This window comes from Oncorhynchus keta, chromosome 35, assembly GCF_023373465.1.
Source record: "Oncorhynchus keta strain PuntledgeMale-10-30-2019 chromosome 35, Oket_V2, whole genome shotgun sequence".
Taxonomy (NCBI): Eukaryota; Metazoa; Chordata; class Actinopteri; order Salmoniformes; family Salmonidae; genus Oncorhynchus; species Oncorhynchus keta.
Window position 1 is genome coordinate 81393449 of NC_068455.1, and position 71531 is coordinate 81464979.

The following is a 71531-nucleotide window of genomic DNA, read 5'->3' on the forward strand; positions in this document are numbered from 1 at the left end:
ATCTGTTATTCATCATGATCACCTGTATCCCATCTGTTATTCATCATGATCACCTGAGCCCATCTGTTATTCATCATGATCACCTGTAGCCCATCTGTTATTCATCATGATCACCTGTAGCCCATATGTTATTCAGCACGATCACCTGTATCCCATCTGTTATTCAGCACGATCACCTGTATCCTATCTGTTATTCAATATGATCACCTGTATCCTATCTGTTATTCAATATGATCACCTGTATCCCATCTGTTATTCAATATGATCACCTGTATCCCATCTGTTATTCATCATGATCACCTGCAGCCCATCTGTTATTCAGCATGATCACCTGTATCCCATCTGTTATTCATCATGATCACCTGTAGCCCATCTGTTATTCATCATGATCACCTGTATCCCATCTGTTATTCAGCATGATCACCTGTAGCCCATCTGTTATTCATCATGATCACCTGTATCCCATCTGTTATTCATCATGATCACCTGTAACCCATCTGTTATTCATCATGATCACCTGTAGCCCATCTGTTATTCATCATGATCACCTGTAGCCCATCTGTTATTCATGATGATCACCTGTATCCCATCTGTTATTCATCATGATCACCTGTATCCCATCTGTTATTCATCATGATCACCTGAGCTCATCTGTTATTCATCATGATCACCTGTAGCCCATCTGTTATTCATCATGATCACCTGTAGCCCATATGTTATTCAGCATGATCACTTGTATCCCATCTGTTATTCAGCATGATCACCTGTATCCCATCTGTTATTCAGCATGATCACCTGTATCCCATCTGTTATTCATCATGATCACCTGTAGCCCATCTGTTATTCATCCTGATCACCTGTATCCCATCTGTTATTCATCATGATCACCTGTAGCCCATCTGTTATTCATCATGATCACCTGTATCCCATCTGTTATTCAATATGATCACCTGTATCCCATCTGTTATTCATCATGATCACCTGTATCCCATCTGTTATTCAGCATGATCACCTGTATCCCATCTGTTATTCATCATGATCACCTGTATCCCATCTGTTATTCATCATGATCACCTGTAGCCCATCTGTTATTCAGCATGATCACCTGTATCCCATCTGTTATTCATCATGATCACCTGTAGCCCATCTGTTATTCATCCTGATCACCTGTATCCCATCTGTTATTCATCATGATCACCTGTAGCCCATCTGTTATTCATCATGATCACCTGTATCCCATCTGTTATTCAATATGATCACCTGTATCCCATCTGTTATTCATCATGATCACCTGTATCCCATCTGTTATTCAGCATGATCACCTGTATCCCATCTGTTATTCATCATGATCACCTGTATCCCATCTGTTATTCATCATGATCACCTGTAGCCCATCTGTTATTCAGCATGATCACCTGTATCCCATCTGTTATTCAGCACGATCACCTGTATCCCATCTGTTATTCAATATGATCACCTGTAGCCCATCTGTTATTCATGATGATCACCTGTATCCCATCTGTTATTCATCATGATCACCTGAGCCCATCTGTTATTCATCATGATCACCTGTAGCCCATATGTTATTCAGCATGATCACTTGTATCCCATCTGTTATTCAGCATGATCACCTGTATCCCATCTGTTATTCAGCATGATCACCTGTATCCCATCTGTTATTCATCATGATCACCTGTAGCCCATCTGTTATTCATCATGATCACCTGTATCCCATCTGTTATTCATCATGATCACCTGTAGCCCATCTGTTATTCATCACGATCACCTGTATCCCATCTGTTATTCATCATGATCACCTGTATCCCATCTGTTATTCATCATGATCACCTGTATCCTATCTGTTATTCAATATGATCACCTGTATCCTATCTGTTATTCAATATGATCACCTGTATCCTATCTGTTATTCAATATGATCACCTGTATCCTATCTGTTATTCAATATGATCACCTGTATCCCATCTGTTATTCAATATGATCACCTGTATCCCATCTGTTATTCATCATGATCACCTGCAGCCCATCTGTTATTCAGCATGATCACCTGTATCCCATCTGTTATTCATCATGATCACCTGTAGCCCATCTGTTATTCATCATGATCACCTGTATCCCATCTGTTATTCAGCATGATCACCTGTAGCCCATCTGTTATTCATCATGATCACCTGTATCCCATCTGTTATTCATCATGATCACCTGTAACCCATCTGTTATTCATCATGATCACCTGTAGCCCATCTGTTATTCATCATGATCACCTGTAGCCCATCTGTTATTCATGATGATCACCTGTATCCCATCTGTTATTCATCATGATCACCTGAGCCCATCTGTTATTCATCATGATCACCTGTAGCCCATATGTTATTCAGCATGATCACTTGTATCCCATCTGTTATTCAGCACGATCACCTGTATCCCATCTGTTATTCAGCACGATCACCTGTATCCCATCTGTTATTCAATATGATCACCTGTATCCCATCTGTTATTCAGCACGATCACCTGTATCCCATCTGTTATTCAATATGATCACCTGTATCCCATCTGTTATTCATCATGATCACCTGTAGCCCATCTGTTATTCATCATGATCACCTGCAGCCCATCTGTTATTCAGCATGATCACCTGTATCCCATCTGTTATTCATCATGATCACCTGTAGCCCATCTGTTATTCATCATGATCACCTGTATCCCATCTGTTATTCAGCATGATCACCTGTAGCCCATCTGTTATTCATCATGATCACCTGTATCCCATCTGTTATTCAGCACGATCACCTGTATCCCATCTGTTATTCAGCACGATCACCTGTATCCTATCTGTTATTCAATATGATCACCTGTATCCTATCTGTTATTCAATATGATCACCTGTATCCCATCTGTTATTCAATATGATCACCTGTATCCCATCTGTTATTCATCATGATCACCTGCAGCCCATCTGTTATTCATCATGATCACCTGTAGCCCATCTGTTATTCATGATGATCACCTGTATCCCATCTGTTATTCATCATGATCACCTGTATCCCATCTGTTATTCATCATGATCACCTGAGCCCATCTGTTATTCATCATGATCACCTGTAGCCCATCTGTTATTCATCATGATCACATGTAGCCCATATGTTATTCAGCATGATCACTTGTATCCCATCTGTTATTCAGCATGATCACCTGTATCCCATCTGTTATTCAGCATGATCACCTGTATCCCATCTGTTATTCATCATGATCACCTGTAGCCCATCTGTTATTCATCCTGATCACCTGTATCCCATCTGTTATTCATCATGATCACCTGTAGCCCATCTGTTATTCATCATGATCACCTGTATCCCATCTGTTATTCAATATGATCACCTGTATCCCATCTGTTATTCATCATGATCACCTGTATCCCATCTGTTATTCAGCATGATCACCTGTATCCCATCTGTTATTCATCATGATCACCTGTATCCCATCTGTTATTCATCATGATCACCTGTAGCCCATCTGTTATTCAGCATGATCACCTGTATCCCATCTGTTATTCAGCACGATCACCTGTATCCCATCTGTTATTCATCACGATCACCTGTATCCTATCTGTTATTCAATATGATCACCTGTATCCTATCTGTTATTCAATATGATCACCTGTATCCCATCTGTTATTCAATATGATCACCTGTATCCCATCTGTTATTCATCATGATCACCTGTAGCCCATCTGTTATTCATCATGATCACCTGTATCCCATCTGTTATTCAGCATGATCACCTGTATCCCATCTGTTATTCATCATGATCACCTGTATCCCATCTGTTATTCAGCATGATCACCTGTATCCCATCTGTTATTCATCATGATCACCTGTAGCCCATCTGTTATTCATCATGATCAGCTGTATCCCATCTGTTATTCATAATGATCACCTGTAGCCCATCTGTTATTCAGCATGATCACCTGTATCCCATCTGTTATTCAGCATGATCACCTGTATCCCATCTGTTATTCAGCACGATCACCTGTATCCCATCTGTTATTCAGCACGATCACCTGTATCCTATCTGTTATTCAATATGATCACCTGTATCCTATCTGTTATTCAATATGATCACCTGTATCCCATCTGTTATTCAATATGATCACCTGTATCCCATCTGTTATTCATCATGATCACCTGCAGCCCATCTGTTATTCAGCATGATCACCTGTATCCCATCTGTTATTCAGCATGATCACCTGCAGCCCATCTGTTATTCAGCATGATCACCTGTATCCCATCTGTTATTCATCATGATCACCTGTAGCCCATATGTTATTCAGCATGATCACTTGTATCCCATCTGTTATTCAGCATGATCACCTGTATCCCATCTGTTAATCAGCATGATCACCTGTATCCCATCTGTTATTCATCATGATCACCTGTATCCCATCTGTTATTCATCATGATCACCTGTATCCCATCTGTTATTCAGCATGATCACCTGTATCCCATCTGTTATTCATCATGATCACCTGTAGCCCATCTGTTATTCATCATGATCAGCTGTATCCCATCTGTTATTCATAATGATCACCTGTAGCCCATCTGTTATTCAGCATGATCACCTGTATCCCATCTGTTATTCAGCATGATCACCTGTATCCCATCTGTTATTCAGCACGATCACCTGTATCCCATCTGTTATTCAGCACGATCACCTGTATCCTATCTGTTATTCAATATGATCACCTGTATCCTATCTGTTATTCAATATGATCACCTGTATCCCATCTGTTATTCAATATGATCACCTGTATCCCATCTGTTATTCATCATGATCACCTGCAGCCCATCTGTTATTCAGCATGATCACCTGTATCCCATCTGTTATTCAGCATGATCACCTGCAGCCCATCTGTTATTCAGCATGATCACCTGTATCCCATCTGTTATTCATCATGATCACCTGTAGCCCATATGTTATTCAGCATGATCACCTGTATCCCATCTGTTATTCAGCATGATCACCTGTATCCCATCTGTTATTCAGCATGATCACCTGTATCCCATCTGTTATTCATCATGATCACCTGTATCCCATCTGTTATTCATCATGATCACCTGTATCCCATCTGTTATTCAGCATGATCACCTGTATCCCATCTGTTATTCATCATGATCACCTGTATCCCATCTGTTATTCATCATGATCACCTGTATCCCATCTGTTATTCATCATGATCACCTGTAGCCCATCTGTTATTCATCATGATCACCTGTATCCCATCTGTTATTCATCATGATCACCTGTATCCTATCTGTTATTCAATATGATCACCTGTATCCTATCTGTTATTCAATATGATCACCTGTATCCCATCTGTTATTCAATATGATCACCTGTATCCCATCTGTTATTCATCATGATCACCTGCAGCCCATCTGTTATTCAGCATGATCACCTGTAGCCCATCTGTTATTCATGATGATCACCTGTATCCCATCTGTTATTCATCATGATCACCTGAGCCCATCTGTTATTCATCATGATCACCTGTAGCCCATATGTTATTCAGCACGATCACCTGTATCCCATCTGTTATTCAGCACGATCACCTGTATCCTATCTGTTATTCAATATGATCACCTGTATCCTATCTGTTATTCAATATGATCACCTGTATCCCATCTGTTATTCAATATGATCACCTGTATCCCATCTGTTATTCATCATGATCACCTGCAGCCCATCTGTTATTCAGCATGATCACCTGTATCCCATCTGTTATTCATCATGATCACCTGTAGCCCATCTGTTATTCATCATGATCACCTGTATCCCATCTGTTATTCAGCATGATCACCTGTAGCCCATCTGTTATTCATCATGATCACCTGTATCCCATCTGTTATTCATCATGATCACCTGTAACCCATCTGTTATTCATCATGATCACCTGTAGCCCATCTGTTATTCATCATGATCACCTGTAGCCCATCTGTTATTCATGATGATCACCTGTATCCCATCTGTTATTCATCATGATCACCTGTATCCCATCTGTTATTCATCATGATCACCTGAGCCCATCTGTTATTCATCATGATCACCTGTAGCCCATCTGTTATTCATCATGATCACCTGTAGCCCATATGTTATTCAGCATGATCACTTGTATCCCATCTGTTATTCAGCATGATCACCTGTATCCCATCTGTTATTCATCATGATCACCTGTAGCCCATCTGTTATTCATCATGATCACCTGTAGCCCATCTGTTATTCATGATGATCACCTGTATCCCGTCTGTTATTCATCATGATCACCTGTATCCCATCTGTTATTCATCATGATCACCTGAGCCCATCTGTTATTCATCATGATCACCTGTAGCCCATCTGTTATTCATCATGATCACCTGTAGCCCATATGTTATTCAGCACGATCACCTGTATCCCATCTGTTATTCAGCACGATCACCTGTATCCTATCTGTTATTCAATATGATCACCTGTATCCTATCTGTTATTCAATATGATCACCTGTATCCCATCTGTTATTCAATATGATCACCTGTATCCCATCTGTTATTCATCATGATCACCTGCAGCCCATCTGTTATTCAGCATGATCACCTGTATCCCATCTGTTATTCATCATGATCACCTGTAGCCCATCTGTTATTCATCATGATCACCTGTATCCCATCTGTTATTCAGCATGATCACCTGTAGCCCATCTGTTATTCATCATGATCACCTGTATCCCATCTGTTATTCATCATGATCACCTGTAACCCATCTGTTATTCATCATGATCACCTGTAGCCCATCTGTTATTCATCATGATCACCTGTAGCCCATCTGTTATTCATGATGATCACCTGTATCCCATCTGTTATTCATCATGATCACCTGTATCCCATCTGTTATTCATCATGATCACCTGAGCTCATCTGTTATTCATCATGATCACCTGTAGCCCATCTGTTATTCATCATGATCACCTGTAGCCCATATGTTATTCAGCATGATCACTTGTATCCCATCTGTTATTCAGCATGATCACCTGTATCCCATCTGTTATTCAGCATGATCACCTGTATCCCATCTGTTATTCATCATGATCACCTGTAGCCCATCTGTTATTCATCCTGATCACCTGTATCCCATCTGTTATTCATCATGATCACCTGTAGCCCATCTGTTATTCATCATGATCACCTGTATCCCATCTGTTATTCAATATGATCACCTGTATCCCATCTGTTATTCATCATGATCACCTGTATCCCATCTGTTATTCAGCATGATCACCTGTATCCCATCTGTTATTCATCATGATCACCTGTATCCCATCTGTTATTCATCATGATCACCTGTAGCCCATCTGTTATTCAGCATGATCACCTGTATCCCATCTGTTATTCAGCACGATCACCTGTATCCCATCTGTTATTCAATATGATCACCTGTATCCCATCTGTTATTCATCATTATCACCTGTATCCCATCTGTTATTCATCACGATCACCTGTATCCCATCTGTTATTCAGCATGATCACCTGTATCCCATCTGTTATTCAATATGATCACCTGTATCCCATCTGTTATTCAATATGATCACCTGTATCCTATCTGTTATTCAATATGATCACCTGTATCCCATCTGTTATTCAATATGATCACCTGTATCCAGTCTGTTATTCATCATGATCACCTGTAGCCCATCTGTTATTCATCATGATCACCTGTATCCCATCTGTTATTCAGCATGATCACCTGTATCCCATCTGTTATTCATCATGATCACCTGTATCCCATCTGTTATTCAGCATGATCACCTGTATCCCATCTGTTATTCATCATGATCACCTGTAGCCCATCTGTTATTCATCATGATCAGCTGTATCCCATCTGTTATTCATAATGATCACCTGTATCCCATCTGTTATTCAGCACGATCACCTGTATCCCATCTGTTATTCAGCACGATCACCTGTATCCTATCTGTTATTCAATATGATCACCTGTATCCCATCTGTTATTCAATATGATCACCTGTATCCCATCTGTTATTCATCATGATCACCTGTATCCCATCTGTTATTCAGCATGATCACCTGTATCCCATCTGTTATTCAGCATGATCACCTGTATCCCATCTGTTATTCATCATGATCACCTGTATCCCATCTGTTATTCATCATGATCACCTGTATCCCATCTGTTATTCATCATGATCACCTGTATCCCATCTGTTATTCATCATGATCACCTGTATCCCATCTGTTATTCAGCATGATCACCTGTATCCCATCTGTTATTCAATATGATCACCTGTATCCCATCTGTTATTCATCATGATCACCTGTATCCCATCTGTTATTCATCATGATCACCTGTAGCCCATCTGTTATTCATCATGATCACCTGTATCCCATCTGTTATTCATCATGATCACCTGTATCCCATCTGTTATTCAATCATGATCACCTGTATCCCATCTGTTATTCATCATGATCACCTGTATCCCATCTGTTATTCATCATGATCACCTGTATCCCATCTGTTATTAATCATGATCACCTGTATCCTATCTGTTATTCATCATGATCACCTGTATCCCATCTGTTATTCATCATGATCACCTGTATCCCATCTGTTATTCATCATGATCACCTGTATCCCATCTGTTATTCATCATGATCACCTGAGCCCATCTGTTATTCATCATGATCACCTGTAGCCCATCTGTTATTCATCATGATCACCTGTAGCCCATATGTTATTCAGCATGATCACTTGTATCCCATCTGTTATTCAGCATGATCACCTGTATCCCATCTGTTATTCAGCATGATCACCTGTATCCCATCTGTTATTCATCATGATCACCTGTAGCCCATCTGTTATTCATCATGATCACCTGTAGCCCATATGTTATTCAGCATGATCACTTGTATCCCATCTGTTATTCAATATGATCAGCTGTATCCCATCTGTTATTCATCATGATCACCTGTATCCCATCTGTTATTCATCATGATCACCTGTAACCCATCTGAAGACTTGCTGTTGTGATGTCACAACTTTGTTTTTGTTTTTATAAGGGCCAAGATCTTCTACTCTGAGACTCTTTGTGAATAAGGACCAAGATCTTCTACTCTGAGACTCTTTGTGAATAAGGGCCAAGATCTTCTACTCTGAGACTCTTTGTGAATAAGGGCCAAGATCTTCTACTCTGAGACTCTTTGTGAATAAGGGCCAAGATCTTCTACTCTGAGACTCTTTGTGAATAAGGACCAAGATCTTCTACTCTGAGACTCTCTTTGTGAATAAGGGCCAAGATCTTCTACTCTGAGACTCTTTGTGAATAAGGACCAAGATCTTCTACTCTGAGACTCTTTGTGAATAAGGGCCAAGATCTTCTACTCTGAGACTCTTTGTGAATAAGGACCAAGATCTTCTGCTCTGAGACTCTTTGTGAATAAGGCCCCAGATGTGCAGTGAGTGTATTGCAGTTCATAAGTACTGAATGCGTCAGACTGAGCAGTTTAATCGTCAATAAAAACAGTCATATTACACCAGACATGTTCAATAATTTCAATGCCAATCCTGAAGAGGGGAATCTAACTGCAGGGGGATCAAGGACCTCATTGTTTTGGTTCTGAGGTCTCCATTCCCTTGGAGCACAGGACCCGATGTTCCAGCCTTGACGACGACCTGACGACAACAAAACTATCACATCAAACATTCTGAAACAATTGGGATTGTTTACTCATCGTAACCTAGATAGAGTTACAGAGGACAAACACAACATCTTTATTAAGGTGACACAATAACACAACTAACACAACTACACACACAGCCCCATACTACTAATACAACTACACATACAGCCCTACTACTAATACAACTACACATACAGCCCTATACTACTAATACAACTACACATACAGCCCTACTACTAATACAACTACACATACAGCCCTATACTACTAATACAACTACACACACAGCCCTATACTACTAATACAACTACACATACAGCCCCATACTACTAATACAACTACACATACAGCCCTACTACTAATACAACTACACATACAGCCCCATACTACTAATACAACTACACACACAGCCCTATACTACTAATACAACTACACACACAGCCCTATACTACTAATACAACTACACATACAGCCCCATACTACTAATACAACTACACATACAGCCCTACTACTAATACAACTACACATACAGCCCCATACTACTAATACAACTACACACACAGCCCCATACTACAAATACAACTACACAAACAGCCCTACTACTAATACAACTACACATACAGGCCTACTACTAATACAACTACACATACAGCCCTATACTACTAATACAACTACACATACAGCCCTACTACTAATACAACTACACATACAGCCCTACTACTAATACAACTACACACACAGCCCTATACTACTAATACAACTACACACACAGCCCCATACTACTAATACAACTACACACACAGCCCCATACTACTAATACAACTACACACACAGCCCTATACTACTAATACAACTACACATACAGCCCTATACTACTAACACAACTACACAAACAGCCCCATACTACTAATACAACTACACACACAGCCCCATACTACTAATACAACTACACACACAGCCCCATACTACTAATACAACTACACACACAGCCCTATACTACTAATACAACTACACACACAGCCATATACTACTAATACAACTACACACACAGCCCCATACTACTAATACAACTACACATACAGCCCTACTACTAATACAACTACACATACAGCCCTATACTACTAATACAACTACACACACAGCCCTATACTACTAATACAACTACACATACAGCCCCATACTACTAATACAACTACACACACAGCCTTATACTACTAATACAACTACACATACTACTAATACAACTACACAAACAGCCCCATACTACTAATACAACTACACACACAGCCCTATACTACTAATACAGCTCCGGACTGGGAACCCTCGCAGGAGGCTCTGGACTGCAGACCCTTGCTGGAGACTCCGGAACTTGGGTCATCACTGGAGGCTTCGGGCCATGGATCATCACTGGAGGCTTCGGGCCATGGATCATCACTGGAGGCTTCGGGCCATGGATCATCACTGGAGGCTCAGGGCCATGGATCATCACTGGAGGCTTCGGGCCATGGATCATCACTGGAGGCTCAGGGCCATGGATCATCACTGGAGGCTCAGGGCCATGGATCATCACTGGAGGCTCAGGGCCATGGATCATCACTGGAGGCTTCGGGCCATGGATCATCACTGGAGGCTCAGGGCCATGGATCATCACTGGAGGCTCAGGGCCATGGATCATCACTGGAGGCTCAGGGCCATGGATCATCACTGGAGGCTCAGGGCCATGGATCATCACTGGAGGCTTCGGGCCATGGATCATCACTGGAGGCTTCGGGCCATGGACCGTTGTTGAATGGTCCGGACTGTGGACCGTCGCCAGAGGTTCCGGACTGTGGACCGTCGCCAGAGGTTCCGGACTGTGGACCGTTGTTGAAGGTTCCGGACTGTGGACCGTCGCCAGAGGTTCCGGACTGTGGACCGTCGCCAGAGGTTCCGGACTGTGGACCGTTGTTGAAGGTTCCGGACTGTGGACCGTCGCCAGAGGTTCCGGACTGTGGACCGTCACCAGAGGTTCCGGACTGTGGACCGTCGCCAGAGGTTCCGGACTGTGGACCGTTGTTGAAGGTTCCGGACTGTGGACCGTCGCCAGAGGTTCCGGACTGTGGACCGTCGCCAGAGGTTCCGGACTGTGGACCGTCGCCAGAGGTTTCGGACTGTGGACCGTCGCCAGAGGTTCCGGACTGTGGACCGTTGTTGAAGGTTTCGGACTGTGGACCGTCGCCAGAGGTTCCGGACTGTGGACCGTTGTTGAAGGTTCCGGACTGTGGACCGTCGCCAGAGGTTCCGGACTGTGGACCGTCGCCAGAGGTTCCGGACTGTGGACCGTCGCCAGAGGTTCCGGACTGTGGACCATCGCCAGAGGTTTCGGACTGTGGACCGTCGCCAGAGGTTCCGGACTGTGGACCGTCGCCAGAGGTTCCGGACTGTGGACCGTTGTTGAAGGTTTCGGACTGTGGACCGTCGCTAGAGGTTCCGGACTGTGGACCGTCGCCAGAGGTTCCGGACTGTGGACCGTTGTTGAAGGTTTCGGACTGTGGACCGTTGTTGAAGGTTCCGGACTGTGGACCGTTGTTGAAGGTTCCGGACTGTGGACCGTCGCCAGAGGTTTCGGACTGTGGACCGTCGCCAGAGGTTCCGGACTGTGGACCGTCGCCAGAGGTTTCGGACTGTGGACCGTCGCCAGAGGTTCCGGACTGTGGACCGTTGTTGAAGGTTTCGGACTGTGGACCGTCGCCAGAGGTTCCGGACTGTGGACCGTCGCCAGAGGTTCCGGACTGTGGACCGTTGTTGAAGGTTCCGGACTGTGGACCGTTGTTGAAGGTTCCGGACTGTGGACCGTCGCCAGAGGTTCCGGACTGTGGACCGTTGTTGAAGGTTCCGGACTGTGGACCGTCGCCAGAGGTTCCGGACTGTGGACCGTCGCCAGAGGTTTCGGACTGTGGACCGTCGCCAGAGGTTCCGGACTGTGGACCGTCGCCAGAGGTTCCGGACTGTGGACCATCGCCAGAGGTTCCGGACTGTGGACCATCGCTGCCTCTCTTCCGGCCAGGATGTTCCTCGCTGCTTGGTCCTTTGGTGGTGAGATCTTCTGTTACGTTCGTTGAAAGATGGATTGGACCCAGGCACAGCGTGCGTAGAGTTCCACATGATATTTAATAGTGAAACAACAAAGAATATACCCAACGTGCAGTATTGCAGTGCTCAAGGCAACTATACAAAAACAAGATCCCACAAACTAAAGGGGGGAAAAAGGCTGCCTAAATATGATAGACAGCTGCCTCTGAATGGGGACCCGGCCAACAAAGAAATAGGAAAACTAGAATGCCACCCAAATCACACCCTAACCAAATAGAGAAATAAAACGGCTCTCAGGGCGTTCATTTTTATCAGCTAATTAACAACATAGTTATACAGTTTCATCAACAACGTAGTTATACAGTTTCATCAGCTAATCAACAACATAGTTATACAGTTTCATCAGCTAATCAACAACGTAGTTACACAGTTTCATCAGCTAATCAACAACGTAGTTATACAGTTTCATCAACAACGTAGTTATACAGTTTCATCAACAACGTAGTTATACAGTTTCATCAGCTAATCAACAACGTAGTTATACAGTTTCATCAGCTAATTAACAACGTAGTTATACAGTTTCATCAGCTAATCAACAACGTAGTTATACAGTTTCATCAACAACGTAGTTATACAGTTTCATCAACTAATTAACAACGTAGTTATACAGTTTCATCAGCTAATTAACAACGTGGTTATACAGTTTCATCAGCTAATCAACAACGTAGTTATACAGTTTCATCAGCTAATTAACAACGTAGTTATACAGTTTCATCAGCTAATCAACAACGTAGTTATACAGTTTCATCAACAACGTAGTTATACAGTTTCATCAACAACGTAGTTATACAGTTTCATCAGCTAATTAACAACGTGGTTATACAGTTTCATCAGCTAATCAACAACGTAGTTATACAGTTTCATCAGCTAATCAACAACGTAGTTATACAGTTTCATCAGCTAATCAACAACGTAGTTATACAGTTTCATCAGCTAATCAACAACGTAGTTATACAGTTTCATCAACTAATCAACAACGTAGTTATACAGTTTCATCAGCTAATTAACAACGTAGTTATACAGTTTCATCAGCTAATTAACAACGTAGTTATACAGTTTTATCAACTAATTAACAACGTGGTTATACAGTTTCATCAACAACGTAGTTATACAGTTTCATCAACTAATCAACAACGTAGTTATACAGTTTCATCAACTAATCAACAACGTAGTTATACAGTTTCATCAGCTAATCAATAACGTAGTTATACAGTTTCATCAACTAATTAACAACGTAGTTATACAGTTTCATCAGCTAATCAACAACGTAGTTATACAGTTTCATCAACTAATTAACAACGTAGTTATACAGTTTCATCAGCTAATCAATAACGTAGTTATACAGTTTCATCAACTAATTAACAACGTAGTTATACAGTTTCATTAACAACGTAGTTATACAGTTTCATCAACTAATCAACAACGTAGTTATACAGTTTCATCAACTAATCAACAACGTAGTTATACAGTTTCATCAACAACGTAGTTATACAGTTTCATCAACAACGTAGTTATACAGTTTCATTAACAACGTAGTTATACAGTTTCATCAACTAATCAACAACGTAGTTATACAGTTTCATCAACTAATCAACAACGTAGTTATACAGTTTCATCAGCTAATCAACAACGTAGTTATACAGTTTCATCAACTAATCAACAACGTAGTTATACAGTTTCATTAACAACGTAGTTATACAGTTTCATCAACAACGTAGTTATACAGTTTCATCAACAACGTAGTTATACAGTTTCATTAACTAATCAACAACGTAGTTATACAGTTTCATCAGCTAATTAACAACGTAGTTATACAGTTTCATCAACTAATCAACAACGTAGTTATACAGTTTCATTAACAACGTAGTTATACAGTTTCATCAACAACGTAGTTATACAGTTTCATCAACAACGTAGTTATACAGTTTCATTAACAACGTAGTTATACAGTTTCATCAACTAATCAACAACGTAGTTATACAGTTTCATCAACTAATTAACAACGTAGTTATACAGTTTAATCAGCTAATCAATAACGTAGTTATACAGTTTCATCAGCTAATCAACAACGTAGTTATACAGTTTCATCAACTAATTAACAACGTAGTTATACAGTTTCATCAGCTAATCAATAACGTAGTTATACAGTTTCATCAGCTAATCAACAACGTAGTTATACAGTTTCATCAACTAATTAACAACGTAGTTATACAGTTTCATCAGCTAATCAATAACGTAGTTATACAGTTTCATCAACTAATTAACAACGTAGTTATACAGTTTCATCAGCTAATCAATAACGTAGTTATACAGTTTCATCAGCTAATTAACAACGTAGTTATACAGTTTCATCAACTAATCAACAACGTAGTTATACAGTTTCATCAGCTAATTAACAACGTAGTTATACAGTTTAATCAGCTAATCAATAACGTAGTTATACAGTTTAATCAGCTAATCAATAACGTAGTTATACAGTTTCATCAACTAATTAACAACGTAGTTATACAGTTTAATCAGCTAATCAATAACGTAGTTATACAGTTTCATCAACTAATCAACAACGTAGTTATACAGTTTCATCAGCTAATTAACAACGTAGTTATACAGTTTCATCAACTAATCAACAACGTAGTTATACAGTTTCATCAGCTAATTAACAACGTAGTTATACAGTTTCATCAACTAATTAACAACGTAGTTATACAGTTTAATCAGCTAATCAATAACGTAGTTATACAGTTTCATCAACTAATTAACAACGTAGTTATACAGTTTCATTAACAACGTAGTTATACAGTTTCATCAGCTAATCAACAATGTAGTTATACAGTTTCATCAACTAATTAACAACGTAGTTATACAGTTTAATCAGCTAATCAATAACGTAGTTATACAGTTTCATCAACTAATTAACAACGTAGTTATACAGTTTCATCAGCTAATTAACAACGTAGTTATACAGTTTCATCAACAACGTAGTTATACAGTTTCATCAGCTAATCAACAACGTAGATATACAGTTTCATCAGCTAATTAACAACGTAGTTATACAGTTTTATCAACTAATTAACAACGTAGATATACAGTTTCATCAACAACGTAGATATACAGTTTCATCAGCTAATTAACAACGTAGTTATACAGTTTCATCAGCTAATCAACAACGTAGATATACAGTTTCATCAGCTAATTAACAACGTAGTTATACAGTTTCATCAGCTAATTAACAATGTAGATATACAGTTTCATCAGCTAATCAACAACGTAGTTATACAGTTTCATCAGCTAATCAATAACGTAGTTATACAGTTTCATCAGCTAATTAACAACGTAGATATACAGTTTCATCAGCTAATCAACAACGTAGATATACAGTTTCATCAGCTAATCAATAACGTAGTTATACAGTTTCATCAGCTAATTAACAACGTAGATATACAGTTTCATCAGCTAATTAACAACGTAGTTATACAGTTTCATCAACAACGTAGTTATACAGTTTCATCAACAACGTAGTTATACAGTTTCATCAACAACGTAGTTATACAGTTTCATCAACTAATTAACAACGTAGTTATACAGTTTCATCAGCTAATCAACAACGTAGTTATACAGTTTCATCAGCTAATTAACAACGTAGATATACAGTTTCATCAACTAATTAACAACGTAGTTATACAGTTTCATCAACAACGTAGTTATACAGTTTCATCAACTAATTAACAACGTAGTTATACAGTTTCATCAACTAATCAACAACGTAGTTATACAGTTTCATCAGCTAATCAACAACGTAGTTATACAGTTTCATCAACAACGTAGTTATACAGTTTCATCAACAACGTAGTTATATATAGACATGAGGACTCCTTGCTGTCCCCAGTCCACCTGGCCATGCTCCTGCTCCAGTTTCAACTGTTCTGCCTTACTATTATTCAACCATGCTAGTCATTTATGAACATTTGAACATCTTGGCCACGTTCTGTTATAATCTCCACCCGGCACAGCCAAAAGAGGACTGGCCACCCCACATATGCTCTCTCTAATTCTCTCTTTCTTTCTCTCTCTCGGAGGACCTGAGCCCTAGGACAGTGCCCCAGGACTACCTGACATGATGGCTCCTTGCTGTCCCCATTCCACCTGACTGCTGCTGCTCCAGTTTCAACTGTTCTGCCTTATTATTATTCGACCATGCTGGTCATTTATGAACATTTGACCATCTTGGTCATGTTCTGTTATAATCTCTACCCGGCACAGCCAGAAGAGGACTGGCCACCCCACATAGCCCGGTTCCTCTCTAGGTTTCTTCCTAGGTTTTGGCCTTTCTAGGGAGTTTTTCCTAGCCACCGTGCTTTTACACCTGCATTGTTTGCTGTTTGGGGTTTTAGGCTGGGTTTCTGTACAGCACTTTGAGATATCAGCTGATGTACGAAGGGCTATATAAATAAATTTGATTTGATTTGATTTGATACAGTTTTATCAACAACGTAGTTATACAGTTTCATCAACAACGTAGTTATACAGTTTCATCAACTAATTAACAACGTAGTTATACAGTTTCATCAACTAATCAACAACGTAGTTATACAGTTTCATCAACTAATTAACAACGTAGTTATACAGTTTCATCAACAACGTAGTTATACAGTTTCATCAGCTAATCAACAACGTAGTTATACAGTTTCATCAACAACGTAGTTATACAGTTTCATCAGCTAATCAACAACGTAGTTATACAGTTTCATCAACAACGTAGTTATACAGTTTCATCAGCTAATCAACAACGTAGTTATACAGTTTCATCAACAACGTAGTTATACAGTTTCATCAGCTAATCAACAACGTAGTTATACAGTTTCATCAACAACGTAGTTATACAGTTTTATCAGCTAATTAACAACGTAGTTATACAGTTTCATCAGCTAATTAACAACGTAGTTATACAGTTTCATCAACTAATTAACAACGTAGTTATACAGTTTTATCAGCTAATCAACAACGTAGTTATACAGTTTTATCAACTAATCAACAACGTAGATATACAGTTTCATCAGCTAATCAACAACGTAGTTATACAGTTTTATCAACTAATCAACAACGTAGTTATACAGTTTCATCAGCTAATTAACAACACAGTTATACAGTTTCATCAACTAATTAACAACGTAGATATACAGTTTCATCAACTAATCAACAACGTAGTTATACAGTTTCATCAGCTAATCAACAACGTAGTTATACAGTTTCATCAGCTAATTAACAACACAGTTATACAGTTTCATCAACTAATTAACAACGTAGATATACAGTTTCATCAACTAATCAACAACGTAGTTATACAGTTTCATCAACAACGTAGTTATACAGTTTCATCAACTAATCAACAACGTAGTTATACAGTTTCATCAACAACGTAGTTATACAGTTTCATCAACTAATCAATAACGTAGTTATACAGTTTCATCAACTAATCAACAACGTAGTTATACAGTTTCATCAACTAATCAACAACGTAGTTATACAGTTTCATTAACTAATCAACAACGTAGTTATACAGTTTCATCAGCTAATTAACAACGTAGTTATACAGTTTCATCAACTAATCAACAACGTAGTTATACAGTTTCATCAGCTAATTAACAACGTAGTTATACAGTTTCATCAACTAATCAACAACGTAGTTATACAGTTTCATCAGCTAATTAACAACGTAGTTATACAGTTTCATCTGCTAATCAATAACGTAGTTATACAGTTTCATCAACTAATTAACAACGTAGTTATACAGTTTCATCTGCTAATTAACAACGTAGTTATACAGTTTCATCAGCTAATCAACAACGTAGTTATACAGTTTCATCAACTAATTAACAACGTAGTTATACAGTTTCATCAACAACGTAGTTATACAGTTTCATCAGCTAATCAACAACGTAGTTATACAGTTTCATCAACAACGTAGTTATACAGTTTCATCAGCTAATCAACAACGTAGTTATACAGTTTCATCAACAACGTAGTTATACAGTTTCATCAGCTAATCAACAACGTAGTTATACAGTTTCATCAACAACGTAGTTATACAGTTTCATCAGCTAATCAACAACGTAGTTATACAGTTTCATCAACAACGTAGTTATACAGTTTTATCAGCTAATTAACAACGTAGTTATACAGTTTCATCAGCTAATTAACAACGTAGTTATACAGTTTCATCAACTAATTAACAACGTAGTTATACAGTTTTATCAGCTAATCAACAACGTAGTTATACAGTTTTATCAACTAATCAACAACGTAGATATACAGTTTCATCAGCTAATCAACAACGTAGTTATACAGTTTTATCAACTAATCAACAACGTAGTTATACAGTTTCATCAGCTAATTAACAACACAGTTATACAGTTTCATCAACTAATTAACAACGTAGATATACAGTTTCATCAACTAATCAACAACGTAGTTATACAGTTTCATCAGCTAATCAACAACGTAGTTATACAGTTTCATCAGCTAATTAACAACACAGTTATACAGTTTCATCAACTAATTAACAACGTAGATATACAGTTTCATCAACTAATCAACAACGTAGTTATACAGTTTCATCAACAACGTAGTTATACAGTTTCATCAACTAATCAACAACGTAGTTATACAGTTTCATCAACAACGTAGTTATACAGTTTCATCAACTAATCAATAACGTAGTTATACAGTTTCATCAACTAATCAACAACGTAGTTATACAGTTTCATCAACTAATCAACAACGTAGTTATACAGTTTCATTAACTAATCAACAACGTAGTTATACAGTTTCATCAGCTAATTAACAACGTAGTTATACAGTTTCATCAACTAATCAACAACGTAGTTATACAGTTTCATCAGCTAATTAACAACGTAGTTATACAGTTTCATCAACTAATCAACAACGTAGTTATACAGTTTCATCAGCTAATTAACAACGTAGTTATACAGTTTCATCTGCTAATCAATAACGTAGTTATACAGTTTCATCAACTAATTAACAACGTAGTTATACAGTTTCATCTGCTAATTAACAACGTAGTTATACAGTTTCATCAGCTAATCAACAACGTAGTTATACAGTTTCATCAGCTAATCAACAACGTAGTTATACAGTTTCATCAGCTAATTAACAACGTAGTTATACAGTTTCATCAACAACGTAGTTATACAGTTTCATCAACTAATTAACAACGTAGTTATACAGTTTCATCTGCTAATTAACAACGTAGTTATACAGTTTCATCAGCTAATCAACAACGTAGTTATACAGTTTCATCAACTAATCAACAACGTAGTTATACAGTTTCATCAGCTAATTAACAACACAGTTATACAGTTTCATCAGCTAATTAACAACACAGTTATACAGTTTCATCAGCTAATTAACAACACAGTTATACAGTTTCATCAACTAATCAACAACGTAGTTATACAGTTTCATCAACAACGTAGTTATACAGTTTCATCAACTAATCAACAACGTAGTTATACAGTTTCATCAACAACGTAGTTATACAGTTTCATCAACTAATCAATAACGTAGTTATACAGTTTCATCAACTAATTAACAACGTAGTTATACAGTTTCATCAACTAATTAACAACATAGTTATACAGTTTCATCAACTAATTAACAACATAGTTATACAGTTTCATCAACTAATCAACAACGTAGTTATACAGTTTCATCAACTAATTAACAACGTAGTTATACAGTTTCATCAACAACGTAGTTATACAGTTTCACCAACTAATTAACAACGTAGTTATACAGTTTCATCAACTAATTAACAACGTAGTTATACAGTTTCATCAACAACGTAGTTATACAGTTTCATCAACAACGTAGTTATACAGTTTCATCAATAACGTAGTTATACAGTTTCATCAGCTAATTAACAACGTAGTTATACAGTTTCATCAACTAATCAACAACGTAGTTATACAGTTTCATCAACAACGTAGTTATACAGTTTCATCAACAACGTAGTTATACAGTTTCATCAGCTAATTAACAACGTAGTTATACAGTTTCATCAACAACGTAGTTATACAGTTTCATCAACTAATTCACAACGTAGTTATACAGTTTTATCAGCTAATTAACAACGTAGTTATACAGTTTCATCAACAACGTAGTTATACAGTTTCATCAACTAATTAACAACGTAGTTATACAGTTTTATCAGCTAATAAACAACATAGTTATACAGTTTCATCAACAACGTAGTTATACAGTTTCATCAACTAATTAACAACGTAGTTATACAGTTTTATCAGCTAATTAACAACGTAGTTATACAGTTTCATCAACAACGTAGTTATACAGTTTCATCAACTAATTAACAACGTAGTTATACAGTTTTATCAGCTAATTAACAACGTAGTTATACAGTTTTATCAGCTAATTAACAACGTAGTTATACAGTTTTATCAGCTAATCAACAACGTAGTTATACAGTTTTATCAGCTAATTAACAACGTAGTTATACAGTTTTATCAGCTAATTAACAACGTAGTTATACAGTTTTATCAGCTAATCAACAACGTAGTTATACAGTTTTATCAGCTAATCAACAACGTAGTTATACAGTTTTATCAGCTAATTAACAACGTAGTTATACAGTTTTATCAGCTAATTAACAACGTAGTTATACAGTTTTATCAGCTAATTAACAACGTAGTTATACAGTTTTATCAGCTAATTAACAACGTAGTTATACAGTTTTATCAGCTAATCAACAACGTAGTTATACAGTTTTATCAGCTAATCAACAACGTAGTTATACAGTTTTATCAGCTAATCAACAATGTAGTTATACAGTTTCATCAACTAATTAACAACGTAGTTATACAGTTTCATCAACTAATTAACAACATAGTTATACAGTTTCATCAGCTAATTAACAACGTAGTTATACAGTTTCATCAGCTAATTAACAACGTAGTTATACAGTTTCATCAGCTAATTAACAACATAGTTATACAGTTTCATCAACTAATCAACAATGTAGTTATACAGTTTCATCAACTAATTAACAACGTAGTTATACAGTTTCATCAACTAATTAACAACGTAGTTATACAGTTTCATCAACTAATTAACAACGTAGTTATACAGTTTCATCAACAACGTAGTTATACAGTTTCATCAACTAATCAACAATGTAGTTATACAGTTTCATCAACTAATCAACAACGTAGTTATACAGTTTCATCAGCTAATCAACAACGTAGTTATACAGTTTTATCAACTAATCAACAACGTAGTTATACAGTTTCATCAACAACGTAGTTATACAGTTTCATCAACAACGTAGTTATACAGTTTCATCAACTAATCAACAACATAGTTATACAGTTTCATCAACTAATCAACAACATAGTTATACAGTTTCATCAACAACGTAGTTATACAGTTTCATCAACAATGTAGTTATACAGTTTCATCAGCTAATTTACAACGTAGTTATACAGTTTCATCAGCTAATTAACAACGTAGTTATACAGTTTCATCAACTAATCAATAACGTAGTTATACAGTTTAATCAGCTAATCAATAACGTAGTTATACAGTTTAATCAGCTAATCAATATCGTACACTACCGTTCAAAAGTTTGTGGTCACTTAGAAATGTCCTTGTTTTTGAAAGAAAAGCTATTTTTTCACCCACTAAAATAACATCAAATTGGTCAGAAATACAGTGTAGACATTGTTAATGTTGTAAATGACTATTGTAGCTGGAAACAGTTGATTTTTTTTTATGGAATAGGAGTAGAGGCCCATGATCAGCAACCATCACTCCTGTGTTTCAATGGCACGTTGTGTTAGCTAATCCAAGTTTATCATTTTAAAATGTATAATATAGTTTATAGTTTATAATATAAGGCTAATCGATCAATTGAAAACCCTTTTTCAATTATGTTAGCACAGCTGAAAACTGTTGTTCTGAATAAAGAAGCAATGAAACTGTCCTTCTTTAGACTAGTTGAGGATCTGGAGCATCAGCATTTGTGAGTTCAATTACAGGCTCAAAATGTTCAGAAACAAAGAACTTGTACCTTGTGTAGTTTCATTAACTAATCAACAGATATACAGAATTATTAGGTTATCAACAACGTAGCTGTGCAGTTCTATCAACTGTATTTCTACAATTCATGTCCAGGAGGAGAAAGGAAAACCAGTATGCTAATCTACTACAGACTCTCTGAGTTGGCTGTAATATAATAATAGCTATAGACGAGGCTCCAGCTGAAATATCAACTTCTCTTCATTCATTCTAATACATACTATTTTACTGATGCTGCTTACCTCTCCACGCTACTCCTCTCCTCCTTTCTGTCAACTATAGCAGACCACTCGGTCATTGAATACCAGCAACAGTAGTGTGTGTGTGTTTGTGTGTTTGAGTGTCTTTAGGACTGATGAATGACCACCAGGTGGCAGTATTTGCTCATAGAACCACTAATGTTCAGTACATTAAACCATTAACCCTGACCCCCTGACCCCATTCTAAATCTAGCTTACATCCTATATGCCCTGGAGGATATCTGACACGATTTTACAGGTGTACGAAATGTGTGTAAGCAATTTTAAAACATGAATCAATATGTTTTCAGCCCCTCATTGACCTTTAAACATGAAGAAGGTAGTGATGATGATGATGATGATGATGATGATGATGATGATGATGATGATGATGATGATGATGATGATGATGATGATTAACATCAATTGTTTTGAAAATGTAGAAAATGTTGACGACAATCAAACGTGAGAAGTTTATTTTACCAAAGATGTTATTTACTACAGAGTTTAGTAGTTGGATCCAGCTGGTGTTTTGTTTTGTATAAATGACCACTGAACAAAAGGTAACATTGCAGATGGTGCCTTTATTTAAAACAATCTCATCTTTAGAGATCATCTCTCCCAAAATGTGGACATCACAACTTTCTGGAACACAGGAAGGGAAATGTAAACCAGCAAGGGGCATCGTTCTGGCAGCGAGAAGCTGGGAACGAGAGAAACACAGAGAGGTAGGTATTATTTTTGTTATAATATGTAGCTAAAAAAGGAACAAATTCCCTTTCATTAGATGTATTTTACTACTATCCAAATGTTTGATGCATAATGAGCAGGAGACTAGTCTGGTGACTGGATTGTACCTCCATAGTTCATCTCCATGCAATGCTCCCGGCCGTTCGTGTTGTCCTTAATAACACCATGGTTATAGTTAGAGGGTTGACCCGGGCCCCAGTTCTGGTAGTTAAACCTGGACCCGTCGCTCCACAGCCAGAGACCCTCCTACAGAGCACACAGGACGATGCATCACTAGCAGACAGTAAACACTATATATACACACTGTAGTTACTGTCTTTCAAGAGGCAAACCACTGTTTGGGTAAAAAGCTGAGGGATGGGCCAGGAAAAATGTAACCACTCAGATTCCTAGACAGAGTTATGGATACCAGGACTTACCATCTATGAGATAAGCATGAGACTGACCATCTATGTGATAAGCATGAGACTGACCATCTATGTGATAAGCATGAGACTGACCATCTATGTGATAAGCATGAGACTGACCACCTATGAGATAAGCATGAGACTGACCATCTATGAGATAAGCATGAGACTGACCACCTATGTGATAAGCATGAGACTGGCCATCTATGTGATAAGCATGATGTAAGCTAGACAGTGTTTGTAATATTAGATAACAAGCTTTGAAAACAAACGGATCTGTGGGTTAAGGCACCAACAGGCCTTTATAGGTTCTATTCATAAAGAATCAATACATCCTACATGTTTTCAGGAGTGCTGAACAGACGGTGTTTCTGACCTTGATGGCATCGTTGGCTCCTATCCAGGTGCGCTGAGCTTTCCTGGTACTCTTCCTGATGACAGACTGAAGGAAACGATACTGGGGAAGGCTGTGCACTGATGCCAGGTTACCTCCCAAGCGCAAACATTTCCTCTGCAGAGAGACAGAGGGGAGAAAGAAAGAGAGACAGAGAGAGGGGAGAGAAGAAGTGAGAGAGAGAGAGAGAGAGAGAGAGAGAGAGAGAGAGAGAGAGAGAGAGAGAGAGAGAGAGAGAGAGAGAGAGAGAGAGAGAAAGAGAGAGAGGGGAGAGAGAGAGAGAGAGAGAGAGAGAGAGAGAGAGAGAGAGAGAGAGAGAGAGAGAGACAGAGACAGAGAGACAGAGAGAGGGGAGAGAAGAAGTGAGAGAGAGAGAGACAGAGAGACAGAGAGAGGGGAGAGAAGAAGTGAGAGAGAGAGAGACAGAGAGAGGGGAGAGAAGAAGTGAGAGAGAGAGAGACAGAGAGAGGGGAGAGAGACACAGAGAGACACAGAGAGAGGGGAGAGAGAAACAGACGTAGAATATAAAGATATATAGCACGTCATGATATAGTTTCTCAACCCTGTTGAACACAGATTAAACCTACAGAGTCAACTGAAACCCTGTATGACCACCAGACAGGGATGGAAATAGCATCCCTTCTAGCCAACTATAGTGCTTTTCAGACAAGGCTTCTAGAAAATGGTTCCAACTAGCATAAGATGCAGGTCAATTATTGTCTTTTCCATTATCTCATGGCACATTTTGGATCCTGGCTAGTAGAAATTTGCTGTCTACTAACCCGGCTGGCCAGTGTCCAAAATCCTTCAATTCCATCACTGCTACCAGATTCTAACCTGCTGATCTCTCATTAAAGCGCCGATACTTAACATCATGCACACAGATCATCTCAATTATGTACAGCAGACATCCAGGTACCTCTGCCTCTGGCCATGTGGTCATGAAGGGGACGTAGTGATAGCAGTGTGTCTTATATCTGGGCCAGCCGTTTGGGCAGACTCTGCGATGCCACTCTGTAAGTGGGGAGAGAGAGATCATATTAAATTACATGATGAAATGGTTTAGTTCCCACCAGACAATCTGATCCGTCAAAAGTGCGTTCCAGCTGTGATGTTACTGAGCACCACGGCTAACCGTGTGATGTTGAAAAATAAACGATTCACTTTGAAAATTTAACTTTCCGGGAAACATGACCAAATTTGCATAGAAATGTGTGTCATAGATCTGTCATTCTCATTGAAAGCCAGTCTAAGAAGCGTTAGGTCTGTTCTAAATTTTGTTTTTCTTTTAGGTTTTGTCACATAAACAGTATATGACGTTCTCGATAATGTTTCACTTTTCGGAATGATTTCCTCCGAGTCAGAATAATCTTTCGGAGGAGGAATGTGTTTCTTCCGAGTCACAGTGATTATGCCGATCCCCTATTCCATGCTAGAAATGTAAAGGTCATTTCAGATTGAGGTTGGTTGATTGACTCTGAAAATTTAACTTTTCGGGAAACATGACCAAATTTGCATAGAAATGTGTGTCATAGATCTGTCATTCTCATTGAAAGCCAGTCTAAGAAGCGGTAGGTCTGTTCTAAATTTTGTTTTTCTTTTAGGTTTTGTCACCCGGTTGGTTGATTGGTTATTTCAAACTGAACGAACAGAGTTTCAGAACATTTGATTGGTTGATTGGTTATTTCAAACTGAACGAACAGAGTTTCAGAACATTTGATTGGTTGATTGGTTATTGAAAATATATTTCATAGCAGTTTAGATTAGTACAATGATTCTCTACACGTTTGTTTTCTAACATAAACATTTTCACCGCAGTTTGCAAATTGTTTATATATATATTTATATTTATTTAAGGTTGTTAATAATATGTTTCTCACCTTTCCGGGGAGGAATGTTTTCTTCTGAATCAGACAGATCTTTCGGAGGAGGAATGTGCTCATCCGAGTCAGAATGATCTTTCGGAGGAGGAATGTGCTCATCCGAGTCAGAATGATCTGTCGGAGGAGGAATGTGCTCATCCGAGTCAGAATGATCTGTCGGAGGAGGAATGTGTTCATCCGAAGGAGAACTGTTTTCCTCTGAGTCGTACGGATCCTTCGGAGGAGGAATGTGTTCCTCCGAGTCACAGTGATTATGCCGATCCCCTACAACAAAAAGAGAGACACAGAGAGAGGGAATATTGAGACACTTGTTAAAAGTCTTGGGGATTTATTCAATCAGCATTACAGATTCCATGCCAGAAATGTAAAGGTCATTTCAGATTGAGCAGTATGCATGCAGCGTTTAACGTGAATCTCTGCTAAAGAGGAAACATTGCCTTTAAATTTCAGCCGCGCTGTAAAGCTGAACAATGTGGATTGAACCCTTGATCAGATTCAGAACTATGAATCCACAACAGATCTATATAGAATTATATTTCAGCGAATTTGACGGGAGCCCCAACCAGGAGCTCGGGGTTCAGTGACTGTCGAGCCAAAAATCTAGGTCACAAGGTGTTGGGTTAAGGTCGCGACAATAACATCAAATTGCATCTGATGAGTGTGAACAGGTCAACAAAACCTTCGGTCAGAATACCTCTCCTACCCCTTGCATCTCCCAGAGCAAAGACAGCGCTGAGAAGCAGAAGAGTGGTCAAAATCGCCATGGTGATTGTCTCCTGAGAGAGAGAGAGAGAGAGAGAGAGAGAGAGAGAGAGAGAGAGAGAGAGAGAGAGAGAGAGAGAGAGAGAGAAAGAGAGAGAGACAGAGAGAGAGAGAGACAAAGAGAGAGAGACAGAGAGACAGAGAGAGAGAGAGAGACAAAGAGAGAGAGACAAAGAGAGAGAGAGAGAGACAAAGAGAGAGAGAGACAAAGAGAGAGAGAGAGAGAGAGAGAGAGAGAGAGAGAGAGAGAGAGAGAGAGAGAGAGAGAGAGAGAGAGAGAGAGAGGGGACAAAGAGAGAAGCCGTCAAGACAAATTCAGTGAGTACTTCAGAGTGTAGGGGAGTGCAGTGTTTCAAAGACCTCTCAAAGTACATCCAGCCATTCTACCTGGAACCAAAAGCGTTCTACCTGGAACCAAAAGGGTTCTACCTGGAACCAAAAGGGTTCTACCTGGAACCAAAAATGGATCTTCAAAGGGTTGTCCTATGGGGAAGAAGAACCCTTTTGGAACCTTCAGCCGTTCCACAGATGTATTCCAGATCAGAGCAGATTCAACTAATGAACGGCTTGGTGATTTAATTGACAAGGCAGCGTTTTCCAAACTCACGTTCAGTGAGAAACCTCGGTCCTGGGGACCCCAATCTGTGAGTACATATTCATGTGTACTAGGCTAATCTACTGTAATTGGTATTCCTTGAATTCCTTAGCACAGCAGTTCCTAAACTCGGTCCAAAACGTTCACCCATTTGTGTCTCTAGTACAGAGTTTCCCTTTGTAGTGCACTACTTTTGACCAGAGCTACATATAACCAGGGCCCTTGTCTAAAGTAGTGCTCTACAAAGGGAAAATGGTTCTATTTGGGATGCACTCAAGTACAGTATTAGATTAACAGATGTTGAAATCTCACCTTCTGAAGTCTTCAGTTGTAGCTTCACTTCTTCAGAGATCTACAAAGGTTTTCACTATTTTCTCTCTCTCTGTCTCGGTCTGTGAGTTGAGTTCTAGTCTCTCTCTCTCTCTCTGTCCTGTCTGTGAGTTGAGTTCTAGTCTCTCTCTCTCTCTCTGTCCTGTCTGTGAGTTTAGTTCTTCCTCTCCCTCCTCTCCTTTTTAAGGACCCATCCAGTCAGACCCCTCCCTCTATTTTTCTATCTCTCTATTATCCTTTAAGTTGAAATGGAATTTAAATTAACTTCCTGAATTGACTTTGTACCGGGAATATTTAAAATGAATAAAGTGCATAATAATTTTAGAGATGAAAACAATATTCATCATATTTAATTGAAATACACACGATTTCAACTGTCCTGTCTGGGACATTTGGGTTGATGGTCACTAGAATTGAATCAGAATGTTATGGGTTAAACTCCAATCCGTTGATAGTGATTGACGCCAGACTGGAGGAACAAGGACAGAGGACCCTGATATCTACTGTAGTCTCCGAACACTGTGATTCTGTAGCGGCAAATGAAGTCACAGAGGTTCAGAGAAACAAGCCTGTTTGGGCCCTACTGCCTCAGGTTTAGAGAAACAAGCTTGTTTGGGCCTACTGACTCAGGTTTGAGCCCTACTGGCTCAGGTTTGAGCCCTACTGCCTCAGGTTCAGAGAAACAAGCTTGTTTGGGCCTACTGACTCAGGTTTGAGCCCTACTGGCTCAGGTTTGAGCCCTACTGCCTCAGGTTTAGAGAAACAAGCTTGTTTGGGCCTACTGACTCAGGTTTGAGCCCTACTGACTCAGGTTTGAGCCCTACTGCCTCAGGTTTGAGCCCTACTGACTCAGATTCAGAGAAACAAGCTTGTTTGGGCCCTACTGACTCAGGTTTAGAGAAACAAGCTTGTTTGGGCCTACTGACTCAGGTTTGAGCCCTACTGGCTCAGGTTTGAGCCCTACTGCCTCAGGTTCAGAGAAACAAGCTTGTTTGGGCCTACTGACTCAGGTTTAGAGAAACAAGATTGTTTGGGCCTACTGCCTCAGGTTCAGAGAAACAAGCTTGTTTGGGCCTACTGACTCAGGTTTAGAGAAACAAGCTTGTTTGGGCCCTACTGCCTCAGGTTTGAGCCCTACTGACTCATGTTCAGAGAAACAAGCTTGTTTGGGCCTACTGACTCAGGTTCAGAGAAACAAGCTTGTTTGGGCCTACTGACTCAGGTTTAGAGAAACAAGCTTGTTTGGGCCTACTGACTCAGGTTTGAGCCCTACTGACTCAGGTTCAGAGAAAAAAAGCTTGTTTGGGCCCTACTGACTCAGGTTTGAGCCCTACTGACTCAGGTTTGAGCCCTACTGACTCAGGTTTGAGCCCTACTGACTCAGGTTCAGAGAAACAAGCTTGTTTGGGCCTACTGACTCAGGTTCAGAGAAACAAGCTTGTTTGGGCCTACTAACTCAGGTTTAGAGAAACAAGCTTGTTTGGGCCTACTGACTCAGGTTCAGAGAAACAAGCTTGTTTGGGCCTACTGACTCAGGTTTGAGCCCTACTGACTCAGGTTCAGAGAAACAAGCTTGTTTGGGCCTACTGACTCAGGTTTAGAGAAACAAGCTTGTTTGGGCCTACTGACTCAGGTTCAGAGAAACAAGCTTGTTTGGGCCTACTGACTCAGGTTTGAGCCCTACTGACTCAGGTTCAGAGAAACAAGCTTGTTTGGGCCTACTGACTCAGGTTTGAGCCCTACTGACTCAGGTTCAGAGAAAAAAGCTTGTTTGGGCCCTACTGCCTGAGCTTCAGAGAAACATCCCTCCTCTATAATTCTATAGCCTACAAGATACCAGATATTGTAAGGTTAATAGCACAATAATACCAAAGTTGTCTTTGAAGTCTAAACATGGAGCCCAATATAACCAGTAGGAATTATCACTCACTTTGACAACTTGTGGTCACACAGTAGATAGCATCTGTCACTTCCCAATAGAAACTTCTTCTCTTGAACAACATAATTTTCTATATAATTCTTACTCGTGCTTTATGAATTGTCCATGTCGTAGTATTTTACTTGTCCCAAGTTAGCTCACAGATTTGACCGTTTTCTAAAGGAAAGTTTCACCCATTTGGAATGTTGTCGTTTTTGTGCATCTCTGAGCGTTGTTCTATCTTTCCCAGGTGGTCATTTCATGTTTCTCTTTTGTAATTGCAGCCTGGTCTCAGTGGCCAGACGTAACATACAGTAAATAGTACACTAGGCCCAAAACCAAAGGAGAGTGGTTAGTTGTAGTGGATAGTCGGGGCGTATAACGCGAATGTCTAACAACCCAACTGTAACAACCCTAACCCTAACAACCCAACTGTTGCTTGTTCAAATCTCATCATGGACAATTTGAGCTAATTAGCTACTTTTAAGCTCCTTCCTACTTTTGTTTCTACTTTACAACTAATTAGCATGTTAGCTAACCCTTCCCCCAACCCTAACCTTAATGTTAGCTAACCCTTCCCCCAACCCTAACCTTAATGTTAGCTAACCCTTCCCCCAACCCTAACCTTAATGTTAGCTAACCCTTCCCCCAACCCTAACCTTAATGTTAGCTAACCCTTCCCCCAACCCTAACCTTAATGTTAGCTAACCCTTCCCCCAACCCTAACCTTAATGTTAGCTAACCCTTCCCCCAACCTTAATGTTAGCTAACCCTTCCCCCAACCCCAACCTTAATGTTAGCTAACCCTTCCCCTAACCTTAATGTTAGCTAACCCTTCCCCTAACCTTAATGTTAGCTAACCCTTCCCCCAACCCTAACCTTAATGTTAGCTAACCCTTCCCCCAACCCTAACCTTAATGTTAGCTAACCCTTCCCCCAACCCTAAACTTAATGTTAGCTAACCCTTCCCCCAACCCTAACCTTAATGTTAGCTAACCCTTCCCCCAACCCTAACCTTAATGTTAACTAACCCTTCCCCCAACCCTAACCTTAATGTTAGCTAACCCTTCCCCCAACCTTAATGTTAGCTAACACTTCCCACCACCCCAACCTTAATGTTAGCTAACCCTTCCCCTAACCTTAATGTTAGCTAACCCTTCCCCCAACCCTAACCTTAATGTTAGCTAACCCTTCCCCCAACCCTAACCTTAATGTTAGCTAACCCTTCCCCCAACCCTAACCTTAATGTTAGCTAACCCTTCCCCCAACCCTAAACTTAATGTTAGCTAACCCTTCCCCCAACCCTAACCTTAATGTTAGCTAACCCTTCCCCCAACCCTAACCTTAATGTTAGCTAACCCTTCCCCCAACCCTAACCTTAATGTTAGCTAACCCTTCCCCCAACCCCAACCTTAATGTTAGCTAACCCTTCCCCTAACCTTAATGTTAGCTAACCCTTCCCCTAACCTTAATGTTAGCTAACCCTTCCCCCAACCCTAACCTTAATGTTAGCTAACCCTTCCCCCAACCCTAACCTTAATGTTAGCTAACCCTTCCCCCAACCTTAATGTTAGCTAACCCTTCCCCTAACCTTAATGTTAGCTAACCCTTCCCCTAACCTTAATGTTAGCTAACCCTTCCCCCAACCCTAAACTTAATGTTAGCTAACCCTTCCCCCAACCCTAACCTTAATGTTAGCTAACCCTTCCCCCAACCCTAACCTTAATGTTAGCTAACCCTTCCCCCAACCCTAACATTAATGTTAGTTAACCCTTCCCCCAACCTTAATGTTAGCTAACCCTTCCCCTAACCTTAATGTTAGCTAACCCTTCCCCCAACCTTAATGTTAGCTAACCCTTCCCCAAACCCTAAACGTAATGTTAGCTAACCCTTCCCCCAACCCTAACCTTAATGTTAGCTAACCCTTCCCCCAACCCTAACCTTAATGTTAGCTAACCCTTCCCCCAACCCTAACCTTAATGTTAGCTAACCCTTCCCCAAACCTAAACTTAATGTTAGCTAACCCTTCCCCCAACCCTAACCTTAATGTTAGCTAACCCTTCCCCCAACCCTAACCTTAATGTTAGCTAACCCTTCCCCCAACCTTAATGTTAGCTAACCCTTCCCCCAACCCTAACCTTAATGTTAGCTAACCCTTCCCCCAACCCTAACCTTAATGTTAGCTAACCCTTCCCCCAACCCTAACCTTAATGTTAGCTAACCCTTCCCCCAACCCTAATGTTAGCTAACCCTTCCCCCAACCCTAACCTTAATGTTAGCTAACCCTTCCCCCAACCCTAACCTTAATGTTAGCTAACCCTTCCCCAACCTTAATGTTAGCTAACCCTTCCCCCAACCCCAACCTTAATGTTAGCTAACCCTTCCCCCAACCTTAATGTTAGCTAACCCTTCCTCCAACCTTAATGTTGGCTAACCCTTCCCCCAACCCTAACCTTAATGTTAGCTAACCCTTCCCCCAACCTTAATGTTAGCTAACCCTTCCCCCAACCCTAACCTTAATGTTAGCTAACCCTTCCCCCAACCTTAATGTTAGCTAACCCTTCCCCCAACCCTAACCTTAATGTTAGCTAACCCTTCCCCCAACCCTAACCTTAATGTTAGCTAACCCTTCCCCCAACCCTAATGTTAGCTAACCCTTCCCCCAACCCTAACCTTAATGTTAGCTAACCCTTCCCCCAACCCTAATGTTAGCTAACCCTTCCCCCAACCATAACCTTAATGTTAGCTAACCCTTCCCCAAACCCTAACCTTAATGTTAGCTAACCCTTCCCCCAACCCTAACCTTAATGTTAGCTAACCCTTCCCCCAACCTTAATGTTAGCTAACCCTTCCTCCAACCTTAATGTTAGCTAACCCTTCCCCCAACCCTAACCTTAATGTTAGCTAACCCTTCCCCCAACCCTAACCTTAATGTTAGCTAACCCTTCCCCCAACCTTAATGTTAGCTAACCCTTCCCCCAACCCTAACCTTAATGTTAGCTAACCCTTCCCCCAACCCTAACCTTAATGTTAGCTAACCCTTCCCCCAACCTTAATGTTAGCTAACCCTTCCCCTAACCTTAATGTTAGCTAACCCTTCCCCAAACCCTAACCTTAATGTTAGCTAACCCTTCCCCCAACCTTAATGTTAGCTAACCCTTCCCCCAACCCTAACCTTAATGTTAGCTAACCCTTCCCCCAACCTTAATGTTAGCTAACCCTTCCCCCAACCCTAACCTTAATGTTAGCTCACCCTTCCCCCAACCTTAATGTTAGCTAACCCTTCCCCCAACCTTAATGTTAGCTAACCCTTCCCCTAACCTTAATTTTAGCTAACCCTTCCCCCAACCTTAATGTTAGCTAACCCTTCCCCCAACCCTAATGTTAGCTAACCCTTCCCCCAACCTTAATGTTAGCTAACCCTTCCCCCAACCTTAATGTTAGCTAACCCTTCCCCCAACCCTAACCTTAATGTTAGCTAGTGTGGTTTTCCACTTTGATTTTGAGTGTGACTCCAAATCCAGACCTCTGTGGGTTGATACATTTGATTTCCATTGATAATTTTTTGTGTGATTTTGTTGTCAGCACATTCAACTATGTAAAGAAAAAAAAGTATTTAATAGGAATATTTCATTCATTCAGATCTAGGATGTGTTATTTTAGTGTTCCCTTTATTTATTTTTGAGCAGTGTATATATTCTGAGGGCTACAACCTATCTGTCTGTGTGTCGTAACGGATACTGCAGTTGAACAAGCATGACGCAGTCCCTACACGTTGGTCCCTTTTTGTTTTGTGATGATGTTTTGGGTCATCTTTATAGTTGTTGTCACAATCTTAGTTCCTGAAAAGATACCACTACTTGACTGACTCCCGCACAGCTTAGCCAATGTTTGTAGTGACGATTAATAACTATAATCGCTATAATTAGACCGCTTGTGTTCCACCTCTGGGCAGCCTGAAGTTTCAGGCGGCCGAGCAACTATGAATACCGGCGAAAAGAGTCTTGACACTGGGGCGGGATCGTTTTGTATCGCCCGGCGCCATAGTTTTGCCATATATGCTAATATCTTGGCGAGAGTAAATAGTTGCATGTAACTCGGCAGCTGAGAAGAACATTACATCGTTATTACGTTTGCAATACTGACCACACAGTTTGCACGAACATTTCGACAAAAAGTATTTTGTGTAAAACATGTAAATAGCTGCATGTAGCCTATAACCCCTCCTGAAGAAAAAAAAAACCGACAGGAAGTCGCGTTTATGCAACTCCTTGATCACACCTACCGCGTCATTGCGCAATATGGTACACAGTATGTGCTCAACAAAAGTTCAACATTCACCTGCCAATATTTATATCATGCCGTCTATGAATAACGTTTGGTGCATAATGACTCGATCACAACCGCGGCGTCAGGTCATTGCGTTTCTGCACACCACAAATACGTTCATTTACAATGGAAGCTGCGTTGCTTTATGTGTGTTGCTTAAATGGGATTTATCGGATTTATGTGTAGACGGTTTGACAGAAATGGTCGCAGAAGGTGAATGTTGAACTTTTGTTGCAGACATATCCAGATGATGCTGCCTAGCATTTTGTGCGATAATGCTGTAGGTTTTTTTTTTTGCGACGTGTACAATTTGATAAACCCAACCACTGCACCACACAGAACACACTGCAACTGCCTCTGCGAGACAAACGGCAGCGTTCCATAGACTACCACAGTATGAGTCATAATACCCATAAGACCTAGCGGTCGAACAGGGAAATGGTACCAATCATTTTTCCACCATACATTTTTCGCCAATAGGGGATTTAAGAAACACTTAAAATAAGGGCTGTTTCATTTTTTTTTACGTAAAAAAAAAAAACGTTTCACCTTTATTTATTCATGTAGGCTTACCCTGACGTAACATTTTGATAACCATGTAAATCCCTCTTTGACAAGGTGACTTTATGCTAATTAGCTGCTAATGAGGCTATCATAAAGAACTACAAATACAATGATGATCTGGACGAGACTGCTGTATCAAGGCAAAGGTATGAATATCTGGATTAACTATCTAATGTTTGCTAAATGTAGTGATTAATAAATTGGCAAGTTATTTTAAAAAAATTAAAAAATCCAAGCGGCCTCCCGCTCCCACAACTAACCAGGCCAGACTATGACCAGGTGTGTCAGGGTTGTTTGGCCACAAGCTTATTGTTTTTACCCTGTTTTGTCCCTTGGCTTATATTTGCAACTCCTCAATGGTCTCCGGGAGAGGCGAAGGTAAATAAGGGCCCAGATCACATACTCTGAGACTCTTTGTGAATAAGGGCCCAGATCACCTACTCTGAGACTCTTTGTGAATAAGGGCCCAGATCACATACTCTGAGACTCTTTGTGAATAAGGGCCCAGATCACATACTCTGAGACTCTTTGTGAATAAGGGCCAAGATCTTTTACTCTGAGACTATTTGTGAATAAGGGCCAAGATCTTTTACTCTGAGACTCTTTGTGAATAAGGGCCAAGATCTTTTACTCTGAGACTCTTTGTGAATAAGGGCCAAGATCTTTTACTCTGAGACTCTTTGTGAATAAGGGCCAAGATCTTTTACTCTGAGACTCTTTGTGAATAAGGGCCCAAATCTTCTACTCTGAGACTCTTTGTGAATAAGGGCCCAGATGTTCAGTGAGTGTATTGCAGTTCATAAGTACTGAATGTGTCAGACTGAACAGTTTAATCGTCAATGCAAGCAATTAAAAACAGTCATATTACACCAGACATGTTCAATAATTTCAATGTAGAGGGGAATCTATCTAACTGCAATGGGATCAAGGACCTCATTGTTTTGGTTCTGAGGTCTCCATTCCCTTGGAGCACAGGACCCGATGTTCCAGCCTTGACGACGACCTGACGACAACAAAACTATCACATCAAACATTCTGAAACAATTGAGATTGTTTACTCATCGTAACCTAGATAAAGTTAAAGAGGACAAGCACAACATCTTTATTAAGTTGACACAATTACACAACTAACACAACTACACACACAGCCCCATACTACTAATACAACTACACATACAGCCCTACTACTAATACAACTACACATACAGCCCCATACTACTAATACAACTACACATACAGCCCTATACTACTAATACAACTACACATACAGCCCCATACTACTAATACAACTACACATACAGCCCTATACTACTAATACAACTACACACACAGCCCTATACTACTAATACAACTACACATACTACTAATACAACTATACAAACAGCCCTATACTACTAATACAACTACACACACAGCCCTATACAACTAATACAACTACACACACAGCCCTATACTACTAATATAACTACTGTGTTTGTGTGTGGGTGTGTGGGTGGGTGTGTATGTTGGCTGTTGATAAGACTCTGTGCAACTCACAGGGAGACTGGGGAAAATGTACTTCTTTTAACATTCTGTAGAACTTTATTTATTTGGGTCACAAAGGTGGGTCATTACCTAGTAATAAACCAGGTGACGAGAGAGTAATATTTAGTTAAGGGAAATAAATAGTACATATAAATGTTATATAGCAGATAGCTTGTGAAACTCATTCCTCAGCCTGACGTGTTGCCCCTAGTTGAAAAAAGCTAACGGCGCGACGGGGTAGAGACTCTTCAGGAGGACGGGTCACGTTGTGTTTAGGTAGGCAGAGCTAAATTAAATGTACTCAATTATTGTTCTGAGAATTGTGCCCATTCTTCCAATTCCCTAACACACGCCATGGCTGGACATCAGCGGGCTGCAATGTAGCCCAAAATGCCTCTGTATATAGCGCACTACCTATACCTGGGGCCTATATAGGTTTCCGTGAAAAGTGGTGCACTATATAGGGAAGAGGGAGCCATTTGTAACAAAACCAATGGACAATGGTAATTAAATGTCCTTATTTCATTTGTTCTAGGTTCATTTTGTTTTGAATGTCATAAGGAAGTCTGATATGAATGTTCTCGTCACGTACCGTTCTCTCTAGATAAAGATGGAAAGCTGCCGACTGCAAAGTAAACAGATTCTTCTGGCATCACTACTGTGCGTTGATAAAATACCGCAATCAAACGAGTAGTCTAAACTACGGCAGACTAGGCTTGAGTTGGCTGCAATAGATCGCTTTTCGGTCAACTATACCAAAAAACTATTCTGTCATTAAATGTGACTCCCGAGTAGCGCAGCGGTCTAAGGCACTTCACCTCAGTACTAGAGGCGTCACTACAGACACTCTGGTACGAATCCAGGTGTATCAGAACCGGCCGTGATTGAGAGTCCTATAAGGCGGCGCACAATTGGCCCAGTATGGTCTGAGTTTGGCCGGTATAGGCCGTCATTGTAAATAAGAATTGGACTTGCCTAGTTAAATAAAGGTTCAATTTAAATCAGTAGAAGTAGAAGAAAACAGTGTGTGTAGGACTAATGAATGACCACAAGGTGGCAGTACATGCTCACCAAACCATACCTGTTCTAGTGTAACAGTACTGCTTCCTTGCCCAAACTGGGCTCAAACCAGGGATCCTTTGAACTCATCAGTAACCATCACCCACAAAGAATCATTACCTGTCTATCGCTCCCCATGTGGCGTAAAGGAAACAACTAGGTCTCAGAGCGAGTGACGTCCCCGCTAACTAGCTAGTCATTTCACACCGCTAACTAGCTAGTCATTTCACACCGCTAACCGGCTAGTCATTTCACACCGCTAACTAGCTAGTCATTTCACACCGCTAACCGGCTAGTCATTTCACACCGCTAACTAGCTAGCCATTTCACACCGCAAACTAGCTAGTCATTTCACACCGCTAACCGGCTAGTCATTTCACACCGCTAACTAGCTAGTCATTTCACACCGCTAACTAGCTAGCCATTTCACACCGCTAACTAGCTAGTCATTTCACAACGCAAACTAGCTAGTCATTTCACACCGCTAACTGGCTAGCCATTTCACACCGCTAACTAGCTAGCCATTTCACACCGCTAACTAGCTAGTCATTTCACACCGCTAACTGGCTAGAAATTTCACACTGCTAACTAGCTAGCCATTTCACACCGCTAACTGGCTAGCCATTTCACACCGCTAACTAGCTAGCCATTTCACACCGCTAACTAGCTAGTCATTTCACACCGCTAACTGGCTAGAAATTTCACACTGCTAACTGGCTAGCCATTTCACACCGCTAACTAGCTAGCCATTTCACACCGCTAACTAGCTAGTCATTTCACACCGCTAACTGGCTTGCCATTTCACACCGCTAACTAGCTAGCCATTTCACACCGCTAACTAGCTAGTCATTTCACACCGCTAACTGGCTAGAAATTTCACACCGCTAACTAGCTAGCCATTTCACACCGCTAACTAGCTAGTCATTTCACACCGCTAACTAGCTAGTCATTTCACACCGCTAACTAGCTAGTGTTAAGCTCAGAGAGATGCAAGGGGAAGCTGGTCTCTAAGGAGCTGTTCCTATAGCAGGGCCTCTAAGGAGCTGTTCCTATAGCAGGGTCTCTAAGGAGCTGTTCCTATTGTAGGGTCTCTAAGGAGCTGTTCCTATTGTAGGGTCTCTAAGGAGCTGTTCCTATAGCAGGGTCTCTAAGGAGCTGTTTCTATAGCAGGGTCTCTAAGGAACTGTTACTATTGTAGGGTCTCTAAGGAGCTGTTTCTATAGCAGGGTCTCTAAGGAGCTGTTCATATAGCAGGGCCTCTAAGGAGCTGTTTCTATAGCAGGGCCTCTAAGGAGCTGTTCCTATATCAGGGCCTCTAAGGAGCTGTTCCTATAGCAGGGTCTCTAAGGAGCTGTTCCTATAGCAGGGCCTCTAAGGAGCTGTTCCTATAGCAGGGCCTCTAAGGAGCTGTTCCTATAGCAGGGTCTCTAAGGAGATGTTTCTATTGTAGGGCCTCTAAGGAGATGTTCCTATAGCAGGGTCTCTAAGGAGCTGTTCCTATAGCAGGGTCTCTAAGGAGCTGTTCCTATTGTAGGGTCTCTAAGGAGCTGTTCCTATAGCAGGGCCTCTAAGGAGCTGTTCCTATAGCAGGGCCTCTAAGGAGCTGTTCCTATAGCAGAGTCTCTAAGGAGCTGTTCCTATAGCAGGGTCTCTAAGGAGATGTTTCTATAGCAGGGCCTCTAAGGAGATGTTTCTATAGCAGGGCCTCTAAGGAGCTGTTCCTATAGCAGGGTCTCTAAGGAGCTGTTCCTATAGCAGGGTCTCTAAGGAGCTGTTTCTATAGCAGGGTCTCTAAGGAGATGTTTCTATAGCAGGGCCTCTAAGGAGCTGTTACTATTGTAGGGCCTCTAAGGAGCTGTTACTATTGTAGGGTCTCTAAGGAGATGTTTCTATAGCAGGGCCTCTAAGGAGCTGTTACTATTGTAGGGTAGGGCCTCTAAGGAGCTGTTCCTATAGCATTGTCTCTAAGGGGAAGCTGGTCCCATAGCATTGTCTCTAAGGGGAAGCTGGTCCCATAGCATTGTCTCTAAGGGGAAGCTGGCCCCATAGCATTGTCTCTAAGGGGAAGCTGGTCCCATAGCATTGTCTCTAATTCCTGGTGGGCTGTGTCGTTTGTCTATTTCCTTTCGACAACCAGGTGAAAGGAGTCCCTAATTAATCAATGACCTTAATTGATCAATCAAGTATAAGGGAGGAGCGAAAACCCTCAGAAACTCGGCCCTCCAGCAACTAAGTGTGCCACCCCCAAAGCCCTCCAGCAACTAAGTGTGCCACCCCCAAAGCCCTCCAGCAACTAAGTGTGCCACCCCCAAAGCCCTCCATCAACTAAGTGTGCCACCCCCAAAGCCCTCCATCAACTAAGTGTGCCACCCCCAAAGCCCTCCATCAACTAAGTGTGCCACCCCAAAGCCCTCCATCAACTAAGTGTGCCACCCCAAAGCCCTCCATCAACTAAGTGTGCCACCCCAAAGCCCTCCATCAACTAAGTGTGCCACCCCAAAGCCCTCCATCAACTAAGTGTGCCACCCCAAAGCCCTCCATCAACTAAGTGTGCCACCCCAAAGCCCTCCATCAACTAAGTGTGCCACCCCAAAGCCCTCCATCAACTAAGTGTGCCACCCCCAAAGCCCTCCATCAACTAAGTGTGCCACCCCCCAAAGCCCTCCATCAACTAAGTGTGCCACCCCCAAAGCCCTCCATCAACTAAGTGTGCCACCCCCAAAGCCCTCCATCAACTAAGTGTGCCACCCCCAAAGCCCTCCATCAACTAAGTGTGCCACCCCCAAAGCCCTCCATCAACTAAGTGTGCCACCCCCCAAAGCCCTCCATCAACTAAGTGTGCCACCCCCAAAGCCCTCCAGCAACTAAGTGTGCCACCCCCCCAAAGCCCTCCATCAACTAAGTGTGCCACCCCCAAAGCCCTCCATCAACTAAGTGTGCCACCCCCAAAGCCCTCCATCAACTAAGTGTGCCACCCCCAAAGCCCTCCATCAACTAAGTGTGCCACCCCAAAGCCCTCCATCAACTAAGTGTGCCACCCCAAAGCCCTCCATCAACTAAGTGTGCCACCCCAAAGCCCTCCATCAACTAAGTGTGCCACCCCCCAAAGCCCTCCATCAACTAAGTGAGCCACCCCCAAAGCCCTCCAGCAACTAAGTGTGCCACCCCCAAAGCCCTCCATCAACTAAGTGTGCCACCCCCAAAGCCCTCCATCAACTAAGTGTGCCACCCCCAAAGCCCTCCATCAACTAAGTGTGCCACCCCCAAAGCCCTCTATCAACTAAGTGTGCCACCGCCAAAGCCCTCCATCAACTAAGTGTGCCACCGCCAAAGCCCTCCATCAACTAAGTGTGCCACCCCCAAAGCCCTCCATCAACTAAGTGTGCCACCCCCAAAGCCCTCCATCAACTAAGTGTGCCACCCCCAAAGCCCTCCATCAACTAAGTGTGCCACCCCCCCAAAGCCCTCCATCAACTAAGTGTGCCACCCCCCCAAAGGATGTATCCCACTGTAAAGTGTTCAACTTCTTACTTAGACACCCGGGACCAAAAAACGAGCATCTCAACGGCCGTTTAAAAAAAAAAAAGTACTTTATTATAACAGGAAGTCCCATTGATGTCAGAAGTGCTAGCCTGGTCCCAGATCAGTTTTGGGGGTAAATACCTTTCAGATTAATATCTGTACAACTTATTGACAGTATTCTGCTAATAACCTATCTAGGTTGGGAGATGAGTTGTTTACAGGAAGAATAACAACATGTATTTATTGAAACGTGGTGACACATGTAACGGATGTGAAACGGCTAGCTTAGTTAGCGGCGGTGCGCGCTAAATAGCGTTTCAATCAGTGACGTCACTCGCTCTGAGCCCTTGAAGTATTAGTTTCCGGTTTGCTCTGCAAGGGCCGCGGCTTTTGTGGAGCGATGGGTAACGATGCTTCGTGGGGTGACTGTTGTTGATGTGCGCAGAGGGTCCCTGGGTATGGGCGAGGGGACGGTCTAGAGTTATGCTGTTACATGGTCCTATGATAGGTGATCGAGCAACTCTGTGGCCTAGTTTTTCTAACGTGATCTATCTCGAGTTCGCCCGATCAGATAACATAGAAATGGAATGAATAGAACGGAAGTCCCCATTCAGTTCAATGATTTGTCCGTTCTATTCATTTAATCGTATTTGAGAGACGAAATCCAGATACTTTTAGATCAACTGGGCCCTGGTGAACCTTTGGGTTCACATTGATGATGATTTAAAAAATAAAAAGAAGAAGAAATGTAGTCTCAGATTATTCAGGAAAAAAAACGTCCCTTGACGCTTCTCCTACATTGTGGCTACGCACAGATTCCCACTAGATAGCACAGCCACAGAGTACAAATTTGGCGATAGTAATAATTATAGAAAACAAAACTTAGTTTTTTAAAATCTTAATTTAAGTTTAGGATTAGCCATAAAGTTGTCAGTGTGGTTAAGGTTCGATTTAAAATCACATTCTAAGAAGATCAATTCTAGAAACAGTCGGTTTGTTAATGACTTTGTGGCTGTGTTAACTAGTTACGACCTTACGCACAGCAAGGTAGAAATACTTCCGGGATTTGAATGTAGTTTTGATATTTTGTTTTACATTTCCGGTTTTCCGAAAAGTTCCAATTGTACTTTTGTCACAAAGTCTCTAATAGTTTCCTGGCGCAGTTTGACATTGATCTAGAGATTAAATCCAAAGAAAACGGACGAAGAAATACATCTGAAAGAAATAGAAGGTAAAACTTTGCAAACTTTTCTGGTCGTTGTTTACGTTTTGTTCGCCAGGAGACATTCATAACTAACAACGAGTAAGTAGCCGACAAGTTGTACTTTAAACAGGCCTAACTTATACTTCTAATCGCGGAAACAGCGGATGTTGTATAGAGAAATGGATTGCGAATGATTTCTAATTGATATCTAACTATCTGTCCGTCGTGTGACTAGTAGTCAGATGAGAGGAAGACAACGAAACCTCTCACTGCCCTGGCCAACTTGTTGTATAATATGAATGGCCCGTAACCATGTGTGTTGTGAATGTTTATTGGGGGGCTATTTGCAATGGGCCAAGCTTATTATACTAGAATTATATACATTTTATCCGGTTGTTATACAAATGATTTACGAGACAACTATTCTGTCATTGAATGACAACAACAGTAACGTTACTAGTTTACGTGTGTGTTTGTAGTGTTGGTGAATAACCGCAGGTGGCAGTGTATGCTAACCAAACCAGACCGACCCTGTGGTAGTTGGACAGCTGGAGGGGAGAGTAGGACGGCTCAGTCAGAGAGGAGGAGGAGGAGGAGAGTAAAGCTCAGTCAGAGAGGAGGAGGAGGAGGAGGAGGAGAAGAGTAAAGCTCAGTCAGAGAGGAGGAGGAGGAGGAGGGTAAAGCTCAGTCAGAGAGGAGGAGGAGGAGAGTAAAGCTCAGTCAGAGAGGAGGAGGAGGAGGAGAGTAAAGCTCAGTCAGAGAGGAGGAGGAGAAGAGTAAAGCTCAGTCAGAGAGGAGGAGGAGGAGAAGAGTAAAGCTCAGTCAGAGAGGAGGAGGAGGAGAGTAAAGCTCAGTCAGAGAGGAGGAGGAGGAGGAGTAAAGCTCAGTCAGAGAGGAGGAGGAGGAGAGTAAAGCTCAGTCAGAGAGGAGGAGGAGGAGGAGGAGGAGGAGGAGAGTAAAGCTCAGTCAGAGAGGAGGAGGAGGAGAGTAAAGCTCAGTCAGAGAGGAGGAGGAGGAGAGTAAAGCTCAGTCAGAGAGGAGGAGGAGGAGGAGAGTAAAGCTCAGTCAGAGAGGAGGAGGAGGAGAGTAAAGCTCAGTCAGAGAGGAGGAGGAGGAGGAGAGTAAAGCTCAGTCAGAGAGGAGGAGGAGGAGGAGGAGAGTAAAGCTCAGTCAGAGAGGAGGAGGAGGAGAGTAAAGCTCAGTCAGAGAGGAGGAGGAGGAGGAGGAGAGTAAAGCTCAGTCAGAGAGGAGGAGGAGGAGAGTAAAGCTCAGTCAGAGAGGAGGAGGAGGAGAGTAAAGCTCAGTCAGAGAGGAGGAGGAGGAGGAGGAGGAGAGTAAAGCTCAGTCAGAGAGGAGGAGGAGGAGGAGGAGGAGGAGGAGAGTAAAGCTCAGTCAGAGAGGAGGAGGAGGAGGAGGAGGAGAGTAAAGCTCAGTCAGAGAGGAGGAGGAGGAGAGTAAAGCTCAGTCAGAGAGGAGGAGGAGGAGGAGGAGAGTAAAGCTCAGTCAGAGAGGAGGAGGAGGAGGAGAGTAAAGCTCAGTCAGAGAGGAGGAGGAGGAGGAGGAGGAGGAGGAGGAGGAGAGTAAAGCTCAGTCAGAGAGGAGGAGGAGGAGGAGGAGGAGAGTAAAGCTCAGTCAGAGAGGAGGAGGAGGAGGAGAGTAAAGCTCAGTCAGAGAGGAGGAGGAGGAGGAGGAGGAGAGTAAAGCTCAGTCAGAGAGGAGGAGGAGGAGAGGGTTAATGCTCAGTCAGAGAGGAGGAGAGGAGGGGCACGGCACTCAAAAGGAAGTGTTCAGCTCAAAATGAAAGGAAGTAGAATCTAATATTTATATTTCCATGTTTCAACTTCTCTGGGTTTGACTGTCTATAAAATGTGTATTCTGTACAAAGAAAGGAAGGATGATGGTGGAGGGGGAGAACCAGAGAGGGGAGACCCTCATACCCAGCGAGGGAGAGGGGTCTGGTGGACAGGAGGCCATCCACATGGTAAGAACTACTACGTATCCAGGACACTACTGAGTGTTGATGATAATATGTTTGGGACAAGAAGAGGACATATAAAAACGTCATTCTGTGATTTTGAAAAAAAAAAAAAAAAAAAACACAGAGTCTCTCTATGGTCTCCTCTGGATATTCTTCCAGAATCAATTTGGGTAAATAGAAAAAGATTTAAAAGTGACCATTGGAGAGGTTTCCAGATCCCGGAGTCTACTTTTAACAATATGAACAATGTGTTTATGTTGTTAAATATAGTATGTAATATTATTATAACACTGCATCATGTCAAGGATATCAGTATTTAGTGCCTATCAGCTTCATACTATGTAGAACGGATGAGTAACAGCACTGGTTCATTCAGCCACGGTTCTGATCAGTGTATTTATGAGATAAGAGTACCATTGTCCAGCGATTTTGTCCAGTGATTTGTCAGGTAAAGGGTGTGGCACAATGATGTCATCAACAGGTGACTCACCTGTGGCACTGAAGTAGCAAACGCACACACACACCTCCCTGTCTCTCTGTCTGCTAACCTCCCTGTCTCTCTGTCTGCTAACCTCCCTGTCTCTCTGTCTGCTAACCTCCCTGTCTCTCTGTCTGCTAACCTCCCAGTCTCTCTGTCTGCTAAACCTCCCAGTCTCTCTGTCTGCTAAACCTCCCAGTCTCTCTGTCTGCTAAACCTCCCAGTCTCTCTGTCTGCTAAACCTCTCTGTCTGCTAAACCTCCCCGTCTCTCTGTCTGCTAACCTCCCTGTCTCTCTGTCTGCTAAACCTCCCCGTCTCTCTGTCTGCTAACCTCCCAGTCTCTCTGTCTGCTAAACCTCTCTGTCTGCTAACCTCCCAGTCTCTCTGTCTGCTAAACCTCCCAGTCTCTCTGTCTGCTAACCTCCCTGTCTCTCTGTCTGCTAACCTCCCCGTCTCTCTGTCTGCTAACCTCCCAGTCTCTCTGTCTGCTAACCTCCCTGTCTCTCTGTCTGCTAAACCTCCCAGTCTCTCTGTCTGCTAAACCTCCCTGTCTCTCTGTCTGCTAAACCTCCCAGTCTCTCTGTCTGCTAACCTCCCTGTCTCTCTGTCTGCTAAACCTCCCAGTCTCTCTGTCTGCTAAACCTCCCCGTCTCTCTGTCTGCTAAACCTCCCAGTCTCTCTGTCTGCTAACCTCCCAGTCTCTCTGTCTGCTAAACCTCCCCGTCTCTCTGTCTGCTAACCTCCCAGTCTCTCTGTCTGCTAAACCTCCCTGTCTCTCTGTCTGCTAACCTCCCTGTCTCTCTGTCTGCTAACCTCCCTGTCTCTCTGTCTGCTAAACCTCCCTGTCTCTCTGTCTGCTAAACCTCCCAGTCTCTCTGTCTGCTAAACCTCCCAGTCTCTCTGTCTGCTAAACCTCCCAGTCTCTCTGTCTGCTAACCTCCCTGTCTCTCTGTCTGCTAAACCTCTCTGTCTGCTAACCTCCCAGTCTCTCTGTCTGCTAACCTTCCAGTCTCTGTCTGCTAAACCTCTCTGTCTGCTAACCTCCCCGTCTCTCTGTCTGCTAAACCTCCCTGTCTCTCTGTCTGCTAACCTCCCAGTCTCTCTGTCTGCTAAACCTCCCTGTCTCTCTGTCTGCTAACCTCCCTGTCTCTCTTTCTGGTAACCTCCCTGTCTCTCTGTCTGCTAAACCTCCCTGTCTCTCTGTCTGCTAACCTCCCTGTCTCTCTGTCTGCTAAACCTCCCTGTCTCTCTGTCTGCTAAACCTCCCAGTCTCTCTGTCTGCTAACCTCCCAGTCTCTCTGTCTGCTAACCTCCCCGTCTCTCTGTCTGCTAACCTCCCCGTCTCTCTGTCTGCTAACCTCCCTGTCTCTCTGTCTGCTAAACCTCCCCGTCTCTCTGTCTGCTAAACCTCCCAGTCTCTCTGTCTGCTAAATCTCTCTGTTTTGTCTTTCTTCTTTTTGCTTACACACACACACACACACACACACACACACACACACACACACACACACACACACACACACACACACACACACACACACACACACACACACACACACACACACACACACACACAGCAGTGTTTGTCCAAGGTGACGTTACTGTGTGCAGCAGGTAGAGGTGACTCAGTGTGTCCGGACTGTAAGGTGACTCAGCACAGGTGTTCTATTCTTTCATTCTGTCTGTTTTCACTTCCTACCAGAAGGAGTCCGTTGTCGAGGACAACACAGAACCCGATGAGGGTAAGGCAGCAATAAAATCAATGAATCACCCTCTCACCCCTGACCTCTCACCCCAGACCCTATAGCAGTTGTCCCAAACTAGTGGCCCGTGGGCTGAATTTGGCACTCTTTAATTTGGACCCCCGGGTTTTCTAAGCAAAAATAATAATAATAATACTCTTCTTTTTTTTCTTTTTTTTGTTTTTTTAAATATAAGACTAAAAATCTAATTTTATTTGTCACATGATTGGTAAACAACAGGTGTGGTCTAACAGTGAAATGCTGACTTATGGGTCCTTGGTAAACAACAGGTGTGGACTAACAGTGAAATGCTGACTTATGGGTCCTTGGTAAACAACAGGTGTAGACTAACAGTGAAATGCTGACTTATGGGTCCTTGGTAAACAACAGGTGTGGACTAACAGTGAAATGCTGACTTATGGGTCCTTGGTAAACAACAGGTGTGGACTAACAGTGAAATGCTGACTTATGGGTCCTTGGTAAACAACAGGTGTGGACTAACAGTGAAATGCTGACTTATGGGTCCTTGGTAAACAACAGGTGTGGTCTAACAGTGAAATGCTGACTTATGGGTCCTTGGTAAACAACAGGTGTAGACTAACAGTGAAATGCTGACTTATGGGTCCTTGGTAAACAACAGGTGTGGACTAACAGTGAAATGCTGACTTATGGGTCCTTGGTAAACAACAGGTGTGGACTAACAGTGAAATGCTGACTTATGGGTCCTTGGTAAACAACAGGTGTAGACTAACAGTGAAATGCTGACTTATGGGTCCTTGGTAAACAACAGGTGTGGACTAACAGTGAAATGCTGACTTATGGGTCCTTGGTAAACAACAGGTGTGGACTAACAGTGAAATGCTGACTTATGGGTCCTTGGTAAACAACATGTGTAGACTAACAGTGAAATGCTGACTTATGGGTCCTTGGTAAACAACAGGTGTGGTCTAACAGTGAAATGCTGACTTATGGGTCCTTCCCAACAATGCAGAAAATGGAGAAATAATAGAAAAGTAAAACAGTAATAATGAATCCACAAAGAGTAACGATAACTTGGCTATATAAAATATACTATACTACTACTAATACTAATATACTACTACTACTACTACTAATATACTACTACTACTACTACTACTACTAATACTAATATACTACTACTACTACTACTAATACACTATACTACTACTACTACTACTACTACTAATACACTATACTACTACTACTACTAATACACTATACTACTACTACTACTACTACTAATATACTACTACTACTACTACTACTAATACACTATACTACTACTACTACTACTAATACACTATACTACTACTACTACTACTACTAATACACTATACTACTACTACTACTAAGATACTATACTACTACTAATACTAATATACTATACTACTACTAATACTAAGATACTATACTACTACTAATACTAATATACTATACTCTATACAACAGCAAATCAGCTCCAAGTGATTTTTAATTTTGGTCTGTTCAAAAGTCTTCCCACGCATTCCAGAGATATGTGATGGTAAACAAATGTACGTTTTTAAATTCTGTTTTCGTCTAATATTATATCTGTTTGGGTCTCTACCATCTAGGTTCACGGAAGCCAACCACAGGACCAGTGGTTGTCACGGGAAACCAGAAAATGCCCGCCATCGAGAAACTGGAACAGGTTCGCAAATGGAGCATCACTACTTATAAGGTGAGAGGGGGTGAAAGAGAGAGGGAGGTGGAAGGAAAGGGAGGGGGAGGGGTGAAAGAGGGAGGAGGGAGGGAGGAGGGAGAGAAGGAGGAGGGAGGGGGGTGAAAGAGAGAGGGTGGTGGGAAGGAAAGGGAGGGGGAGGGGTGAAAGAGAGAGGGGGAGGGAGGAGGGAGAGAGGGAGGAGGGAGGGGGGGGGTGAAAGAGAGAGGGGGAGGGAGAGAGGGAGGAGGGAGGGGGTGAAAGAGAGAGGGAGGTGGGAAGGAAAGAGGGGGGAGGGGTGAAAGAGGGAGGAGGGAGGGGGTGAAAGAGAGAGGGAGGTGGGAAGGAAAGGGAGGGGGAGGGGTGAAAGAGAGAGGGGGAGAGGGAGGAGGGAGGGGGGGTGAAAGAGAGGGAGGTGGGAAGGAAAGAGAGGGAGGTGGGAAGGAAAGGGAGGGAGGGGTGAAAGAGAGGGAGGTGGGAAGGAAAGGGAGGGAGGGGTGAAAGAGAGAGGGAGGTGGGAAGGAAAGGGAGGGGGAGGGGTGAAAGAGAGGGGGAGGGGGTGAAAGAGAGAGGGAGGTGGGGAGGGGGAGGGGTGAAAGAGAGGGGGAGGGGGTGAAAGAGAGAGGGAGGTGGGAAGGAAAGGGAGGGAGGGGTGAAAGAGAGAGGGAGGTGGGAAGGAAAGGGAGGGGGAGGGGTGAAAGAGAGAGGGGAAGGGAGAGGGAGGAGGGAGGGGGGTGAAAGAGAGAGGGAGGTGGGAAGGAAAGAGGGGGAGGGGTGAAAGAGGGAGGAGGGAGGGGGGTGAAAGAGAGAGGGAGGTGGGAAGGAAAGGGAGGGGGTGAAAGAGAGGGAGGTGGGAAGGAAAGGGAGGGGGAAAGAGAGATGAGGGATGGAGAGAGGGGGAGGGAGGAAAGGGAGAGAGGGAGGAGGGGGGGGTGAAAGAGAGAGGGAGGTGGGAAGGAAAGGGAGGGGCGAAAGAGAGATGAGGGAGAGAGGGAGGAGGGAGGGGGTGAAAGAGAGAGGGAGGTGGGAAGGAAAGGGAGGGGCGAAAGAGAGATGAGGGAGGAGGGAAAGGGAGGGGGTGAAAGAGAGAGGGAGGGGGAGGAGGGGGAGGGGTGAAAGAGAGAGGGAGGGGGGAGGAGAGGAATTGGGAGAGGAGAGAGATGAGGGAGAGGGGTGGAGAGAGGGTGGGAGAGATGAGGGAGAGGGGTGGAGAGATGAGGGAGAGGGGTGGAGAGAGGGTGGGAGAGGGGTGGAGAGATGAGGGAGAGGGGTGGAGAGGAGTGGAGAGAGGGTGGGAGAGATGGGAGAGGGAGGGGTGAAAGAGAGAGGGAGGGGGAGGAGAGGAATTGGGAGAGGGGAAAGGGAGGAGAGAGAGAGAGATGAGGGGTGGAGAGAGGGTGGGAGAGATGAGGGAGAGGGGTGGAGAGGGTGGGAGAGATGAGGGAGAGGGGTGGAGAGAGGGAGGGAGAGATGAGGGGAAGAGCAAGTTACTCTTCTAGAAACTCCTTTCTCTGCTTGTCCTGCATGTCACATCTCTCTCTCTCTCTTACTCTCCTCCCTCACTCTCCATTCCTTACTCCCCCTTCTGCCCTTCCCTCCTCCCTCACTCTCCATTCCTTACTCCCCCTTCTGCCCTTCCCCCCTCTCCCCTCCTCCCCAGTGTACTAAGCAGGTTCTGTCAGAGAAGATGGGTCGTGGATCCCGTACGGTCGACCCAGAACTCGAGGCCCGCATCGACATTCTCCGTGACGACCGCCGCCGTTATGATCACGTGACCTGCCTGGCCCAGACACTCGCCACGCAGCTCGCCCAGGTCACACAGACGCAAAGGACTCTGGGCGATGCCTTCACCGAGCTCAGCCTCAAAACGCCGCCACTACACGTGAGAGATTTTAATACATTTTATTTTGAAAGAACATTCCTCTAGTTTGGGGACCAGTCCTATAGTTGGGGGACCGGTCCTATAGTTGGGGGACCAGTCCTATAGTTGGGGGACCAGTCCTATAGTTTGGGGACCAGTCCTATAGTTTGGGGACCAGTCCTATAGTTTGGGGACCAGTCCTATAGTTTGGGGACCAGTCCTATAGTTTGGGGACCAGTCCTATAGTTTGGGTACCAGTCCTATAGTTGGGGGACCAGTCCTATAGTTGGGGGACCAGTCCTATAGTTTGGGTACCAGTCCTATAGTTTGGGTACCAGTCCTATAGTTTGGGTACCAGTCCTATAGTTTGGGTACCAGTCCTATAGTTGGGGGACCAGTCCTATAGTTTGGGGACCAGTCCTATAGTTTGGGGACCAGTCCTATAGTTTGGGGACCAGTCCTATAGTTTGGGGACCAGTCCTATAGTTTGGGGACCAGTCCTATAGTCTGGGTACCAGTCCTATAGTTGGGGGACCAGTCCTATAGTTGGGGGACCAGTCCTATAGTTTGGGGACCAGTCCTATAGTTTGGGTACCAGTCCTATAGTTTGGGTACCAGTCCTATAGTTGGGGGACCAGTCCTATAGTTTGGGGACCAGTCCTATAGTTTGGGTACCAGTCCTATAGTTTGGGTACCAGTCCTATAGTTTGGGTACCAGTCCTATAGTTGGGGGACCGGTCCTATAGTTGGGGACCGGTCCTATAGTTTGGGTACCGGTCCTATAGTTTGGGGACCAGTCCTATAGTTTGGGGACCAGTCCTATAGTTTGGGGACCGGTCCTATAGTTTGGGGACCAGTCCTATAGTTTGGGGACCAGTCCTATAGTTTGGGGACCAGTCCTATAGTTGGGGGACCAGTCCTATAGTTTGGGGACCAGTCCTATAGTTGGGGGACCAGTCCTATAGTTTGGGGACCAGTCCTATAGTTTGGGTACCAGTCCTATAGTTTGGGTACCAGTCCTATAGTTTGGGTACCAGTCCTATAGTTGGGGGACCAGTCCTATAGTTGGGGGACCAGTCCTATAGTTTGGGGACCAGTCCTATAGTTTGGGGACCAGTCCTATAGTTTGGGTACCAGTCCTCTAGTTGGGGGACCAGTCCTCTAGCCTGGGTACCAGTCCTCTAGCCTGGGTACCAGTCCTCTAGCCTGGGTACCAGTCCTCTAGCGTGGGTACCAGTCCTCTAGCCTGGGTACCAGTCCTCTAGCCTGGGTACCAGTCCTCTAGCGTGGGTACCAGTCCTCTAGCCTGGGTACCAGTCCTCTAGCCTGGGTACCAGTCCTCTAGCCTGGGTACCAGTCCTCTAGCGTGGGTACCAGTCCTCTAGCGTGGGTACCAGTCCTCTAGCGTGGGTACCAGTCCTCTAGCGTGGGTACCAGTCCTCTAGTCTGGGTACCAGTCCTCTAGTCTGGGTACCAGTCCTCTAGTCTGGGTACCAGTCCTCTAGTCTGGGTTCCAGTCCTCTAGTCTGGGTTCCAGTCCTCTAGTCTGGGTACCAGTCCTCTAGTCTGGGTTCCAGTCCTCTAGTCTGGGTTCCAGTCCTCTAGTCTGGGTACCAGTCCTCTAGTCTGGGTACCAGTCCTCTAGTCTGGGTTCCAGTCCTCTAGTCTGGGTTCCAGTCCTCTAGTCTGGGTACCAGTCCTCTAGCCTGGGTACCAGTCCTCTAGTCTGGGGATCAGTCCTCTAGCCTGGGTACCAGTCCTCTAGCCTGGGTACCAGTCCTCTAGTCTGGGTACCAGTCCTCTAGTCTGGGTTCCAGTCCTCTAGTCTGGGTACCAGTCCTCTAGTCTGGGTACCAGTCCTCTAGCCTGGGTACCAGTCCTCTAGTCTGGGGATCAGTCCTCTAGTTTGGGTGCCAGTCCTCTAGTTTGGGCACCAGTCTGGGCACCAGTCTGTTTAGATACCAGTCCTATAGCCTGGGCACCAGTCCTCTAGTCTGGGTGCCAGTCCTCTAGTCTGGGTGCCAGTCCTCTAGTCTGGGTGCCAGTCCTCTAGCCTGGGTACCAGTCCTCTAGCCTGGGTACCAGTCCTCTAGCCTGGGTACCAGTCCTCTAGCCTGGGTACCAGTCCTCTAGCCTGGGTACCAGTCCTCTAGCCTGGGTACCAGTCCTCTAGCGTGGGTACCAGTCCTCTAGCCTGGGTACCAGTCCTCTAGCGTGGGTACCAGTCCTCTAGCGTGGGTACCAGTCCTCTAGCCTGGGTACCAGTCCTCTAGCCTAGGTACCAGTCCTCTAGCCTGGGTACCAGTCCTCTAGCCTGGGTACCAGTCCTCTAGCCTGGGTACCAGTCCTCTTGTCTGGGTTCCAGTCCTCTAGTCTGGGTTCCAGGCCTCTAGCCTGGGTACCAGTCCTCTAGTCTGGGTACCAGTCCTCTAGCCTGGGTACCAGTCCTCTAGTCTGGGGATCAGTCCTCTAGTTTGGGTGCCAGTCCTCTAGTTTGAGCACCAGTCTGTTTAGATACCAGTCCTATAGCCTGGGCACCAGTCCTCTAGTCTGGGTGCCAGTCCTCTAGTCTGGGTGCCAGTCCTCTAGTCTGGGTACCAGTCTGTTTAGATACCAGTCCTCTAGCCTGGGTACCAGTCCTCTAGCGTGGGTACCAGTCCTCTAGCCTGGGTACCAGTCCTCTAGCGTGGGTACCAGTCCTCTAGCCTGGGTACCAGTCCTCTAGCCTGGGTACCAGTCCTCTAGCCTGGGCACCAGTCCCCTAGTCTGGGCAGTCCTCTAGCCTGGGTACCAGTCCTCTAGCCTGGGTACCAGTCCTCTAGTCTGGGTACCAGTCTGTTTAGATACCAGTCCTCTAGCCTGGGTACCAGTCCCCTAGCCTGGGTACCAGTCCCCTAGTCTGGGTACCAGTCCCCTAGTCTGGGTACCAGTCCCCTAGTCTGGGTACCAGTCTGTTTAGATACCAGTCCTCTAGCGTGGGTACCAGTCCTCTAGCCTGGGTTCCAGTCCTCTAGCCTGGGTAACAGTCCTCTAGCCTGGGTAACAGTCCTCTAGCCTGGGTAACAGTCCTCTAGCCTGGGAACCAGTCCTCTAGCCTGGGTACCAGTCCTCTAGCCTGGGAACCAGTCCTCTAGCCTGGGTACCAGTCCTCTAGCCTGGGAACCAGTCCTCTAGCCTGGGAACCAGTCCTCTAGCCTGGGAACCAGTCCTCTAGCCTGGGTACCAGTCCTCTAGTCTGGGTACCAGTCCTCTAGTCTGGGTACCAGTCCTCTAGTCTGGGTACCAGTCCCCTAGTCTGGGTACCAGTCCCCTAGTCTGGGTACCAGTCCCCTAGCCTGGATACCAGTCCCCTAGCCTGGGTACCAGTCCCCTAGCCTGGGTACCAGTCCCCTAGCGTGAGGAAACCAGTCCTCTAGACTGGGTACCAGTCCCCTAGTCTGGGTACCAGTCCCCTAGTCTGGGTACCAGTCTGTTTAGATACCAGTCCTCTGGCCTGGGCACCAGTCCTCTGGCCTGGGCACCAGTCCTCTAGCCTGGGTACCAGTCCTCTAGCCTGGGTACCAGTCTGTTTAGATACCAGTCCTCTAGCCTGGGTACCAGTCCTCTAGCGTGGGTACCAGTCCTCTAGCGTGGGTACCAGTCTGTTTAGATACCAGTCCTCTAGCCTGGGCACCAGTCCTCTAGCGTGGGTACCATTCCTCTAGCGTGGGTACCATTCCTCTAGCGTGGGCACCAGTCCTCTAGCGTGGGTACCATTCCTCTAGCCTGGGCACCAGTCCTGTAGCCTGGGCACCAGTCCTATAGCCTGGGCACCAGTCCTCTAGCCTGGGCACCAGTCCTCTAGTCTGGGTGCCAGTCCTCTAGTCTGGGTGCCAGTCCTCTAGTTTGGGTACCAGTCTGTTTAGATACCAGTCCTCTAGCCTGGGTACCAGTCCTCTAGCCTGGGCACCAGTCCTCTAGCCTGGGCACCAGTCCTCTAGCCTGGGCACCAGTCCTCTAGCCTTGGTACCAGTCCTCTAGCCTTGGTACCAGTCCTCTAGCCTTGGTACCAGTCCTCTAGCCTTGGTACCAGTCCTCTAGCCTGGGTACCAGTCCTCTAGCCTGGGTACCAGTCCTCTAGCCTTGGTACCAGTCCTCTAGCCTTGGTACCAGTCCTCTTGCCTGGGTACCAGTCCTCTTGCCTGGGTACCAGTCCTCTAGCCTTGGTACCAGTCCTCTAGCCTTGGTACCAGTCCTCTAGCCTTGGTACCAGTCCTCTAGCCTTGGTACCAGTCCTCTAGCCTTGGTACCAGTCCTCTAGCCTTGGTACCAGTCCTCTTGCCTGGGTACCAGTCCTCTAGCCTTGGTACCAGTCCTCTAGCCTTGGTACCAGTCCTCTAGCCTGGGTACCAGTCTGTTTAGATACCAGTCCTCTAGCCTGGGTACCAGTCTGTTTAGATACCAGTCCTCTAGCCTGGGTACCAGTCCTCTAGCGTGGGTACCAGTCCTCTAGCGTGGGTACCAGTCCTCTAGCCTGGGTACCAGTCTGTTTAGATACCAGTCCTCTAGCCTGGGCACCAGTCCTCTAGCCTGGGCACCAGTCCTCTAGCGTGGGTACCATTCCTCTAGCGTGGGTACCATTCCTCTAGCGTGGGCACCAGTCCTCTAGCCTGGGCACCAGTCCTCTAGCCTGGGCACCAGTCCTCTAGCCTGGGCACCAGTCCTCTAGTCTGGGTGCCAGTCCTCTAGTTTGGGTACCAGTCTGTTTAGATACCAGTCCTCTAGCCTGGGCACCAGTCCTCTAGCCTGGGCACCAGTCCTCTAGCCTTGGTACCAGTCCTCTAGCCTTGGTACCAGTCCTCTAGCCTTGGTACCAGTCCTCTAGCTTTGGTACCAGTCCTCTAGCTTTGGTACCAGTCCTCTAGCCTTGGTACCAGTCCTCTTGCCTGGGTACCAGTCCTCTAGCCTTGGTACCAGTCCTCTAGCCTTGGTACCAGTCCTCTAGCCTGGGTACCAGTCCTCTAGCCTTGGTACCAGTCCTCTAGCCTTGGTACCAGTCCTCTTTCCTTGGTACCAGTCCTCTAGCCTTGGTACCAGTCCTCTAGCCTTGGTACCAGTCCTCTAGCCTTGGTACCAGTCCTCTAGCCTTGGTACCAGTCCTCTAGCCTTGGTACCAGTCCTCTAGCCTTGGTACCAGTCCTCTAGCCTTGGTACCAGTCCTCTAGCCTGGGTACCAGTCCTCTAGCCTGGGTACCAGTCCTCTAGCCTTGGGTACCAGTCCTCTAGCCTTGGTACCAGTCCTCTAGCCTTGGTACCAGTCCTCTAGCCTTGGTACCAGTCCTCTAGCCTTGGTACCAGTCCTCTAGCCTGGGTACCAGTCCTCTAGCCTTGGTACCAGTCCTCTAGCCTTGGTACCAGTCCTCTAGCCTGGGTACCAGTCCTCTAGCCTTGGTACCAGTCCTCTAGCCTTGGTACCAGTCCTCTAGCCTTGGTACCAGTCCTCTAGCCTTGGTACCAGTCCTCTAGCCAATCAAATCAAACGATTAGTCACATGCGCCAAATATAACCGGTGTAGACCTTACAGTGAAATGCTACAAGCCCTTAACCATCAATGCTAAATAAAAACAATACAAAATAAAAAAAAAGTCCAGGTGGACTGGGGACAGCAAGTGTCATCAGGCCAGGTAGTCCTGAGGTATGGTCCTCTAGTCTGGGTATGGTCCTAGGGCTCAGGTCTTCTGAGAGAGAAAGAGGAGGAGTCATCAGACCAGGTCGTCCTATGGTCCTCTAGTCTGGGTATGGTCCTAGGGCTCAGGTCTTCTGAGAGAGAAAGAGGAGGAGTCATCAGACCAGGTCGTCCTATGGTCCTCTAGTCTGGGTATGGTCCTAGGGCTCAGGTCTTCTGAGAGAGAAAGAGGAGGAGTCATCAGACCAGGTCGTCCTATGGTCCTCTAGTCTGGGTATGGTCCTAGGGCTCAGGTCTTCTGAGAGAGAAGGAGGAGTCATCAGAGGAGGTCAGTATGGGTATGGTCCTAGGGCCAGGTCTTCTGAGAGAGAAAGAGGAGGAGTCATCAGACCAGGTCGTCCTATGGTCCTCTAGTCTGGGTATGGTCCTAGGGCTCAGGTCTTCTGAGAGAGAAAGAGGAGGAGTCATCAGACCAGGTCGTCCTATGGTCCTCTAGTATGGGTATGGTGCTAGGGCTCAGGTCTTCTGACAAAGAGAGAGAAAGAAAGAGAGAATTAGAGAGAGCATACTTCAATTCACAAGGGGTACCGGTACTGAGTCAGTGTGCGGGGGTACCGGCCAGTCGAGGTAATCTGTAGATGGGGGTGAAGTGACCAGCACCATCCTCATTTGCTTTTATTTTTGGTTTAATTCTAATTTCTGGATAAGGCTTCAAATACAGACTTTTTTTTGTGTGCAAATGTCCTCTCAAATCCTCTTGTTCTGGTCTGCATTTCTCAGGTAGAGTTTGGTCTGAACGGGGACACCCAGCGGTTCCTGTCGAAGAGCGGAGAGGTCATGGTGTCAGCTATGAACTCTTTCACCTCCGATATGAACACGCTGGTTAACAAAACTATAGAGGACACCATGGTTAACGTGAAACACTACGAGACAGCCAGGTAACACACACACACACACGCACGCACACACGCACACACGCACACGCACGCACACACACACACACACACGCACACACACACACACACACACACAGACACAATGCCGCACGCTCTCACGCACACACACACACACACACAGACACACACACACACACACAGACACACACACACAGCGGAGACGCACACACACACACACACACACACACACACACACACACACACACACACACACACACACACACACACACACACACACACACACACACACACACACACACACACACACAGCGGACGCACACACACACACACACACACACACACACACACACACACACACACACACACACACACACGCACACACACACGCACACACGCACGCACGCACACACACACACACACACACACACACACACACACACACACACACACACACACACACACACACACACACACACACACACACACACACACACACACACACACACACACACACACACACACACACACACAGAGAGACCAGGCAACACAGCAACCTTTGTGTCATCTCGCTAGGCCAGCGACCATTTTGGCTCGAGGGCCACATCAGGATGTAAACATTGGCCAATGTCTTACAGGATAGAATATGATGCGTACCGTTGTGACCTGGAGGACTTGAACCTGGGACCTCGAGACACCGCCACCCTCCCCAAACTAGAGCAGGCCCAGAGAACCTTCCAGAACCAGAGAGAGAAGTATGAGAAGAGCCGAAACGATCTGTCAGTCAAACTCAAACTACTGGAGGAGAATAAGGTAAGGAGACGATGTAAGGAGACGATGTAAGGAGACGATGTAAGGAGACGATGTAAGGAGACGGGGTCAAATAGGGGGTGCATTTATGACCAGGGATCACTTCCTACCGAGTCACCCTCAGAGAGTGGGGTCATGACCAGGGATCACTTCCTACCGAGTCACCCTCAGAGAGTGGGGTCATGACCAGGGATCACTTCCTACCGAGTCACCCTCAGAGAGTGGGGTCATGACCTGAGATCACTTCCTACTGAGTCACCCTCAGAGAGTGGGGTCGTGACCTGAGATCACTTCCTACCGAGTCACCCTCAGAGAGTGGGGTCATGACCAGGGATCACTTCCTACCGAGTCACCCTCAGAGAGTGGGGTCGTGACCAGGGATCACTTCCTACCGAGTCACCCTCAGAGAGTGGGGTCATGACCAGGGATCACTTCCTACCGAGTCACCCTCAGAGAGTGGGGTCGTGACCTGAGATCACTTCCTACTGAGTCACCCTCAGAGAGTGGGGTCGTGACCTGAGATCACTTCCTACCGAGTCACCCTCAGAGAGTCGGGTCATGGCCAGGGATCACTTCCTACCGAGTCACCCTCAGAGAGTGGGGTCATGACCAGGGATCACTTCCTACTGAGTCACCCTCAGAGTGGGGTCGTGACCTGAGATCACTTCCTACCGAGTCACCCTCAGAGAGTGGAGTCGTGACCTGAGATCACTTCCTACCGAGTCACCCTCAGAGAGTGGGGTCGTGACCTGAGATCACTTCCTACTGAGTCACCCTCAGAGAGTGGAGTCGTGACCTGAGATCACTTCCTACTGAGTTACCCTCAGAGAGTGGAGTCGTGACCTGAGATCACTTCCTACCGAGTCACCCTCAGAGAGTGGAGTCGTGACCTGAGATCACTTCCTACCGAGTCACCCTCAGAGTGGGGTCGTGACCTGAGATCACTTCGTACTGAGTCACCCTCAGAGAGTCGGGTCATGGCCAGGGATCACTTCCTACCGAGTCACCCTCAGAGAGTGGGGTCGTGACCTGAGATCACTTCCTACTGAGTCACCCTCAGAGAGTGGGGTCATGGCCAGGGATCAGACATTATTGACAGCCACCCTGGAGGGAGAGGGAGAGGGGGGGGGGGTGGATTTGGATGGAGCATACTCATTCACTCCTCTCCCTCCCTCATTTTCCCACTAATTCCCCCCCTCCCCCCCCCCTCCTCTCCTCTCCCTCCCCTCCAGGTAAAGGTTCTCCAGCATCAGTTGGTATTGTTCCATGGTGCTGTAGCCTCCAACAGCACCTCCAACCACCAGCACCTGGAGCTCAGCCTGCAGCAGGCAAGCACCAAGCTACCCATGCCCGGCACGGAGCCTCCTTCCTGGCTAGAGGAGAGCTCATCACCCCAATAACCATCCACCATGTCTGGGGGCCCATGTAACCTTCCAGTATCTTAATGCAAGTTGGGGCCTCTCAACTGCCACATCTGTGGGACAAAACAGGGGGTATTGTCGACAGGGGGTATTGTCCTATAGAGCCTATAGGTTCTCCTCTTACCCTATAGGTTCTCCTCTTACCCTATAGGTTCTCCTCTTACCCTATAGGTTCTCCTCTTACCCTATAGGTTCTCCTCTTACCCTATAGGTTCTCCTCTTACCCTATAGGTTCTCCTCTTACCCTATATGTCCTATAGGTTCTCCTCTTACCCTATAGGTTCTCCTCTTACCCTATATGTCCTATAGGTTCTCCTCTTACCCTATAGGTTCTCCTCTTACCCTATAGGTTCTCCTCTTACCCTATAGATTCTCATCTTACCCTATATGTCCTATAGGTTCTTATCTTACCCTATAGGTTCTTCTCTTACCCTATAGGTTCTCCTCTTACCCTATAGAACCTATAGGTTATTCTCTTACCCTATAGGTCCTCCTCTTACCCTATAGATCCTATAGGTTCTCTTACCCTATAGGTTCTCCTGTTACCCGATAGATCCTATAGGTTCTCCTCTTACCCTATAGGTTCTCCTCTTACCCTATAGGTTCTCCTCTTACCTATAGCTTCTGATCTTGCCCTATAGAACCTATAGTTTCTCCTCTTACCCTATATCTTACCCTATAGGTTCTCCTCTTACCCTATAGGTTCTCCTCTTACCCTATAGAACCTATAGGTTCTCCTCTTACCCTATAGGTTCTTCTCTTACCCTATAGATCCTATAGGTTCTCCTCTTACCCTATAGGTTCTCCTCTTACCCTATAGAACCTATAGGTTATTCTCTTACCCTATAGAACCTATAGGTTATTCTCTTACCCTATAGCTTCTTCTCTTACCGTATAGATCCTATAGGTTCTCCTCTTACCCTATAGCTTCTTCTCTTACCGTATAGATCCTATAGGTCCTCCTCTTACCCTATATATCCTATAGGTTCTCCTCTTACCCTATAGGTTCTTCTCTTACCCTATAGGTCATATAGGTTCTCCTCTTACCCTATAGCTTCTGATCTTGCCCTATAGAACCTATAGGTTCTCCTCTTACCCTATATCTTACCCTATAGGTTCTCCTCTTACCCTATAGGTTCTCCTCTTACCCTATAGAACCTATAGGTTATTCTCTTACCCTATAGGTTCTCCTCTTACCCGATAGATCCTATAGGTCCTCCTCTTACCCTATAGAACCTATAGGTTATTCTCTTACCCTATAGGTTCTCCTCTTACCCGATAGATCCTATAGGTCCTCCTCTTACCCGATAGATCTTATAGGTTATTCTCTTACCCTATAGGTTCTCCTCTTACCCTGTAGGTCCTATATGTTCTCCTCTTACCCTATAGAACCTATAGGTTCTCCTCTCCTACTCTGTTCCTGCTACATATTCTCTGTTCCTGCTTACCCTATAGGTTCTTCCTCTTTACTCCTACTTGACTATAGACTGTTGTTCCTCTGTTCCTGCTACAGATTCTGTTGTTCACTTTTTACCCTATAGACTGTTGTTCACTCCTTCTCCTACTTTATAGACTGTGTTCACTGTTACTACTTGACTATAGACTGTTGTTCACTCTGTTCCTCCTACTTGACTATAGACTGTTGTTCACTCTGTTTCTCCTACTTGACTATAGACTGTTGTTCACTCTGTTTCTCCTACTTGACTATAGACTGTTGTTCACTCTGTTTCTCCTACTTGACTATAGACTGTTGTTCACTCTGTTTCTCCTACTTGACTATAGACTGTTGTTCACTCTGTTTCTCCTACTTGTATACAGTGGTGTGACCTGACTATAGACTGTTGTTCACTATGTTACTCCTATTCACTGACTGTATAGGAGTTCTGTTTGGCAGTAGCATTGTTACTATCACAGCATTTCTGTTATTATTATGTATACAGTATGTACAGTTCTCCTGTATTGACTAATGCTGTGTCCAAAATGTCACCCTGTTCCCTACGTCGTTCACTACCTTTGGAGCTCTATAAAGGGAAGTGCGTAGCATGTGGGGACGCAGCCTACAACTAAAGGGACCAAACTAACATGCGGTGCTGAGATATGGAACCAAAGCCCAGAGACTGTAGAATGTTCGAGACCGTTAGAACCTTTTACACTCTAGAACCTTCCTGGACTTCATAAGGATCTTTTTAGACTCCTACCAGAATCAACTATACTGAGCAAAAATATTTTTTTTTAAAACGCACAAAACAATTTAAAAGATTTTACCGAGTTGCAATTCATATAAAGGAAATCAGTTAAGTCCCTAGTCAGGTGATGAAGCCAGATGTGAGGTCCTGGGTTGTCGTGGTTACATGTGGTCTATGGTTGCGAGGCCGGTTGGACGTACTGCCAGATTCTCTAAAACAACATTGGAGGCGGCTTATAGTAGAGAATTGACCATTCAATTATCTGGCAACAACTATGGTGGACATTCCTGCTGTCAACATGCCAATTGCACTCTCCCTCAACTTGAGACATCTGTAGCATTTTTAGAGTGGCCTTTTATTGTCCCCGGCACAAGGTGCACCTATGTACCGATCATGCTGTTTTTAAATCAGATTCTTGATTATGCCACACCTGTCAGGTGGATGGATTATCTTGGCAAAGGAGAAATGCTCACTAACAGGGATGTAAACAAATGTGTGTGCACAACATTTGGGAGAAATAAGCTTTTTTTGTGCGTAAGGAACATTTCTGGGATCTTTTATTTCGGCTCATGAATCTTGGGACCGACACCTTTTTCCGTTTTCCGTTTTGTATTTTTGTTCTGTGTATTTCCAACCGCATCTTTTGCACTTGTCTATCTACCAAAAATTAACAATTTTGTATAATTGTGTGTTTTTGAATTATAAACGCAATTTAAGGCCAAATATCGAGATCAACATTATTCTTTGTGTATAATGTACGTGTTTTTTGATTCTTTAAAAATAGGAAATTCAAAAAGCACTCGCACATCTGAGTTATCTTCGTTGCACGTGCATCATAACGGTTGAATAAAACGAGACCAAAAAGGAGAAACCTACACACTGCTCTTTAAGCTTTACAAATCGCCCTCTCGTCCAATCAGAAGCTTATTACAGAGCAGTGAGCGGGTTTCACTTTTTTTTATTTTTTAAATATTTTTTTTCAAATCTTAAAATAGGGAATGCACTTGCACATCTGAGTGAGCTTGTTGCAGGTGCGTGGAAATCATTTGTGGCGATCTTAAAGAAAAATGACTTGCACACACTGCTCTTGCCTGTGTTACTTAGATTTGTTGAGCTTTTATGTATTGACTTGTTGGCTTTCCTCAGAGCTTTTGCATTTATGACATCACTCACTATGACATCATCTTTTATGTATTGACTTGTTGGCTTTCCTCAGAGCTTTTGGTGTGTTTTTGAATCTTGCCCATTAAAATGTTTGAACAATTTGTTTTATCATGTCTTTGTCATGTCAGAAAATAATGTTTGAATGTTAATGTTTATTTATTTTTATAGTCCCAGTCAGTGTTTTTCCAGTCATGTGATCAGCTCATTAACATAACGTAATAATATATATATATATATATATATGTATTTATGTTATTGTTAATGAGCTGATCACATGACTGTTATGTTAATGAGCTATATTTATTTATTTTTAGGACAGCATTTATGACATCACTCACTATGACCTCATTTTTCCTTCTCAGGGTTCCATAAGCAGTGTTCTAGAATGTCTCATTGTACTGTGTGTTTACTTAGCATCTGTCAGATGCCTAAACAAAGTGACTAGGGGCTATTCTCTCCGCAGAGCTAATGGTCTGTTGTCAGCCTCGCTCGTTCCCAACGCTAAGGTTTCAATCCCGTTTCTCCACCCTTCTCCCAAAGTGCACACTTGCGGACCACCCGTCATGGATTTAACAATGGTGGAAACTCCGTCCAGCCAATGCTTACACTAATCCAATGCTTTTAAATCCACTATTGGGATTGTGTAAGTGTACACTTTGGGTGAAAGGTGGAGAATGTTGTTTTCGATGTCATTTCAATGAAACGTGGGGAATAGACGTTGAATTGATGTCTGCCCAGTGGGTAAGGTCTGGTCTCAGGCACGGTCTCGGACTGTCCAGTTATTTCCCATTGAATAAAAACTGCCAGTTTAGAATCATTCAAATGACCATGGAATTAGGAGAGAGCTATAGTAATTGGAGAGTTGATTGGCCAATTGAGAACAAAAAGCCTTCACTGCTAAACCCGTGGTGACGATCTGCTGTGTGACCGCGTCGGTGTGTGTCCGTATCGAGGGTCATCTTGACGAAAAAGCTCTCCGGAGAGCAGCTCTGTCCACCGGGCAGCGAGGACTGACTCACTGCCGGACTAATCAAGGACACTGACAGCTCTATTCTCTCCACTGACTTTAACCGGCTAAGTGTTTTCAAGATTACTTAAAGGGATGATCTGTGGTGCAGCGGTTGAACTAAGTTCACGAGGCATTCATAAGTTATTATTTAAAACAATCCATGGCTATTTGATTCAAATGCGTGTACCAATTGCAGATTGACCCTTTCAATTGTGACTGATACACTGCAGCTAATTACTGGGAGAGAATTCAAAGACCAAGTGCCAAGGGAGGGACAGGTCGAGCTGTTATCTACCCTTAACACACTCCCTTCACACACAGCCTGCCCACAGCATGACGTCATGGCACACAGAGGCTGCATCATATTGTAGGCAACCCTATTCATTCATCTGATATTGTTTTTCCTCTGTACTGTATTCTACAGTCAATATAGGGCTATCAACAATAATCTATTCCACTCTCTCTCATCACACCTGAGCGAGCAGCGTTGGGGGATGTCCACGCATGCGCACCACTCTCCCTACGCACTCGCGCTCAACCGGTGTCGGGAGAAGCTCGTGCCAGTTCTACGGGTAGGTCCGTGGGAGAGGTCTGCTCTGTGGACACTGGCAAAGGATCCGTTTCTTCACCTGCTATACCGAACTCCATTCTCCTCGGTTTGACTAGGAATATATCTGCGTGTGCATGCCCCGTTTTTAACGGTAAGTTTTTAGGGACAATAAACGGTATTTGCATTATTATTTTTTTTGTCGCCAACGGGTTTAAAATTGGAACTATACTCATCTCACACTCGGTCATGTGGTTAGCGGTGCCTACCGTGTCATAAAACGATGACACTTCAGGGGATTGTAGTGTATACCTAGTGTGAGTAATCAAACTGTCATCCTCAGCTGTCCTTTTTTTGGCGTTAGTTTGGTTCAATAATAGTGACCATGTGCAGCCGGATTTCTATCCTCCAGCTCTAGTTGCGGTGATCTGCGTTTGCTTGATTAGCTTCATTTTTAAATGTTATTTTTCTTGTAAAATAATTGTCACCGCAGGTCTCAATATGGTGTAATTGCAGACCGCGATTCGGGGCGTTTCTTGATATCAGGGAACAACCATTGATACCTACCATCGGTCAGTTCCGGTGTTATGAGATTGATTGTTTCTCGACACAGATTATTTGTTTACATAGCAGGTTAGGTGATTGAGCATGGCAGGTCAGGACAATGAGGTTATGGTTAGGAAAAGGGTTAGGCTTACCTACAATCATACACGAAAGAAACGCCCACAGACCAATGGCGAGCGTCAGTGGTTGTAATATCCCATCAATAAACAGCGATATCAGAAAACATCCCTAATTGCGGTCTGCAATTACACCCTTCTCGTGATCTGACCAATGAAGTATATAAACCCTGTATCGCTGATGCTATGTATTAGCCAATGAGAGGCTTTGAAAGCCAGCACGCGGCCATCCAGTCGGAGGAATAGGAATGAATGGGATTCTACAGTATTTAATTGAAATGTTTCAAGGACAAAATTAAATGTATTTAAGTATTTTTGTTGTTGTTGTTGTTTGTTAGTTGTTTGTTAGTTGTTGTTGTTTGTTAGTTGTTGTTGTTGTTGTTGTTTGTTAGTTGTTGTTGGGACAGTAACATTAGAACTTCCAAACAAATTATACTTTAATAAGGACGTTTTGTAAAGTTTTTGTAAAATGTTTTTACTCACCTCCATAATATAATGTTTTAAAGTACGCATTTAAGGTGTCTGTAATAGAATAAACATTAATAACTGCATTTCTATAACTTCCTCAATATGTTTACATTGGAGGAGGAGAACCAAGATGGTGGCGCGGTGGCTTCAAAACAGCACTCCCTGTCTGTCATCTAGTGTGTATAAATCATTGAATCTGACTGTAATATTGTTGTCAGTGGCCAGCCTCTGTATGGAGTCAACAGGGCCAACATTATCGGCGGGCCTTAGGGGGCCTGGCGCGCCCGGCCAAATAAAATATTGATCATTTATTAGACTGAGACGCGACCCGACAGAAAACACATCAATCTGGACAGTCTGGACAGTGAAACAGCACCTCTCTGTCTCAGTGTGTGGAGACCATGTATCTGATACTGTCTGGGCAGTGAAACAGCACCTCTCTGTCTCAGTATGTGTAGACCATGTATCTGATACTGTCTGGGCAGTGAAACAGCACCTCTCTGTCTCAGTGTGTGTAGACCATGTATCTAATGCTGTCTCAGTATGTGTAGACCATGTATCTGATGCTGTCTCAGTATGTGTAGACCATGTATCTGATGCTGTCTCAGTATGTGTAGACCATGTATCTGATGCTGTCTGGGCAGTGAAACAGCACCTCTCTGTCTCAGTATGTGTAGACCATGTATCTGATACTGTCTGGGCAGTGAAACAGCACCTCTCTGTCTCAGTATGTGTAGACCATGTATCTAATGCTGTCTCACTATGTGTAGACCATGTATCTGATGCTGTCTGGGCAGTGAAACAGCACCTCTCTGTCTCAGTATGTGTAGACCATGTATCTGATACTGTCTGGGCAGTGAAACAGCACCTCTCTGTCTCAGTATGTGTAGACCATGTATCTGATGCTGTCTGGACAGTGAAACAGCACCTCTCTGTCTCAGTATGTGTAGACCATGTATCTGATGCTGTCTGGACAGTGAAACAGCACCTCTCTGCCTCAGTATTTGTAGACCATGTATCTGATGCTGTCTGGACAGTGAAACAGCACCTCTCTGTCTCAGTATGTGTAGACCATGTATCTGATGCTGTCTCAGTATGTGTAGACCATGTATCTGATGCTGTCTCAGTGTGTGTAGACCATGTATCTGATGCTGTCTGGACAGTGAAACATTAAGGCCAATGTGTTTCTCTGGGTAGCTAATGTGTTTCTCTGGGTAGCTAATGTGTTTCTCTGGGTAGCCAATGTGTTTCTCTGGGTAGCCAATGTGTTTCTCTGGGTAGCCAATGTGTTTCTCTGGGTATGCTATGTAGCCCTATGGGTCCAGATTAAGGCCAATGTGTTTCTCTGGGTATGCTATGCAGCCCTATGGGTCCAGATTAAGGCCAATGTGTTTCTCTGGGTATGCTATGCAGCCCTATGGGTCCAGATTAAGGTCAATGTGTTTCTCTGGGTATGCTATGTAGCCCTATGGGTCCAGATTAAGGCCAATGTGTTTCTCTGGGTAGCCAATGTGTTTCTCTGGGTATGCTATGTAGCCCTATGGGTCCAGATTAAGGCCAATGTGTTTCTCTGGGTAGCCAATGTGTTTCTCTGGGTATGCTATGTAGCCCTATGGGTCCAGATTAAGGCTAATGTGTTTCTCTGGGTATGCTATGTAGCCCTATGGGTCCAGATTAAGGCTAATGTGTTTCTCTGGGTATGCTATGCAGCCCTATGGGTCCAGATTAAGGCTAATGTGTTTCTCTGGGTATGCTATGCAGCCCTATGGGTCCAGATTAAGGCCAATGTGTTTCTCTGGGTATGCTATGTAGCCCTATGGGTCCAGATTAAGGTCAATGTGTTTCTCTGGGTATGCTATGTAGCCCTATGGGTCCAGATTAAGGCCAATGTGTTTCTCTGGGTATGCTATGTAGCCCTATGGGTCCAGATTAAGGCTAATGTGTTTCTCTGGGTATGCTATGTAGCCCTATGGGTCCAGATTAAGGCCAATGTGTTTCTCTGGGTATGCTATGTAGCCCTATGGGTCCAGATTAAGGCTAATGTGTTTCTCTGGGTATGCTATGTAGCCCTATGGGTCCAGATTAAGGCCAATGTGTTTCTCTGGGTATGCTATGTAGCCCTATGGGTCCAGATTAAGGCCAATGTGTTTCTCTGGGTATGCTATGTAGCCCTATGGGTCCAGATTAAGGCTAATGTGTTTCTCTGGGTAGCCAATTTGTTTCTCTGGGTAGCCAATTTGTTTCTCTGGGTATGCTATGCAGCCCTACGCTTGTCGCCTGCCTGTTGCTCTTCATTAGCGATTAGGTCTACATTGGTCTATAGACCTACTGTTACATTGGTCTATAGACCTACTGGTACATTGGTCTATAGACCTACTGTTACATTAGTCTATAGACCTACTGCTACATTGGTCTATAGACCTACTGTTACATTAGTCTATAGACCTACTGCTACATTGGTCTATAGACTATCTCTGAGTTATAGATCTACTGCTACATTGGTCTATAGACTATCTCTGAGTTATAACCTATAGGCCTGTGCAGTAGTAGGTCTATCTCTGAGTTATAACCTATAGGCCTGTGCAGTAGTAGGTCTATCTCTGAGTTATAGACCTATAGGCCTGTGCAGTAGTAGGTCTATCTCTGAGTTATAGACCTATAGGCCTGTGCAGTAGTAGGTCTATCTCTGAGTTATAGACCTATATGCCTGTGCAGTAGTAGGTCTATCTCTGAGTTATAACCTATATGCCTGTGCAGTAGTAGGTCTATCTCTGAGTTATAACCTATAGGCCTGTGCAGTAGTAGGTCTATCTCTGAGTTATAACCTATAGGCCTGTGCAGTAGTAGGTCTATCGCTGAGTTATAACCTATAGGCCTGTACAGTAGTAGGTCTATCTCTGAGTTATAGACCTATAGGCCTGTACAGTAGTAGGTCTATCTCTGAGTTATAACCTATAGGCCTGTACAGTAGTAGGTCTATCTCTGAGTTATAACCTATAGGCCTGTGCAGTAGTAGGTCTATCTCTGAGTTATAACCTATAGGCCTGTGCAGTAGTAGGTCTATCTCTGAGTTATAACCTATAGGCCTGTGCAGTAGTAGGTCTATCTCTGAGTTATAACCTATAGGCCTGTGCAGTAGTAGGTCTATCTCTGAGTTATAACCTATAGGCCTGTGCAGTAGTAGGTCTATCTCTGAGTTATAGACCTATAGGCCTGTGCAGTAGTAGGTCTATCTCTGAGTTATAACCTATAGGCCTGTGCAGTAGTAGGTCTATCTCTGAGTTATAACCTATAGGCCTGTGCAGTAGTAGGTCTATCTCTGAGTTATAACCTATAGGCCTGTGCAGTAGTAGGTCTATCTCTGAGTTATAGACCTATAGGCCTGTGCAGTAGTAGGTCTAGCTCTGAGTTATAACCTATAGGCCTGTGCAGTAGTAGGTCTATCTCTGAGTTATAACCTATAGGCCTGTACAGTAGTAGGTCTATCTCTGAGTTATAGACCTATATATAGGCCTGTGCAGTAGTAGGTCTATCTCTGAGTTATAACCTATAGGCCTGTGCAGTAGTAGGTCTATCTCTGAGTTATAGACCTATAGGCCTGTGCAGTAGTAGGTCTATCTCTGAGTTATAACCCATAGGCCTGTGCAGTAGTAGGTCTATCTCTGAGTTATAACCTATAGGCCTGTGCAGTAGTAGGTCTATCTCTGAGTTATAACCTATAGGCCTGTGCAGTAGTAGGTCTATCTCTGAGTTATAGACCTATAGGCCTGTGCAGTAGTAGGTCTATCTCTGAGTTATAACCCATAGGCCTGTGCAGTAGTAGGTCTATCTCTGAGTTATAACCTATAGGCCTGTACAGTAGTAGGTCTATCTCTGAGTTATAACCTATAGGCCTGTACAGTAGTAGGTCTATCTCTGAGTTATAACCTATAGGCCTGTACAGTAGTAGGTCTATCTCTGAGTTATAGACCTATAGGCCTGTGCAGTAGTAGGTCTATCTCTGAGTTATAGACCTATAGGCCTGTGCAGTAGTAGGTCTATCTCTGAGTTATAACCTATAGGCCTGTGCAGTAGTAGGTCTATCTCTGAGTTATAACCTATAGGCCTGTGCAGTAGTAGGTCTATCTCTGAGTTATAACCTATAGGCCTGTACAGTAGTAGGTCTATCTCTGAGTTATAACCTATAGGCCTGTACAGTAGTAGGTCTATCTCTGAGTTATAACCTATAGGCCTGTACAGTAGTAGGTCTATCTCTGAGTTATAACCTATAGGCCTGTACAGTAGTAGGTCTATCTCTGAGTTATAACCCATAGGCCTGTGCAGTAGTAGGTCTATCTCTGAGTTATAACCTATAGGCCTGTACAGTAGTAGGTCTATCTCTGAGTTATAGACCTATAGGCCTGTGCAGTAGTAGGTCTATCTCTGAGTTATAACCTATAGGCCTGTGCAGTAGTAGGTCTATCTCTGAGTTATAACCTATAGGCCTGTACAGTAGTAGGTCTATCTCTGAGTTATAACCTATAGGCCTGTACAGTAGTAGGTCTATCTCTGAGTTATAGACCTATAGGCCTGTGCAGTAGTAGGTCTATCTCTGAGTTATAGGCCTGTACAGTAGTAGGTCTATCTCTGAGTTATAACCTATAGGCCTGTGCAGTAGTAGGTCTATCTCTGAGTTATAACCTATAGGCCTGTACAGTAGTAGGTCTATCTCTGAGTTATAACCTATAGGCCTGTACAGTAGTAGGTCTATCTCTGAGTTATAGAAAATGTGCAGAAGAAGAAGGTCCAGGTTACCCACTGGTCCAGGTTACCCACTGGTCCAGGTTACCCACTGGTCCAGGTTACCCACCTACTGGTCCAGGTTACCCACTGGTCCAGGTTACCCACCCACTGGTCCAGGTTACCCACTGGTCCAGGTTACCCACCCACTGGTCCAGGTTACCCACTGGTCCAGGTTACCCACCTACTGGTCCAGGTTACCCACTGGTCCAGGTTACCCACCCACTGGTCCAGGTTACCCACTGGTCCAGGTTACCCACTGGTCCAGGTTACCCACCTACTGGTCCAGGTTACCCACTGGTCCAGGTTACCCACCCACTGGTCCAGGTTACCCACCCACTGGTCCAGGTTACCCACCCACTGGTCCAGGTTACCCACCCACTGGTCCAGGTTACCCACTGGTCCAGGTTACCTACTGGTCCAGGTTACCCACTGGTCCAGGTTACCCACCCACTGGTCCAGGTTACCCACCCACTGGTCCAGGTTACCCACCCACTGGTCCAGGTTACCTACTGGTCCAGGTTACCCACCCACTGGTCCAGGTTACCCACTGGTCCAGGTTACCTACTGGTCCAGGTTACCCACTGGTCCAGGTTACCTACTGGTCCAGGTTACCCACTGGTCCAGGTTACCCACCCACTGGTCCAGGTTACCCACTGGTCCAGGTTACCCACTGGTCCAGGTTACCCACTGGTCCAGGTTACCCACTGGTCCAGGTTACCCACCCACTGGTCCAGGTTACCCACCCACTGGTCCAGGTTACCCACTGGTCCAGGTTACCCACCCACTGGTCCAGGTTACCCACTGGTCCAGGTTACCTACTGGTCCAGGTTACCCACTGGTCCAGGTTACCCACTGGTCCAGGTTACCCACCCACTGGTCCAGGTTACCCACCTACTGGTCCAGGTTACCCACTGGTCCAGGTTACCCACTGGTCCAGGTTACCCACCCACTGGTCCAGGTTACCCACTGGTCCAGGTTACCCACTGGTCCAGGTTACCCACCCACTGGTCCAGGTTACCCACTGGTCCAGGTTACCCACCCACTGGTCCAGGTTACCCACTGGTCCAGGTTACCCACTGGTCCAGGTTACCCACTGGTCCAGGTTACCTACTGGTCCAGGTTACCCACTGGTCCAGGTTACCCACTGGTCCAGGTTACCCACCCACTGGTCCAGGTTACCTACTGGTCCAGGTTACCCACTGGTCCAGGTTACCCACCCACTGGTCCAGGTTACCCACTGGTCCAGGTTACCTACTGGTCCAGGTTACCCACCCACTGGTCCAGGTTACCCACTGGTCCAGGTTACCCACTGGTCCAGGTTACCCACCCACTGGTCCAGGTTACCCACCCACTGGTCCAGGTTACCTACTGGTCCAGGTTACCCACCCACTGGTCCAGGTTACCCACCCACTGGTCCAGGTTACCCACCCACTGGTCCAGGTTACCCACCCACTGGTCCAGGTTACCTACTGGTCCAGGTTACCCACTGGTCCAGGTTACCCACTGGTCCAGGTTACCCACTGGTCCAGGTTACCTACTGGTCCAGGTTACCCACCCACTGGTCCAGGTTACCCACCCACTGGTCCAGGTTACCCACCCACTGGTCCAGGTTACCCACTGGTCCAGGTTACCCAGGGTCGAGTGGGCAGGGATGAGTT

The 71531-nt window shown here is 44.1% G+C and overlaps 3 protein-coding genes and 4 long non-coding RNA genes across 31 annotated transcripts in view; 5 read left to right on the plus strand and 2 right to left on the minus strand.

Annotated features, from left to right (window-relative positions):
• Positions 1-23697: 23697 nt before the first annotated feature.
• LOC118380863 (galactose-specific lectin nattectin-like) lies at positions 23698-28479 on the minus strand. Its single transcript, XM_052495832.1, has 7 exons — positions 28331-28479; positions 27356-27437; positions 26659-26925; positions 25698-25792; positions 24761-24895; positions 24085-24223; positions 23698-23930 (listed from the first exon to the last, which is right to left on the minus strand). Exons 2-7 carry the CDS (start codon positions 27423-27425, stop codon positions 23863-23865), a joined length of 774 nt encoding a protein of 257 aa, XP_052351792.1. The 5' UTR covers positions 27426-27437; positions 28331-28479; the 3' UTR covers positions 23698-23862.
• Positions 28477-29474, plus strand: LOC127915607 (uncharacterized). Its single transcript, XR_008091428.1, has 4 exons — positions 28477-28901; positions 29101-29159; positions 29241-29278; positions 29397-29474. It is a non-coding gene; the product is annotated as an uncharacterized LOC127915607 (long non-coding RNA).
• A 169-nt stretch (positions 29475-29643) lies between these two features.
• LOC127915608 (uncharacterized) lies at positions 29644-30737 on the plus strand. The gene is made up of 3 exons (XR_008091429.1): positions 29644-29669; positions 29809-29905; positions 30020-30737. It is a non-coding gene; the product is annotated as an uncharacterized LOC127915608 (long non-coding RNA).
• An 11578-nt stretch (positions 30738-42315) lies between these two features.
• On the plus strand, positions 42316-60277 carry LOC127916366 (arfaptin-1-like). 24 transcript variants are annotated; one of them, XR_008094698.1, is made up of 10 exons: positions 42319-42495; positions 44354-44449; positions 46628-46667; positions 48281-48387; positions 50027-50248; positions 56673-56830; positions 57445-57619; positions 58849-59228; positions 59298-59346; positions 59436-59475. XR_008094698.1 is itself a non-coding variant. In XM_052498020.1 (8 exons), the coding sequence occupies exons 2-8, from the start codon at positions 44363-44365 to the stop codon at positions 59014-59016; spliced, it is 954 nt and encodes a 317-aa protein (XP_052353980.1). In that variant the 5' UTR covers positions 42316-42495; positions 44358-44362; the 3' UTR covers positions 59017-59281. The 24 variants fall into 24 exon arrangements, 3 of the variants coding, with proteins under 3 accessions (XP_052353980.1, XP_052353979.1, XP_052353978.1); XR_008094702.1 differs by lacking the exon at positions 59436-59475 and adding an exon at positions 59818-60277 and having other exon boundaries at positions 58849-59366; XR_008094700.1 differs by lacking the exon at positions 59436-59475 and adding an exon at positions 59720-60277 and having other exon boundaries at positions 58849-59317.
• LOC127916368 (uncharacterized) lies at positions 46678-47555 on the plus strand. The gene is made up of 3 exons (XR_008094716.1): positions 46678-47007; positions 47058-47407; positions 47458-47555. It is a non-coding gene; the product is annotated as an uncharacterized LOC127916368 (long non-coding RNA).
• On the minus strand, positions 57651-58842 carry LOC127916367 (uncharacterized). Of its 2 annotated transcripts, none has more exons than XR_008094715.1 (3): positions 58552-58842; positions 58460-58506; positions 57651-58365 (listed from the first exon to the last, which is right to left on the minus strand). It is a non-coding gene; the product is annotated as an uncharacterized LOC127916367 (long non-coding RNA). The 2 variants fall into 2 exon arrangements; XR_008094714.1 differs by having other exon boundaries at positions 57651-58412.
• A 3522-nt stretch (positions 60278-63799) lies between the features above and the next one.
• LOC127915551 (FH2 domain-containing protein 1-like) overlaps positions 63800-71531 on the plus strand; it is a 61890-nt gene continuing 54158 nt past the window's right edge. Inside the window, exon 1 of the mRNA XM_052495724.1 lies at positions 63800-64097. The gene's annotated coding sequence lies outside the window, so the exon portion shown is untranslated. The remainder of the gene's footprint in view (positions 64098-71531) is intronic.

Bases quoted from the DNA above. Each gene is read 5' to 3' on its own strand.
- LOC118380863 (XM_052495832.1), bottom strand. From the start codon at position 27,425: ATGGCGATTTTGACCACTCTTCTGCTTCTCAGCGCTGTCTTTGCTCTG. The intron at 26,926-27,355 runs GTATTCTGACCG...TTTTTGTTGTAG, and splicing joins AGATGCAAGGGGTAGGAGAG to GGGATCGGCATAATCACTGT. The intron at 24,896-25,697 runs GTACCTGGATGT...GTCTCTCTGCAG, and splicing joins CCACATGGCCAGAGGCAGAG to AGGAAATGTTTGCGCTTGGG.
- LOC127916366 (XM_052498018.1), top strand. From the start codon at position 44,363: ATGATGGTGGAGGGGGAGAACCAGAGAGGGGAGACCCTCATACCCAGC. The intron at 46,668-48,280 runs GTAAGGCAGCAA...TCTACCATCTAG, and splicing joins CAACACAGAACCCGATGAGG to GTTCACGGAAGCCAACCACA. The intron at 56,831-57,444 runs GTAACACACACA...AATGTCTTACAG, and splicing joins AAACACTACGAGACAGCCAG to GATAGAATATGATGCGTACC.